This window comes from Sorex araneus, chromosome 2 (genome assembly GCF_027595985.1).
Source record: "Sorex araneus isolate mSorAra2 chromosome 2, mSorAra2.pri, whole genome shotgun sequence".
Classification (NCBI taxonomy): domain Eukaryota; kingdom Metazoa; phylum Chordata; class Mammalia; order Eulipotyphla; family Soricidae; genus Sorex; species Sorex araneus.
Window position 1 is genome coordinate 37,669,871 of NC_073303.1, and position 71,485 is coordinate 37,741,355.

The 71,485-nt window shown below is 50.9% G+C and overlaps 1 protein-coding gene across 1 annotated transcript; it reads left to right on the top strand.

Moving 5' to 3' along the window:
• Positions 1 to 13,567: 13,567 nt before the first annotated feature.
• On the top strand, positions 13,568 to 37,415 carry LOC129401657 (class I histocompatibility antigen, Gogo-B*0102 alpha chain-like). The gene is made up of 6 exons (XM_055124389.1): positions 13,568 to 13,573; positions 16,374 to 16,497; positions 35,558 to 35,824; positions 36,012 to 36,290; positions 36,836 to 37,111; positions 37,231 to 37,415. The coding sequence occupies exons 1-6, from the start codon at positions 13,568 to 13,570 to the stop codon at positions 37,395 to 37,397; spliced, it is 1,119 nt and encodes a 372-aa protein (XP_054980364.1). The 3' UTR covers positions 37,398 to 37,415.
• Positions 37,416 to 71,485: the final 34,070 nt, after the last annotated feature.

A 71,485-nucleotide genomic window follows, 5' to 3' on the forward strand; every position in this document is an offset into this window, starting at 1 on the left:
TAGACTCGCAATACTTCTCCTTCTGGTTTCCTTCTATAATATACAAAAGTCCCAATATTTGGGTTAGTATGTGGTGGTACAGGCATTGAGTTGACTGTCCAGTGTTTGCTCTGGACACTGAGCCTTCCAATTTTTTTCTAATGGAAATCAAGAGTTTTATTTAGGAAATATGAGTGAGAAGAGTGAACCCCATAAAGTAAAGGAATGATGAGTCCAGAGCTGGGGTGTACAGACAACACTGGAATGAGGCGTCTCGTAAGGTAAAGGGAAGAGCCACACACCTAGCATGAGTAGCTTTGGACACCCCGAAGTGGGGTGCTGACATGTTCATGCAATTATACTTTACTACAGCATCTAAGAATGCAATGGTTTTTCTAGAAATTTATTGTGATACTGTATATTATTATTATTATTATTATTATCATCATCATCATCATCATCATCATCACCAGTTAATGATCAGTTGGGAAAAATACAAACTTTCCTTTTGCCACAGATGTTTTTGTTTTGCTTCTGCAGCAGTGATGCCCCTGGCTCTGCACTCCAGGGTCATTCCAGGTGGGGATCGAACCAAGGCTGGCTGCAGTTACTGGCTGTACTAGCTCTGGTCTCTACTTTGGCCACAGGTAATTTGAGAAGCACTCAAAATAATCCATCGGGCCATAGGTAGTTCAGAGTCTTGAAGTGAACTTATGGTTTTGCTTCGGTCAGGTAGGATCAATAGATCATTAGAAAGGATCATTAGAAAGAATGAAGTCATTAAATTGGCTTAGAAATGGATTGACATGGAGAGTATTGTATTGAGTGAAATGAGTCAGAAGGAGAGTGACATTCATAGAATGAATACTCATTTGTAGGATATGTAAATATATGTGCATACATATATAAAGGGAGAAAGAAAGAAAGATAGCTAGCTAGCTAGCTAGATAGATAGATAGATAGATAGATAGATAGATAGATAGATAGATAGAGAGAGAGAGTGGGAGAGAAGAAAAGTGCCTACCGTTGTGCCTGGGGATGGGACTGGGTGGGAGGTCAGGAGGTAACTGGAACCATTGGTGGTGGAAAAAGTACACTGGTGAAGGGACGGGTGTTGGAATATTACATGACTGAAAACCAACCATGAACAAACGTGTATATTACTGTAATTCAATTTAAAAAATAAATAAATGGGAAAAAAGAGTTTGTGTTTGGAGACTGTCGGGACAAGCTGTAAGGGAGGGGAATTCAACTGCCCCCATTCCAAAAAGACCTAGGGTTGTATTTTGTGCAATGGAAAGCTGTGTGGCAGTGTGTAAAGTTCCAGGAGCCACTGAGATGATGCAGTTCTCAGGTAGAATCACTCAGAGGTTTTTTTTTTATTATTAAAATGTCAATTATATTTCACCCTATTCCAAGGCACTTACTAAATTGTATTTCTTTTAAATGCATCATCTCCTTAGCCTGACAAACTATAGATAACAGGTCTTGTTTCGCACACAAACACCTGAGTCCTTTTTTCAAATGTTGTTTGCTTTGGTTATTAATTTGGTTAGTTGTAGTTTTAAATTTTTGCTTGTACTTTTTTTCCGTTTTTTGCTTTTTGGGTCACACCCAGTGATGCTCAGGAGTTACTCCTGGCTCTGCACTCAGGAATTACTCCTGGCGGTGCTCAGGGGACCACATGGGATGCTGGGAATCAAACCTGGGTCAGCTGCATGCAAGGCAAACGCTCTACCCTCTGAGCTATACTCCAGTCCCTGTTTTTAATTAAAAATTAATTTTAATTTACTGGCTATCTTCACCAGGGCCCCTTGGAGGGAGGGCGGGTTGAGTTTCCCTTCTCTCCTCGAGCAGAGGCCCGGCAGCCGAAGACCTCTAGAACCCAGCCACAGCTATGCTCAAGGCCACTCTCCACATGCTTAGACAAGCCTCACACATGAAGGAACTGGCAGAGGAACCCAAGTGTGCAAGACCTGGGACTAAGATCTCCAAGACTGCTTGAATTGGGACTGGGCCTCCTCCACCCAGATCCCCCATTTTCCAGTAGCTAGGCAGTCACACCCACAAACTGCCCATCAACAGCCAAGATCCAGAGACTATAAAGCAAAGCTCCTGGAGCTCATGGCTGCATTTGTGGCTATGTGACCTCTTATTGTGTAGTTCTCCCTCTCAGAGAATCCAGAAAGCTATTGAGACTATCCTGTCCTCAAGGGAGAGCCTGGCAAGCTCCTTGTTGCGTATTCAATATGCCAAATACAGTAACAATGATGGGTCTCATTCCCCGACCCTGAAAGAGCCTCCAATATGGTACTGTTTGGAAGACGTGTAAAGAGAGACTGCTAAAATCTCAGGGCTATGACGAATGGAGACAGTATTGGTGACCGTTTGAGCAAATCGATGAACAATGGGATGATAGTAATACAATGACAGAATAATTTTAATTTTTTTAATTTTTAATTCTTTGCAGTTCCAAGAACAGAATCCAGGACCTTGTCACATAAAATCAGTGCTTCTTGCTCCTTCTTCTCCTTTTCCTTCTACTTTTCTTCCTTTTCCTCTTCCTGCTCCTTCTCCTCTTTCTCTTCTTCCTCTTTCTTTTCAATCCTCTTCCTCCCTTTCCTCTTCCTCCCTTTCCTCTTCCTCCTTTTCTTCTTCTTCTTCTTCTTCTTCTTCTTCTTCTTCTTCTTCTTCTTCTTCTTCTTCTTCTTGTTCTTCTTCTTCTTCTTCTTCTTCTTCTTCTTCTTCTTCTTCTTCTTCTTCTCCTTCCTTCTTCTTCCTTTCTGTCTTCTTCTTTGTCTTTCTCACCACCAGTGTCTCTTATTACCTTGTGATCCATTCACAGACTGCCTCTGTGGCACACACCCAGAAACCAACCACCACCACTTTTTAGGCAGTATACTACCCTGAACACGCCCAATCCTATTTGGGTCAAACAAATGCAAGGCAAATGCCCTGTGGGTCTGTGATTGCTCCAGTCCCTAGGTACTGTGGTTTGCAATGCACAGTCGCTTTGCCTCTTTTCACCTCTCAGTCTTGTCCATAGTGAGCATTTGCCACTATCATTGACCTAGTGACTTCTTCTCTGTCATAACCACTCTTCCGCTCCAGTACCCAACTGTGACAAGCTTCCTAACATGGAGCACAGAAACTTCAGTATCCTGCTAGCTGACTTTAGAGCTCTACTTCTCATCCACATTCCCCTTCCAAACTCATGATTTGGTGAGTGGGAGAGCGACACCTAGTGGCACTTGGAACAACTTGCAGTTTTGGGAATTGGACACCTGGGACTGGACATGCAAAACTGGTGCTCCAGCACTCTGAGCATCTCCCTGGAAGCTATCTTTTTTTTTTTTTTTCAGTTTGAAAGGGGAGGATGTCAATCTGAGAGAGAAAACTGTGGCTTTGTCTTTCACTGGCAAGGGAAAAAGAAGTTTCCTCTTTCACTACAAAGGTCACACACAGCACAGAGATTAAAGCATAGTAAATGCAGCAGGGGACCGTTCAATTCCCTGAATCAAATATGTCTCCACGAGAGATTCCTGAGCACAGAGATAAGAGTTTTAAACTCTGAACAGAGGGGTGTGGCCCCAGAAAAGAAAGAAAAAGAGACTGAAACTACAAAGCAAAGGTGGCTATTACATAACCCCAGGGACTTTCCAGACAGAAGGGCGCTTTCCGACTCTGGGGTTGGGGGAGGGGGAGCGGTCACCAGGGCTGGAAAAACACTGATTTAAAAGCAATCAAAGCCGTCCTTGATAGACAAGCAGAGCTGCCTGCAGCGCGGGAAGCGGGCAGCTGCGTTTGGGTTTCTGGCCGCCAGCCCTGGGCAGGTCAGGTCGTGATCACGCCCCTGGGCAGGTCCCTGGGAAACCTGGCATCTGCTTCTCCACAGCCTCTGGGGATCCCGGACTGTGGGTGGGAGAAGCTCCCTCCAGCTCCTCCCGAGGCGCCCGGGATTCTCAGACCCGAGAACGCGTCCTGCTGCCCCAGCCTGGGGAACCGGGAGCTGCCGGGCTGGAGAGAACCGGCTTCCAGCCCGAGGAAAACAGCGGCCACAGAGTCGGGAACCGCCGGTCCTGCCCGCGACACTGAGGCACCTAGTGCAGATCTGGGCGACTCCCACAGAACAGAGTGACTTTCCCTGAAACAGAGACGGGAGACAGGGACGCTTTACCGCTCTCAAACTCCCAGGCGCGCATGCCCGGGACTCTGTACCCGCCTGTCCTAGGAGGACAAGTCAGGGTTTGAACCGCGCGGAATAAGAGCTGGATTCCAGATTTACCAGGAGCAGCTCCTCCCAGCAGGGACAGTTGTGTCCCCTGGTCCTTCCAAAAAAATCTGAGAGAAGGACAGAAATCTCTGGCTCGCCTCAGCCGGACCCTGGCTTGGCTTTGCACATACAAGGGGAGCGAGCTTCGGGGGGCAGCCAGGGAGAATTTATTGATGGTCCTGGTGCCCACAGTCTGCAAATTCCTGTCCTGAAAATGTGCTTCCCTGGTTCCTTTCTCTAAAAACCCACTCTTTGGACCTTGTAGACAAGGCAGTTACTTTGCTGTAGGTTCCTAAACCTGCTCCCTTGTGTGTGGGGGGAGATGGGGGAACGGACTGGACTCCCACATGCAAAGAAGAAAAGAATGTGCTCCAGCCCTCTGAGCCTTCTCCCAAACCCCCTTTACTTGCTTTATATCCCTTGGGGAGGGGTAGGGGTGGGGTCTCGAGGAGAAGACAACTCTAGACCCACCACCTTCTCTTTCTTGATTGGCCCTTGGGTGAATTTGGGGTGAAGGAGAAAGTGGGGAAAGGAGGAAGAGAGAGAAAGTTGAAGAGAAAATATACGGAAGAAAAAATATAAGGAGGAAATACTTTTTGTTTGTTTTTGATACCTAGGGCTTTCTTCTGACTTTATTCTCAGGGATCATTCCTGGCAGACTTGGAACCATATTTGATGCCAAGGATCAAATCGAGGCAGGATAGATAGCTTGTTTAATGCAAGGCCCTTGGTTCCTCCCCTGATGCTATACATTTTCACTTTGACAATGATGCAAAGGGCCAGAGTGTAAGTTCAGCTCCTTGTACTGCATAGTTCTTAAGCCCTGTGGAGAATATCACACACACACACACACACACACACACACACACACACGCACGCACACACACACACGGTAGTAAGAGAGATGGTTCAGAGACCTGGAGTGCATGTTTTGCATGCCGGAGTCCTGGATTGGATCCAGCAGTGCGAGTGGGACCGTGCAGTACTCCACCTTCTCAGCACCAAGGCCCCCTCCCACCCTCAGCACCAAGGCCCCCTCCCCTTTCAGGGCAGGCACTGTGAGTCACGGAACCAACCCCATGACTCATCTTTTGGGGGTTTTGGTTGGTTTGTTTTGGCTTTGGGCCACATCTGGTGATTCTCAGGGCTTACTCAGGTCAAACTTTACCTTTTTAAATATGTTTCTCTTCTGTTGTTTTATATCCAAAGAGGAATCGAAAGAGCATGCTGGGAGTATCACGTCTCACTCAAGTGAGAGAAGGAATCCGAGTTCTGACCTCCATCAACGGTCAAGAATCAGGGACGCTGTCTCGTTTGCCAAGGCATCAAAAGTCAGATGGGCCGGTCATGTAATGCGATTCAGAGACAACCGCTGGACTAGAGCTGTTACTGTCTGGATTCCACGGGACGTCAGAATACCTCGTGGCTGCCCACCAACTAGATGGTCAGATTTCTTCGTCAAATCCCTGAATGAATGATTTGAGGCTCTTCCTGTTCCTGGAGCAAGCAGATATCATTGGGCTTCACTAGCACGGGACAGGGACAAATGGAGATGTTACTGGGCCCGCTCGAAGATCAACAGATTGACAAGTGATACAAGTAATACAAGTGATATATACATATATATATATTTTTTTTTAAACACTCGTATTTGGGGCCAGAGTGACAGTGCAGTAGAAAAGGCTCTTGCCTTGCAAATGACTGACCTGGGTTTGATCCCCCACATCACATATGATTAGAGATACACCAGGAGTGATCCCTGAGTGCAGAGCCAAGTGTAATTCCTGAGCACTGCCAGGAGTGTCCTCAAAGAAAATAAAACACATCATTTTATAAATGTATACAATATTAGAAGGGAAGAATTCTCCCAAATTTTATATTTAATATTTAAGTATGTCTAAAAGTCTACTAGTCTACTATTCTGACCTGTTATTGCAATCAGTATGTGAACTCTTTCATTTATTTGTTTTTTTTGTTTGTTTGATGGCCACATTCAGCTGTGCTCAGAGCTTATTCCTGGCTCTTTGCTCAGGGTTCAGAATGGGTATTACTTGAGGGACCATAATAAGTTTGGGGATTGAACCCAGGTTGTGTTTGGAAGACTAGTGCCCTACCTGCTTTATTATTTCTCCAGACCCCCAGTGAAATGTTTTATTTGCTGTTTGTTTGTTTCAGACCAACCCAGTGATGCTTAAGATTTACTGGTCACTGTGATCAGGGATCACTCCTGGTGATGTTCAGGTGAACATATGTGGTGCTGATTATTAAACTGTGGTTGGTTACACACAACATAAGCACTTTAATGCCTAAAATAGGTCTCCAGCCCCTGAGTTCTTTCTTTGTAAGCCTCATGACTCTCTTTGGATGTATCTCACTTCCTTTCATGCTATCAAATCCCCTCTGTATGGGACTAGAGGTGTGGAGAGAGTGGAGAGGCTGCACAAACAGTTTCTGTAGGACGAATTCATAATTGAGGACATGAAACACTTGTGGGTACCCTAGTGAGGGCAGAGGGAAGAAGCAAAAAAGTACAGCGTGCCCAATATCTGTCACTTGCAAATTTTAAGAATAAAGAGTGTAGGACCAAGGGGAGAACCACAGAAGAGCAGGTGGGGCACTTGCCCTTGCCTTGCACACAGCCAGCCTTGGTTCAATCCCTGGAGCCCCATATAGTTCCCTAAGCCCTGTCAGGAATGATTGCTGAGCACAGAATCAGGAGTCATCCCTAGGCACTGCTGGGTGTAGCCCAAAATCCAAACTAACAAACAAAAGCAAGTGAGGCACCAGAGAGATAGCACAGATTGTAGGTCTCTTTAATCAACCTGTGTTAAAGTCCTGGTACTCTATATGGTCCCCCGAGCCTGCCAGGAGTGATCCCTCAGTACAGAGCTGGAAATAAATCCTGAGCACCATCGGGTGTGACTCCAAAACATACATATATACAAGCAAACATACACACATACATACATACATACAAATACACACACATGCATACATACATAGTGAGTCAGAGAGAGAGAGAGAGAGTAACAGGGTTCAGGCACTTGCCAGCTGACAATGCTCCCATGGCCGGCTCCACACGCACTCCTCCAAACATCACCAGGGGTCATTCCTGAGTACTAGGAGTAGCCTCATAACTTCCTCAATTCCACCCCCACCCCCTAATAAGTCCTAAGACAGTCCAGGGATAGGTCAGTAATAGAGCACAACCTTATAGGCATAAACCTAAGAGCTGGCACTGAACCACATATGACTAATGTGATCCCAGTGACAGTGCCCTTTGGAATCCCAGGAACAAGAGCAAAATATATGATCTAAGTGGCTCCTGCCAAAATAGAACAATCTTCACACTATTTCCTACATGAATATTTTTTGTAAGCATGTTCAGCAGTTCTTCATAACAGACAATATGAAATGTATTATTTCTGTTGTGTTTTGGGACAAAGATTGGGACTTGGGATGGAAACATCCTGAATTTGATGGTGAGAAGGTATAATGGTGGTGGGATTGGTGTTTGAATATTGAATGTAATCAAACATTGTGAACTAACTTATAAAATAAAAAATAAACTGTTCAAACATCTGTGGATTTTCTCAGATCTTAGCTCTGAGGAAAGATGCTTTAATCAGTCATCCATCTCCCAGGCCAGTTTATATGATGCCAGAGGCAATTCATGGGCGGACTGCCAGGCTCCCAGAAGAACCGGGGAATGGGGGAATGTTGCCCCATCTGGGCCTCATTTCCCTACAATTTCATAAGCACTGTGATTACAGAAAGGATGAAAGGACAGTCATGACCAGAGCCAGAAATACTCCCAACATGGCGCATCCGAGACACCAGGCCCCGCGTGCCAAACAGGCTGTGCTTTGTCTTCCCTCAGGGTCTGACATTCTCCTTTTACTCTGTCTGAGCCTCTGAGTCAGGAGAGAAGCCACAGCCCCGCTCCACGCTTGGGCAAGGAAACCGCAAAGCTGCAGCAGTATTTTTTTTTTATTTTATTGAATCACCATGTGGAAAGTTACAATGTTCTCAGGCTTATGTCTCAGTTATACAATGCTCAAACACCCGTCCTTTCACCAGTGCCCATATTCCACCACCAAAAAGAAAAAAAAAGTATACATCCCACGTCCCACCCTCCAACCACCCCCCTGCATAACTGAAAAATTTCACTTCCTATTCTCTTTACCTTGATTACATTCCATATTTCAACACAATACTCACTATTGTTGGAGTTTCAACACAGAACTCACTATTCTTGTTGGAATTTATCCCCCAGGAATATGGTCCTATTGACAGGGAAATATTTGATAATTAGTTTTCCACTGATGAGAATGAAGAAATATTAGGTTTTAGGATTTCTGTATTTTAGTAATTAAGTCCAGGGAGATTTAAGTTGGAAATTGAATCATTTCCCTTCCTGGGGCAGCATGGAGCAAAAGCTTAGTTCACAGTCTGGAGACATGGCTGCAAGCACTCGTTGGAACCCCAAGTCATGTAGCTGGCTCTGGATCCTGCTCGTTCAGCAGCAAAGTGCCTGTGCAAAGGCATGGCCACCGGGGTTGAGTCTCGGCGGAGCTCGAGCCGGTACCAGCCCCAGACCGAGACTGCCCAGGCGTCCTGCTGTTTCAAGCTGAAAGCACATTTTTTTTTCCCACACCACCAAGTTCATACCTGCTTGAAAGTCCCATAAAATGGTGGACACCACACCTCTTCCTCCTGGAGGGAAGAAAAACCAAGGAAGAAGGATATTTCCTCCATTAGCCGGCGTGGGGCAAAAGCTTAGTTCACAGTCTGGAAACATGGCTGCAAGCACTCGCTGGAACCCCAAGTCATATACCTGGCTCTGGATCCTGCTCGTTCAGCAGCAAAGCGGCTGTGCAAAGGCATGGCCACCCGGGTCAAATCTTGGCGGAGCTTGAGCCGGCACCAGCCCCAGCCCGAGACTCCACAACAGTATTTTTTATTTTATTTTTTTAGTAAAACAAAATAGTTTTTATTGAAAGAAATTTAGCGAGAAGAGATGTGAGGGGTAAGGAAGAGAGGAATATGTGTTCAAGAACAACTGCTCCAGACAGGAAAAAGCAGAGAAGAGAAAAATTCATGTTCAAGAGAGAACACGGACTTGGAATAAAAGAAAGCAGGCCTCATTTTATTGAATGTGTGATTTGTTCTCATTTTACCCACAGCACCAAAATTCTGGTTCACAACTAAACTAAAAGTCACACTATATTTTTTGGCCAAAAGGTCTTTCCAGTGAGGTGAAGAAGACACACTCCATGGTTAGAAATAGAACCAACATGTGGGGCCAGATTGATAGTGGGTGGGGCATGTGGTTTGCAAACAGCCAACCTGGGTTTGACCCCCAGCATCCCATCTGGTCTCCTGAGCACCACCAGGAGTACTTCCTGAGTGCAGAGCCTGGAGTGACCCCTGAGCACCACCGCAAGGCCAGGCCTTTAAGCCCTGTGCATCACTCTGACTCCCAGTTTGTATAATGTTTTCGAATCTCTTCAAAATCATTGGAAGCATTATGATTATTACCTTTAAGCTATTCACCTTTTCTATTTTAAAATATAAACCTCCCATCAAACCATAATGTTACTATTGCTTTGTGAAAATAACTAAGATTCTCTTCCTTCCCAAATTTTAGGGTTACATGAAATCATAGTAATTTCTTCCAAAGATAATTATTGCACATTTTTTTTTGTTTTGGGGTCACACTGGAAGTGCTCAGGGCTTATTCCTGGCTGTGCACTCAAGAGTCACTCCTGGCAGACTCGGGGACTATATGGGGTGCTGGGGATGAAACCTGGGTTGGCAACTTGCAAAGCAAGTGCCCTCCCCACAGTACTATCACTTCGGCCCTACATAATATTTTACAGTCATTCCCGAGGGCAGGGAGTGGCCCACAGGGCTGGGCATATGCTGTGCATGCAGGAGTCCTGGGCCCCACCCAGCAAGCACAGAGCTGGGAGTGTCTGTCGTTATTTCTGGGGTCAGGGGCAAAGTGAAAATAAGTATTCAAAATCCTCTGCTATTTGGAAACACCCTCTAGCATCTACATGATGCTCCTCCAAGGTGTGGATGTGCACACTGAGGCGTCTGAAGTGAGGGCACAGCTCGCCCGGCCTCTGCTCCCTCAGCAGGAACAAGAGGGGTCCCTGTACTAGGGTCACACTGCAATTCCCGCACTCTGTGTCCTGAAACAAGTGTTAGGGAGCCCTGGCCTGCTGCAGGTGTCCCCACCCTTGCTCCCACAGGATCAGGAGAGAACCCAGGGCACCCTCCCCTCCTCCCCAGGAAGAGCACCCCGTCATCAGCGGTCAAGAAAGGGTCCGTGACACAGTCTCATAGCCCATTTCCACCATTGTCTGCAGGGAGGGCAAATGGGTCTGTGAGGTGTGTGTGTGTGTGTGTGTGTGTGTGTGTGTGCGAGAGAGAGAGAGAGAGAGAGAGAGAGAGAGAGAGAGAGAGAGAGCAAGTATGTGTGCATTTGTGTGTACACGTGTGCGCATGTGTGTGCGTGTATGTGTGTGTGCATGTGTCCGTGTGTGTGTGTGTGTGTGTGTGTGTGTGTGTATGTATGTGCCGGAGTTGGGGACACTCCAGGCTTACCACAGGGTCACTGAACATGATCCAGTGCTTCACTTGGTCCCCAAAGGCCTCGAAACACAGTTTAGCGAAGTCCCGGAAGTAGGCGGCCATGCTCATAATCTGCCAGCCGCCGAACCTGGCCTGGAGCGCCTGAGAGAGTGGACAGAAGCTGGTCATTCTGTGTCCAGGAGGGACTCTGGAGCCGCCCGGCCCTGCTTGTGTGAGAAACACGGGTGATGACGGTGACAAAGTGCAGCCAGAGGCACAGGCAGTGAGGGCAGGGCTGTGGGCTTGAGATGTGAAGAGCCATGAAAGGGTTTAAATGTGGAGCTGGGGGCTGGAGCGATAGCACAGGGGGTAGGGCATTTGCCTTGCACACGGCCAACCTGGTTTCAATTCCCATATGGTCCCCTGAGCGCCACCAGGAGTAAATCCTGAGTGCAAAGCCAAGAGTAACCCCTGTGCATCACTGAGTGTGACCCAAGAAGAAAAAAAATGTGGAGCTGAGGCGTGATGTGGAGTGATAGCACAGCGGGAAGGGCGTTTGCCTTGCACATGGCCGACCCGGGTTCGATTCCTCTGTCTCGGAGAGACCAACAAGTAACCGAGGGTATCCCACCCACATGACAGAGCCTGGCAAGCTACCCATGGCGTATTTGATATGCAAAAATAGTAACAGCAAGTCTCACAATGGAGACGTTACTGGTGCCCGCTTGAGCAAACAATTGAACAACTGGACGACAGTGCTATAGTGCAGTTGCTACAGAGGGCTGACAAGAGAGAAGTGATGGTAGGTGTTTGCTCTGTGCATGGCAGATGCAGGTTCAATTCCTGGAACTTCACACGCACCTCCCCTCCTCCCCCCGAAGCCCAACATAGTGATTCCTAAAGTCAGAGCCAGGAGTAACACCCTTTCGGAGTAACAGCCAGGTGTGACCCCAAAACAAAAATATTGAGAAAGAAGCAGACAAGGAGCTGAGCTCTGGGAGGAGCTATGCAAATGAGGGGCGGGGTGGGGAGCTGAGCAAGGCTGAGGCTAATACTTAAGAGTAACTTGGCAGGAGCCAGGCCTTAGCACAGCAGGGAGGGCGTCTGCCTTGCACGCGACTGACCCTGGTTAGATCCCTGACATCCCACAAGGTCCCCGAAGCACTACCAGAAGTGATGTAAGGGTGCAGAATCAGGAGTAAGCTCTGAGCACCTCCTGGGCTCACAGTCTGCAGCTGGGGGCGCAGAGAGAACCCAGCTTCTGGACCAGGCATGCTACAGCTGCCTGAAGGGGAAACTGAGGCACATGGCAGAAGTTTGATGAGGGAAGAGCTGGACCCAGCCTATGCCCTGCCTGGGCCAGCCCGGGACCCCAGTCCAGCCCCACCTGTGGAGCTGAGCCCCCGGCTGCTCCTGGGCTCTCCTGCAGCAGGTCCCAGTGTATCAGGGTCACAATTGGGGTGATGTTGTCCCTCAGCAGGGTGTCGATGAGGTCACTGTAGAGCCGGACCCCCTTTTCATTCACCTGCTCGGCTGAAAGCAGACAAGCAGGGCTTCGAGGGGTGCAGGGCCCTGGCTCTTCTTGGGCCACAGCTCCCCCACCCCCCACCCTGCTGACCCCCCCACCCCGTCCAGGCCCTCCCCCGGGGTCTGTGGCTGTTCCTCCTCCCCAAGTGACCTCGCAAAGCCAACAGGACACAGGGCGCCCCACGGGCTGCAGGGTCGCCGCCCTCCTCACCGCGGACACCCATGGGCAGGAATCGGGGCCAGGACACGGAGAATCAGTCATGGCTCACGCCCAGGTTCCGGAGCAGGCCCACACCCTCCTGCACAGACGGAGGGAGGAGGCAGATGGACGGAGAAGACCAGGGTGGGGGTGTCCCTGTGGGGGCGGCCCGGAACTGTCCACCCCGCCACTGCTCACTCCAGCCGGCCTGTCCTCTTCAGGTGGGGGTGGGCTGGGCCCTGTGGGAAAGGCCCCCCCGCCCCCTTCCCCCAAGCGCCCACAGTCACATCACTGAGGTTCTGGGGCGCGAACAAACCTGGCGGGATCTGCTGAGACGTGAGGCCGGAGGGGAGCAGGACGCAGAGCGAGCACTGTCTGGGCACTCCGGGCCTGGGAGGCACCAGCAGGCAGCGGCCCAAGGCCCTTCAGGTGACACTGACCCTCTGAGGCCACACTCTGAAACCTCAGGTGCACCCCAGAACCACAGGAGTGGGGGTGCTGAGCAGGGCACTGTGAGGGGAGTGAGAGCTGGACCACCCCAGCCTAACTGTCCCCAGGGTGTGCCTCAGTCATTCTCGCTCCTTCTCTCCTCCTCCCTCCCCCCCCCACACACACCACACACACACACACACACACACACACACACACACACACACAAACACTCACCTGGGCCTTGTAGCCGTCACCAGGCCCCTGGGCCTGCCCGTGTCCAGGAGGGCTCCCTGCCTTGCGCCGGGTGAAGTCATCCCAGATGCTGGGCCCCTTCCCATCCTGCTCCCACGCGCCCCCCGTCGGGAAGGCAGAACTGCCAACACCCCAGGAGAAGCCGACAAGCAGAGACCCCACATCGGACCCTCGGCCCCACTTGGGTGTGTGTTGGCCCTTGGGGGTGTTGTTCTGTGAGTGTGTGTGGTGTGGGGGTAGGGGAGCCTGCCTATCTCCCAAAGAGAGCAGGAGAGTGAGGAAAGCGACTGTCACAGGTGTGGCATGTGGCAGTGCAGGGCGCCATGCCGGTGAGGGTCGGACTATACATCACCTACCAGCCTGTGGCACCCCCCTCACTGAGCCTCATTCCCCTCTGCCCCATTCTGCTGACCTGTAGAGAACTGCGCTGAGGCTAGAGAGACAGACAGCGGGGAAGGCTCCGTGTCCCAACCAAGACCCCCATTTGGTCTGGCGCCCCCTGCCAGGCTCGTCCCTGGGGGCCCCCCACCCTTCCCAAATAAATGCATGAAAAACAAAATTGCAAAGGACTTAAGGAGCCTTTTGTTTCCGAGCCCCCAGCTGGGTTTCTTTTCCCCACCCTCTCTGTCAAGAAGCTAAAACAACCAAACTCTCCCGCAGCCACAGATGGGACAGACGGGTGGACAGACCACCCAGGACGAGGACGTACCCCGTGGGAAGGTCCTGTAGCATAAGGTGTCTTCTGGGGGTCCCGCCCTGGAGGCCCCCCGCCTGCACACCAGCAGCAGCAGTGCCCCCCAGAGGGGGCCTCCACCCCGGTTTCATGCCACAGGGCCCTTGGCCACGCCTGGGGAAAGCACAGCCTACAGTTGGGGCACGTGGCAGAGAGGACAGGTGGGGACAGGGACGCAGGGGTGGGGCGGGGGGAGCCCGGCTGGGGCCGTTACTTCCCGGTTTGGGACCCACATGCAGAGCCGAGGCTGGTGTCCGAGGGGGCTCTGGGCGAGCCCCAGGGCTGATGCGAAAGCGCCACCTCAGGGACACTCCAGTCTGATGGCAGAGACTGGCTGCACAGACACCCCCCACCCCCGCCACCACCCATGGTGCAGCCTGAGGGCAGGACAGAGCCGATGGACCCCTGGATTTTAGCCCCGCCCCACCCTCAGGCTCCAGTCCACAGCTTACCACCGACTGTGCTGGGTCCCAGAGGAGCCCAGAGAGAGCCCCCACCTGCGCTGGCCTTGACAGCAGGACCCACAGTGCCCTGGAGTCTGTCTCCGAGGCTGCAGTCAGTGGCAGAGCCCCACAAAGAGGCCCGGGGCGACAGGGATGCTGAGCCAGCCGGCAGGGCCTGAGTCAGCAGCCCCAGACCTGGCCCAGCCCAGCTGGTCACTAGGGACAGGGACAGGGGCAGCTGCCTGGCTGCAGGGGCCCTGACGGGGGCTGCAGGGTGGGAACCTGCTCCTGAGCCCTCCCCTCCGCTCGGGTCACTCCCTGCCCAGTCAGGACGCCTGCTGCAGCATCTCCCCCGGGCGGCTCAGCAGCTCCTGCTCCGCCGCAGCTGCCCACAGGGCCACACGCCTCCCCCCTCCCGCCTGCAGCCCCCCTGCACCTCCACTCCACTCCTTTTTATTTTCTTTGTGGGTCACACCCGGTGATGCACAGGGGTCACTCCTGGCTCTGCACTCAGGAATTACCCCTGGTGGTGCTCAGGGGACCATATGGGATGCTGGGAACTGAACCCGAGTCAGCCACATGCAAGGCAAACGCCCTACCCACTGTGCTATCGCTCCAGCCCCTCCACTCGACTCCATTTAACCAATCTCACCCCATGGTTCTCTCACTGGGCAAGTCTTACCTCTTGGTGCTCAGTTCATTTCTTTCTACTCCTTTTTCAGGTCTTAGACAGCACCTCCTCCAGGAAGCCTTTCGAGGCTCACCTTCCATCCCCACTCCCCAGCAAGTTAGGTACTGCTGGCTTAGACTGGCACCTCCAGATCAGCCACGTAGCCCCTGGGAGGCGCAGACACACTTGCCTTGCTCACACAGAGTTCCCAGCGCCAGCATGTAGGAGCCACCAGGAGTGTGAGGGGAACGTAAATCATAAATCACTGCCCTGAGCAGGCACTTAAGGTCCAGGAGTTTGTATATGTGGAGTGACCGGAAGCTCCGACATCTCCTGAGCTGGAGGGAATTTCCAGCCTGAGCCTGGGCAGGTCAGCTTTGCTGTGACAGACCACTGCGGGGCGGCGGGAGGTCGCCCCCCCACCTCGGGGGCCACAGGTGAGCTCTCCCTCCTGCTCCCACCAAACTTCTCCTGACTGACACGGGGCCAGTGCTCAGAAGCTGGCTTGGGGACCTGGATACTCACAGGACCAGCTTCTCCGCTACGGGCGCTGGGCCCTTCCCCTGACCTGGGGGGACCAAGCATCTGCCGGCCAAATCCTGAGGTGCCCCAGCACATTCGCCCTGTCGGGAGGAGAGATGGGAACCCCGCACTGGGGGGATGTGGGGTGGAGAGGGGGCACCCTGCCAGGGCTCCTGAGCCCTCTGAGGGCGCTTCCTGTGGTCTCTGCTGACACTCTGGGAGGGGGGTGGGGGAGAGGGACATGAGGTTCGCCTGTGTCCTCCAGGGACCAACTTCGGGTGCAGCGGAGAAGGGATGGGGTGGCAGGAGAAAGAGAAGGATCTGTTCCGGTGTCAGTTCCAGAGCAGAGTGTCCCAAAGGGGGCAATACCCCGCCCCCCCCCAGGGGCTCTGGAACTTTCCAGGGGCAGAGGTTGTGGCAGTGTAATTGAGGTGCATCTGGTTTTATTTGTTTTTTGAGCCACACCCAGTGGTGCCCAGGGGCTCCTGGCGGGGCTCCTGGACCATACATGGTGCTGGGGCTCAAACCATGCCAGGGAAGAGCCGTAACCCCTGGACTACCTCTCTGGCCCCCATAACAGCTGATTAATTAAATAGGTGTTCAGACCACACCCAGCTGTGCTCAGGGATCATTCCTGGCAGGGTTCAGGGCACACTTGGGGTGCCAGGGATCATACCAGGGTTCCTAACACGTGCAAGGCAAACACCTTCCCGGATACTGCTTCTCTCAGACTCCCACTGACCTCTGCTGGGGGTCTTCAGGCTCGGGAGCCCTGGCCGTCCAATTGCTGGAGGAGGAACCACCTTCAGGTTCAGGTGCAGCACGAACTCCCAGAGGAGGCACCAACCTTGGCTCCGAAAGGGCACAGGAGCTGCCAAGACTCAGGTGACCTCAGCGCACATGGGCCCTGAAGCTGGGAGAAGCATCAGATGCAGTCATCAGAAACTCAACCTGATGCCGTTGGCTCCTCCCCCGCCCCCCGCCCCCAGGCCGCTCCGCCCGCCAGCTCACACGCAGCAGATCCAGGCCACTGCCAGGGGCTGTGCCCTCTGCAGGCAGCTAGGGCTGGTGTCCTGCCTCTGTTCCAGGGCCACTGCCTGGCGCGCTCTGGGTAGCACAGACCTGGCCGCAATACGAGCCCACAAGGCGCTCACCCTGTGTGCATGCGCGCCCCGCCCACGTGCTCCTGTGTGCTTTGTGTGCTTGTATCCTGCTCACTTGCTTGTGTGTGCTATGTGTGCATGTGTGCCATGCCCGTGTGCTCATGTGTGCTATGTGCACATGCGCGGGGCCCCGCCACGTGCTGGTGTGTGCTGTGTGCTCTTGCAAGCACCGCCCACTGTGAGGCTGAAATCGATCATGACAGGCTCCACTTTAAGACCGAAACTCAGCAGGCCTAAGTCTCGGTTTCCCCCATCAGAAGGTCCCGACTTCTCAGGAAACAGTATCACTCTGGGCAGATAAACCGACCCGTAGCAACAATCTATCAGAGTAGGGGGCACGGGCAGTGGCGCCCAGCCAAGCAGAGAGGGCCGAGGGAGTGGAGTCTCGGGACAGGACTGGGACTAAGAATTGTAAACATAGTGTTGGTCCCTGGAGTCACGGGACAGGACTGGGAGCAGAATTGGAAACATATTGCCAGTTCCTGTAAAAATGCTCTTATGTAACCAAACCCTATAGAAGCTGCTCAGAATTCAGAGTCAGGGTCCTTGTCAAGACTCCACTGCGTTGGATGGGACTCGGACCCCAGCTCGAGCTAGCAATAAAGGGGCCTTGCATTCGCATCCTGCATCTGGTCTGGTCAATGTGCGAGCGAAACTCCCTTCCCGGGACAGAACAGCAGAGATTCCGTCTTCCTCCAACTCTCAGAGCCCTGTGGCCAAGAGCTACTTCAGCTGCATTTGTCAGTGTCACCAATGGGCAGATTCACTTCCTAGGGATGGGGAGATGGTCGAACTGGGGGTGGGAGTGTGTGGCCACATGCATGGCAAGAACTACCTCTCCAGCACTATCGAGTTCTTTCTTTTCTAATGCACCAATATTAAGACATTCTGCCACACTCTCTCCTTATACAAACAAATATGGGAGTGTTGCTTTAACAAGAAGATTTTTGTGTCACTGACAGAAAAATGTTTAAGAATCAACTGTCAAGTCTGTGCCTTACACTCAGAGACTGTTAATCTGTGCTGCAATATGTTTTCTTTCTTTTTATTTACTGATTGAGAAGCTACAAAGTTATTCATGATTTGGCTTCAGGCAGACAATGTTTCAACACTGATCCTTTCACAGTGTCCAGTATCTCCTCCAATCCCCCCATCCCCCACCACCACCCCCAGCCCCTTTGCCTCCCACCCACCAGTCTGCATCCAGGAGAGGCACTCTTTGGGGGCCATACCTGGCCCTAGTCCTGGCTTTGCACTCAGAAATTACTCCTGGTGGTGCTCAGGGGACCGTCTGAGGTGCCTGAGATCAAACCCAGGTGGGCTGTGAGCAAAGCAAACGCCCCGCCCACTGTACTGTCACTCTGACATCAGCTATTTTAACTTTTGCACTGTGGTTTACAGCTCTGCTCCTGGCAGGATTCCATAAATAACATACTACCACCTTTCATATCTGGATTTTTTTATTCCCTCTCCCACAAAAGTTTCCCGGTAGCACATGCCATGGCCTACAGCTGTCGCTCTCACATTCTGTGGAACTCTGGAAACTCAAGAACCAGTGTCCAGGCTGACCTCCCGAGGGTGCACGGGCCTTGCTCCCTCCCGCCCTCTGGGTCCCATTATTTTCCCATTAGCGTAAATGGGTCTTACTCTAGAGGGGGAAAGTCTTTAATATCTTCTGTCCCCTCCACTCTTTCGACTCCAGTTTTCTTCCCTTCCCTTCCCTTCCGTTCCCTTCCCTCCCCTCCCCTTCCCTTCCCTCCCCTCCCCTTCCCTTCCCTTCCCTTCGCTTCCCTTCCCTTCCCTCCCCTCCCCTTCCCTACCCTCCCCTTCCCTTCCCTCCCCTCCCCTTCCCTTCCCTTCCCTTCCCTTCCCTTCCCTTCCCTTCCCTTCGCTTCCCTCCCCTTCCCTCCCCTCCCCTCCCCTCCCCTTCCCTTCCCTTTCCTTCCCTTCCCTTCCCTACCCTTCCCTTCCCTTCCCTTCCCTTCCCTTCCCTTCCCTTCCCTTCCCTTCCCTTCCCTTCCCTTCCCTTCCCTTCCCTTCCCCTCCTCTCCTTTCCCTTATACTCTGCTCTTCCCGGTGTTTGAGTCATGTCAGACTTCAAAGCATGGGGAATTGCCTGAAAGTTCATTGTAGTTTCCCAATCAATTACAGAGCAAACTCCTGACCCAATAATTGACCTCAGATGAGAAACAGACTCTATTACTCCGCCTTCCTGTTCCTGATCCACAGAGTCCATCCCTCCCTCCCCACAGGCGTCCACTAGCCGGCCCTGCCCTGCTCCTTTCCTCTGCTTCTTCCCCCTCACGTTATTTGGCCTCCATCCCCTAAAGTCACTCTTTCTTCCTATCTCCCTTCTCCATGAGATATTCCCCTATATTCCTAGTCCAGGGCCCTGGGGCTCTTTTTCCTTCTTCTTCCTCCACCTCATCCTGGGGATGAAATTTTAGAGTTGGTTCAGAGGAGTCACCAGCAGTGGAAGTGACAGAGACTGGGGATCAATGTCTCATCTCAGCACGGGGGGGGGGCACCAGTATGTTTGTGGGGCTCACTCTGGGCCTGGGTAGAGCACTTAAGGCCTGGAGTCCTTGCTGTTTATTTTTATTTAAATATTTTTTTATTGATTAAGATCGTGTGGTTTACAATGCTATTAACAAGGATTTCTCATGCACATGTTGTTTAATCACTCTTCTTAAAAAATATTTTTATTGAATCACCGTGAGATACAGTTACAAAGCTTTCATGATTGAGTTTCACTCATACGGTGATAGAACACCCATGCCTCCACCAGTGCGTGATCTCCACCACCAGAGTCCCCAGTATCCCTCCCGCCACCCCCACCCTGACCCACCCCGGCCTCTAGGCAGGCACCTTCCTTTTTCTCTCTCTCTCTCTCTCTGCTTTTGGGCTGTTTAATCACTCCTGAAGCCAGTGCTCACAATTATGCAGGAAGAGGAGCCCTCCATGTGAATGTGTTTAGCACCTGACGCCGATAGGGCGCCCCCTAGTGACCACAGCCTGTCCTGTTGCCGAGAGCCCAGAGATTCCCCTGCTGAGGAAGCACCATTAAAACTGAGTTTTCTTTCTCCAAATGGCCACACGAGGGCGCCGCTGGTCTGCTCGCTCCTACTTTGCAGGGGTGGGGCTGTGGTGTGACTCAGGCTGAGATGCTGACCTGGAGGAGGACACCCATGGGATGAAGGTCCCTTCAGAGCAGTCCTGGGGTCAGGCTCGGGAGCTGGGCGGGGAGTAGAGGAAAGGAAACCTCTGGGGCCTTGTGCTGTGTCTGATATTCCATCATGTCCCCGGAACCCCTCTCTCCAGCCCATGATGCCAAACCTAGAGACTACAAGGTGACTTTCCTTCCATGCCCTGTTGCTTTTCTTAGGAACATTCTTCATCTTTTATTGCTACCATATTTCTCTAGCCACACTATACTTGCATGTTACTGTCTTCTTTTTTCTCCTTGGATCTCACCCCAGGATCATGCACCCAGGTTGAGGTCCCAATCATGTCTCCCAAAGGCACCTCCGGCTGAGTCGGTCTCAGATTCTGTCTTGGATGACGTGAGATTGTAAGGAGGCTGCTCTGCTATATATTGGAGAAAGCCCCTCAGTTTGGGTGTGGCGGCCAAGGCTAGGGGTGTGGGGAGCCCACAGACACAGTGTCATTCTCAACAGCACTTCAGGGAGAGCAGGAGCCATTTGGTCATCACTAATGATGATCACCCTCACCCCGATGACACATAATCCTTAGTTTCTTCCTTTGAAGACATAAGTTTCTTTTATATACAAATATATTCATTGTTGCAGTAAAGTAACATGTGTACAGATAGTGTTAATGTACCCTTACTGCATCTCACCACCAAGAGGAGCCTAATACCATTCACCATATCCTTATGGTACTTTTTAAAAAAATTTTTAAATCATTGTGAGATAGTTATAAGCATTCATGTTTGGGTTACAATCACACAGTGATCAAACACCCATCCCTCCACCAGTGCACATTTCCCGCCACCAATATCCCACCCTCCCCCTGCCACCATGGAGGACAATATTCCCCATACTTTCTCTCTACTTTTGGGCATTATGGCTTGCAACACAGACACTGAGAGGTCATCATGTTTGGTCCATTATCTACTTTCAGCACGCATCTCCCATCCCAACTGGTTCTTCAAGCCATCATTTTCTTAGTGATCCCTTCTCTATTCCATCTGCCTTCTCCCCTCCGTTCATGAAGCAGTCTTCCAGCTATGGGGCAATCTTCCTGGCCCTTGTGTCTACTGTCATTGGGTGTCAGCCTCATGTGATGCTACCCTACACTCCACAAATGAGTGCAGTCCTTCTATGTCTGTCCCTCTCTTTCTATCTCATTTCACTTAGCATGATACTCTGCATGTCTATCCATTTATAAGCGAATTTCATGACTTCATCTCTCCTAACAGCTGCATAGTATTTCATTGTGTAGATGTACCAAAGTTTCTTTACCCAGTCATCTGTTTTAGGGCACTTGGGTTGTTTCCAGATTTTGGCTATTGTGAACACTGCTGCAATGAATATATAGGTACAGATGTCATTTCTACTGTGCTCTTTTGCATCCTCGGGATATATTCCCAGAAGTGGTATTTCGGGGTCATATAGAAGCTCAATTTCTAGTTTTTGAAGGACTGTCCATATTGACTTTTAAGTCAATTATTTATGTCAATTATTTAAGTCAATTTTCCCATTTCCGAACCCACTCCCCAACGAGTAAATATTTTCCTTGCCCTCTTTCCCACACTTTAAAAGGATTGTGTAGATGGATCCCTATGCACAAACCACACTAAGGGCTATTCCACAGGTTTTTGTGAAACCTTAATTTTGTTTGTTTAATTTTAGTTACGACCTCCACTACCCAGCCACCGCCATGCTCCAGGCCACTTTCTGTACACTCGGTCCGAACCTTACGCATGAGTGAAGCCCCACAGAACCAGGTAAAGCAGAACTTTGTGATCTTAAACTCCAGGCTCAATGAGACCCAGAAACAAGATATTCTGCCTCCTCCAATCTCCGGTGCCCCACCCTGCTGGGGACTGTTTAGGACCCTGAACAAAAGGGAGCCCCTCAACTTTTACTCTGTACAAACCGGAAAATTCCATTACCAGCGTTTGCATACCCTGAGGCACAGGTGCCCTTGTGACAAAGGAAATAGCTAACCTCAAGAAGTACAAGTAGCCCAGGACAATTAAACACGAGACCCTCAGGGCCCGTAGAGTAGAATACCTTCCTTTACACTAAAAGCCATACCTTAGCTTACAAAACCTTGTACGTTCCTGACAGATGTTCCTGTCAGATAAACCCTTGTCTACGTGACTGCTCTTCCCCCTCCCCACTATTTCTCAACCGACTCTTAGAGAATGTTGTAGCCCACTAAAGAACACCCCGCACTTTTCCTTATTTGGTCTGAGAAGACACTTCCCTGATGATTGACAACTCATGTACCAACCCCCTGCTAAGAAAGGTATAAAACCAGCATGGCTGGTAATAAAGACGCTCTTGATCAGCATATGTTGTCTTGAGCCTCCTTCCTTCTAACCTCACCAGTTTTGTTCTCAGGTCGGGACCGCTCACGAAACCCACTCAATTAGGAGCGCTTTCCACTGTTGTCTCTCCGCGGGCCGGAGATATTCCCAGGAACTCGCACCACCCCATGGATCAAAACCAGATGACCACCCTACTGGAGCCAGATAAATACATCATCAGCCAACCTCGACTAAGACACACGATAAGACTCTTAATACGCGGTTTCCATAATTTCTACATCATATTTTATGGGATTCAAATATGGTGTGAACCATGGGAACACCTGTAAGGGCGATTAGAGGTCATCCTAAAAGTCTCCATCTCTCTTGGAGAGCCTGGCAAGCTACTGAGAGTATCCACCCACACAGCAAAGGCTGGCAAGCTACCCGTGGTGTATTGGATATGTCAAAAACAATAACAACAATGGGCCTCATTCACCTGACGCTGAAAGAGCCCCAAATAGGGCAGTGTTAAGGATGAGCAAGGAGAGGCTGATAAAATCTCAGGGACGAACTAGACTGCCAAAACGACACTGTATCACTGTTGTCCCATTGTTCATTGATTTGCTCGAGTGGGCACAAGTAACGTCTCCATTGTGAGACTTGTTGTTACTGTTTTTGGCATATCCAATATGCCATAGGTAGCTTGCCAGGATCTGCCATGTGGGTGGGATACTCTTGATAGCTTGCTGGGCTCTCCGAGAGGGATGGAGGAATTGAACCCAAGTCAGCTTCGTGCAAGGCAAACGCCCTACCTGCTGTGCTATCGCTCCACCCTACCAAAATGAAGAAGGACTAAAATGACTGTCTGTATTTTCAATGCACATACGCTTGCATCAGAAGCATCCACCAAGGACCTGATGGTGCAAGCTCAGATGATCAAGTACGACATCATTGGTCTGACCGAAATGAGAAGGCATCGATCAAATCACGCCATTTTCTTTTTTTTTTTTTTTTTGCTTTTTGGGTCACACCTGGTGATGCACAGGGATTACTCCTGGCTCTGCACTCAGGAATTACCCCTGGCTGTGCTCAGGGGACCATATGGGATGCTGGGATTTGAACCCGGGTTGGCCGCGTGCAAGGCAAACGCCCTACCCGCTGTGCTATCTCTCCAGCCCCGAATCACGCCATTTTCAACACTGGAAAAGTACTGTTCCTTGGAACATGCAATAACAGAGGCGTCAGTGGTGTCAGTGTCCTTGTCAACATGAATTTGGCTGTGAGCATTGATTCATTCAAATGCCTAACAATGTGAATTTGATGATTATGCTTGAATCAATGTGGCTCACTGCGGGCAGTTTCTATCTTCATTGTCTATGCACCAACATCCAACTACAATGAAGAAGAAATTGAGAAATTCTATAAAAAAGACCACACCTTTTACAAGATCATTGTTGGTGTTTTCAATAGCAAGATAGGACTGAGAAGGTCGCCTGAAGAACTCCACATTGGGGCCCACAGCCTAGAATGGAACAAACAGGGTGAGAGACTATCTAATTTCATCATGTTGACCAAGACCATCCATGGTAACACACAGTTCCAGAAGGCCGAATATAAATGTTGGACATGTGAATCTCCCAGTGGACAGTTCCACAATGACATTGATCACATCATATTCAATCGTTGGTTTTGCCTAACTGATGTTGCTGTTTTCCCAAAATTCCAAATGGGATCAGACCACAGTCTCCTTCATGCAAAATTCTACTTCACAGAGTGGGGAGAAAGGACTGCAAAGTTTAAGCTTAAAAAGAGAACTCCCAGAATGACCACCACCTGGGAGCTCTTTGGCACTATTGCGGCAATGTGGGAAGATGCCATCATTGACAACATTGACGAGGAATATGATAGACTGCTTCAGCACCTCCATGACTGTGCAAGGAATACCGAGAATGGAAAAGCCACAAACAGACGCCTATCTTCGGGAACTCTCGAGCTCATTAGCCAACGTGGTTTGGCACAAGCTTCAGGCGATCACAAGCTAACATCAGAGCTTGCAAAGCTGAGCAGAGAAGCAATAAAAGAAGACCTCAAAGAGAGAAGAGCAGCAGTGTTGGCCGATGTGACAGAAGCCAGGAAAAGTATTCGTAATGCTCGCCTATCCTTTGCCAACTACTCTTACTCTCTTCCTCTCTTCCCTAAACAAACGAAATGTGGAGACGCTGCCTCAACAAGAGTATTTTTGGTCACTGACAGAGAAATGTTTAAAAATCAACAGTCAAGTTTGTGCATTAGACTGTTCATCTATGCTGGATTCTGGTTCTCCCTATTTTTATTCAGTTACAGTGAAATTACAAAGTTTCTTATGATTTGGTTTCAGGCATACAATGTTTCAACACAGATCCCTTCATCTCTTCCAATAGCCCCTGCCCTGCAGACAACTTGCCTCCCACCCACCAGTCTGCTCTATGATAGGAAGGTTTTGTGGAGCCTTGTCAGGGGTTCCTATTATGTTTTGGTTTTTGGCCAGAGTTACTCCTGGCTTTGCACTCTGGAATTACTCATGGAAGTGCTCAGAGAATCATATGTGATATCTGCGATCATTCTCTGGTCAGACGAAAGCAAAGGAAATGTCCTACCTGCTGTACTAACACTCCTGCCCCAACATTCTTTTGTTAAGTTTTGTACTGTTGTTTACAGTGCTGTTGTTGATAGGGTTTCATAAACAACACATTGCCACCTTTCGTATGCTAGATTTTTGAAAATTCACCTCTCCAGCAAAAGTTTCCTGGTAGCAATGTCATGGCATACAGCTGTTGCTCTTACATGCTGTGGAAATCTGGAAACACTAGAACCAGTGCCCAGGGTTGAAGCTTCCAAGCAACACAGACTTTGTTTCCCTTCCCTGGGTCTTTTCATTCTTCCATTAGTGTTAAGGGGTCTTATTCTAGATGGAAAAAGTCCTTAATATCTTTTCTCGTGAGGGGTGTGATGCCACCAACATGTTGATCTGTACCTGTGGGGCGAGTGCATCAGCAGCCTGATGGTGTCTTCTGACATCCTAAAATTGTCGCTGTGCCTTTGGCCGAACCGCAACAACTTAGGACCAAGTTTACCAAGAAATTAAACAGCCAAAATTAAGTATGTGGGAGCCACGCCCACAAACTACCTCTGACTCAGGTATATAAGCTCATTTATTGACCTTATCTCAGAGACCCAGAGATAAATCTCAAGAGAGACCAAAAGCCACAGTTAATCTCAGACCAACGTATGGCTGAACAGACTGGGGTAGATCGGAGGAGGCAGGTCGGCCTGTGCCTGCCTAAGCAGAGCCCCCAGCAGCCACTTGCTTCCAAAATCCAAAGTTGCTGCCATATCCCCAGGCTGACTCCACTGTCTCAGGACGGACCTCACCGAAATATAATCTGCTGAAAATTCGGGTATGCGGGTTTTGTGACTGAAATCTCCAGGCTTTCACAAAGTTGGTTTGGCTACTTCTCCCCACTTACAATACACATGGTAACACTGGCAGTCACCCCAACAAACCAACCCCAGGCCACCCTGTAATCTCTATTACTGGCCTTGCTTCAGAGACCCAGGAATACATCTCTAAAGACATCAGAAGCCAGAGATGCAGCAGGGAGTTCTGGCAGACACCACAGGGCGCCCCCTAGCGTGCACAGCTGGGAGCTCATGGGGAGCTTCCTGCTAGGAAGCACAATTCCGACTGAGTTGTCTTTCTGCGCTATGGCCACACGGGGGCGCCGCTGCTCTGCTCGCTCCTACTTTGCAGGGGCGGGGCTGTGGTCTGACTCAGGCTGAGATGCTGACCTGGAGGAGGACATCAATGGGATGAAGATGCATTCAGGGCAGTCTTGGGGTCAGGAACTGGAGCTGGGTGGAGAGATGCGGAAGGGAAACCTCTGGGGTCTTGTGCTGTGTGTGAGGTTCCAAAATGTCCCCATAACCTCTTTCTCCAGTCTGTGATGCCAAACTTAGAAACTACAAGGTAACTTTCCTTCCACTCCCTGTTGCTTTTCTCAGGAAAATTATTCATCTTTTATAGCTACCACATTTCTACAGCTGATAAGTCCACGTCAGGACAGTATCACGAATCTCTACACTATATTTCGATGTTACAGCTTTCTTTTCTCTCCTAGGATCCCATACCAGGGTGGTTCACCCCAAGTGAAATCCCAGTCATGTCTCCCAAAGTTTCCTCTGGCTGAAATTTGGATGACGTGGCATTGTAAGGAGGCTGTTCTGCTATACACTGGAGAACCCCTCAGTTTGGGTGTGGTGGCCAACGCTAGGGGTGGCAGAAGCCCACAGACACAGTGTCATTCTCAACAGCACTTAAGGGAAGTGCAGGAGCCATTTGATCATCAGTGATGATGGTCACCCTCACCCCCTGATGACACATGTTCATCAGTTTCTCTATTTCAAGACATGTGTTTTATTCTGTATATACAAATATATCTATTGTTGGGGGCTGGAGCGATAGCACAGAGGGTAGGGCGTTTGCCTTGCATGTGGCCAACCCTGGTTCGAATCCCAGCATCCCATATGGTCTCCTGAGCACCACCAAGGGAGATTCCTGAGTGCATGAGCCAGGAGTGAGCCCTGTGCATCGCCGGGTGTGACCCAAAAAGCAAATATATATATATATATATATATATATAGTTGCAATTAAGGTGACATGTACAGTGTTAATGCAGTTTCTGCATCTCACCACCACCAAAGTGCCCAATACAATCCAACATCTCCTTATGCTACTTATGTTATTAACATTAATTCTCCTCGTTCACCTAACCCCCTCCCAAAGAGTACCTATGCTCCTTGTACTCTTTCCCACACTGTTTCTTTAGAATGAATCTCTCTGTAACGCTCACACTAAGAACTGTTCTTCAGGTTGTATGAAACTTTCAATTTTGTTTGTTTATTTTTGGTTCTTACTGGCAGCGCTCTGGGCTTACTACTAGGGGGACTCAGGGAACCACATGTGGTGCCAGGGCTTGAACCCCAGTCAGCTGTATGTCAGGTAAACACCCTACCTGCTGCACTCTGGCCCTGGCCTTAAGAATATTTTTAATTCTTCTGTATGTGACCAGTTTTAAACATTACTTTAAATATTTTAAATGTTGTGATACTTATAAAGTATTTGTCAGATCATACTCAAAATATAAAATTCCATTCTAGTCTATGGCAAATATCTTTTCCCTGAACTAAACTTTTATTTGTTTCTGCACAGCCAGGATGGGCCCCTGCCTCTATACGTGAAAGGCCTGAGCCCTACCCCTGAGCCTTATCCCCAACTCACAGAGCTAGCTTAGCTTTCCTGACTGGGAGAGGAGGCTAGATTGAATGTCTGGAATATTGCTCAGTGTAGACATTCTAAGGCCTGGGAATGTTGTTCAGTGTAGACTGTCTGCCCTGCAGATATGAGAGCATGAGTTTGACCCCTGGCACCATCCCACATGCTTCGTGCGATGCTGGTGACACTGTCTTGTGTAATCCCCGTTCCCAAAACAAAAAATCATTCTGTCTTTCACACCACAACCAAATGTGCAGGAGCATCACAACTAAATGATGTTACCTAAATGATGTTTCAGCTGAACAGTGTGTGAGCACTGCGAGCAAGTGTGTGACCCTGGCAAGCACCACAACCAAGTGTGTGAGCACCAGAGAAGGCACCAACAGCAGTGACAACAACGGGAAGGAAAGGGACAGAAATAAATGAGCAATAAAAAAATCTTACAAACATCAGACCTCACAAGACAGTGAACCAAGATACCTTAGCTCAAAGGGCCGGGGCGCAGGCTGTGTGTGCAGCAAGGCCAGCACAAGTCCCCAGGGGTTTCCCTTCTGCAACTCTCCATCTGGCTCCAGATCCTGACCCTAGGACAGCTCTGAAGCACCTTCATCCCATGGCAATCTACTTTCGGCCAATCTTCTACCTGGGCCAATCTAACTTGGGCAAATCTATCTTGGACCTATCATCTATCCTGGGCCAAACTATCTTGGACCCATATCTCCTCCTCCTCCTCCGGGTCAGCATCTCAGCCTGAGTCAGACCACAGCACTGCCCTTGCAAAGTAGGAGCAAGCAGAGCAGCGGCGCCCCCGTGTGGCCATAGCACAGAAAGACAACTCAGTCCAAATTGTGCTTCCTAGCAGGGAGCTCTTCATGAGTTCCCAGCTGTGCACACTAGGGGGCGCCCTGTGGTGTCTGCCAGAACTCCCTGCTGCATCTCTGGCTTTTGATGTCTTTAGAGATGTATTCCTGGATCTCTGAAGCAAGGCCAGTAATAGAGTTTACAGGGTGGCCTGGGGTTGGTTTGTTGGGGTGACTGCCAGTGTTACCATGTGTATTGTAAGTGGGGAGAAGTAGCCAAACCAACTTCGTGAAAGCCTGGAGATTTCAGTCACAAAACCCATGTACTCGAATTTTCAGCAGATTATATCTCGGTGAGGTCCGTCCTGAGACAGTGGAGTCAGCCTGGGGATACGGCAGCGATTTTGGATTGTGGAAGCAAGTGGCTGCTGGGGGCTCTGCTTGGGCAGTCACAGGCTAACCTGCCCCCTTCGATTTACCCCAGTCTGTTAAGCCATGCGCAGGTCTGAGATTAACTGTGGCTTTTGGTCTCTCTTGAGATTTATCTCTGGGTCTCTGTGATAAGGCCAATAAATAAGCTTATATAGCTGAGTCAAAGGTGCTTTATGAGAGTGGCTCCCACATACCTAACTTTTGGCAGTTAAATTTCTTGGTAAACTTTATATAATTATATAATTCCATTGTAGTGGCAGTTCTTGCAGGGATAAATGAAGTGGCACTTGAGTTCTACCTCTCAGAGGTCGCACAGGTGGCCTGGCTCTCTGAGGTCGCACAGGCTGACTGGTTCTCTGAAGTCACACAGGTGGCCTGGCTCTGAGTTCGCACAGGTGGACTGGCTCCCTGAGGTTGCACACAGGCTCTGGCTCTGAGGCTGCACATGTCAGCTGTGGTGTCACACACTTAGCTGAGCTGTTCATTATTTTGGTTGCATACATTGGCATTTCCTCACACCCAAGAGCCTGACCCCCTAATGGGCACAAAATAATTTACCTTATATTGCTTGTTACAGTAAGAAAGTATTGGGAAATAGATCAATAGAAATCAATCTGTGATCACTGTTCTATCTCACAATGGTGTCACTAAAGCTGAGTGTCTGAGTGTTTACTGGATGTTTTGTGCCTGTGAGCCTTCTGTGTTACAATTTTTGCTCACTGAGCTTGGTGGGCTTCTAGGAAACAATTTGTTTAATGTTTTTATTGAATCACTGTGAGATCTTACAAAGCTGTTCATGACTGGATTTCAGTCATACAGTATTCCCACACCATCCTGCACCAGTGGACATTCCCAGCACCAGTGTCCCCAGGTTCCCTCCCATCACCCCCCACTTCCCACCCCCTTCCTGCCTTTATGGCAGGTGCTTTACTTCTCTGTCTCTCTCTCACACACACACACACAAACACACACACACATGTGGAGAGCCTCCACGGGACCGTGCTTTGCAACAACAGTTGCACTGTGCTTGTAAATTGCACCGTTCTTCGTAAACAACACCTGTGTGCTTCGAAAACAATTCCTAATAAGGAAACAGGATGTCTTGCCACGCCCATAAGCTGTAACTAACCTATCAGATGCAGACACGTGGGCGGAAAACAAGCAGCGAGAGGCATATAAGGAGGGAAGCTGCCTAGCTAGTGGGTCCCCCCTGGTTCCTTTTCCTTAGTTCGTCCTTAGTCCATGCTTCGTTCGTCCTTTTTTCTGTTTGCATGAGAAGGTTTCTTAATAAATAGCTGGAAGAAGAATCTCCGGGTTGCGTGTTACTTTACAGCTGGCGTCCCTGGGTGGGCCCAAACTACCGACTAAAGGTAAGAATAAGCGTTCGGTGCGCCCCACTCTAGAAGGTGAGCGGGAGATCAGGATTTTTTTGTGTGAGTGTTGCGGATTAGAATCCGAACAGCAATCCCCCACTAAGATGGGGCAGATTCTGGGCCTTTTCAAAATCTTTAATATTTTCTCGAGCCGGACTGAAGAGGGCAAGTCATTTATGAATTTGATTCAGTCTCTCTCCCGCAGAATAGGAGACCCGGAACTCTACATTTCCAGAAACCAACTCCGGTCCTGCCTTAAAGTAGTTTATGAGGTTAACCCATGGTTCCCAGACGAAGGAACTCTAGAAAGCAGGATTTGGAGACAAGTTAGGAAAAATGTCTATAAGGCATCTAAGAAAGGGACTGAGATCCCCGTGGAATTCTGGACTACATGGGAGATTGTTAATTCTATTCTCCTATTTTTGAATAGTGCAATTGATGTGGAGAACATCAGGAATAATACGGCCTCAGCTCCTCCCACACCTAAGTCTCGAAAGGGTTTTCATAGGAAAAATACTTCTGAGGCTGGTGAATATAGCTCTACTTCCAGTGTATTAGATGGAAGTGATGTGGGTTATGAGTCTGCTGCCACTTACTCAGATTGTGAGTCCGAGAGTGACTCAGCCAAGCGGCCTCCAGACCGCTTGGGACATGCTCCTAATCGCCCAGTCCAGGCAGAGAAGAAGCAGCATCCATCTTGTCGCAGGTTAAGGATGGATTCTCTCAGTCGTTTCAAACGGGCCTGTGTCTCGTACGGGCCTACATCTCCGTACTGTAGGGAGTATCTTGCATACTGGAGTAAAAAGGCCTACTGGGTACCTCAAGATTTTCACATGGTTGCTAAGACATGCTTAAGCCGTTCTCAGTACTTGGAATGGAGAATGTGGCTCTATAATGAGGCCAAGGCAAAGCTTCAAGGCCTAGGCCATGCTGGACAGAACTTTTCAGGTATTCAGTTGACTTGTGAGATGTTAACTGGTGAAGGGAAATGGCGCGACCCAGAAAGGCAAGTCACCTTGCCTCATGCTGTTCTTGCTCATGTGAGTGAAATAGTCCTGCGTGCATGGGAGAAAGTTGATGCAGAAGCAGAATTTAAGGGAAGTTTTACAAAGATTTTCCAGAGAGCCTCAGAACCTTATGTAGATTTCATAGGAAGGTTGATGAAGGCCATTGAAATGCAGGTTAAAGATAAGGCAGCTCAGGAGCTGTTGACTAAACTATTGGCCTTTGAAAATGCTAATGAGGATTGCCAGGCCATTCTGCGCCCTATTAAGGAGAAGGAAGACATATTCGGGTTTTTGGAAGCATGCAGGAATGTTGGCTCTGCTAAACATAAGGTACAGGTCTATGCCTTACAGAGACAAGCTCAGAAAAGATGTTTTAATTGTGGAAAACCAGGCCACTTTCGTAGAGATTGCTATGCGCCCCCAAGCCGTGCTATGAGAGCACGTCCTGGGCCCTGTCCCAGGTGTAAGAAGGGAAACCACTGGGCCAGAGACTGCAGAGCCAGACTTGCACCTCCAGGGCCCTGTCCCCGGTGTAAGAGGGGAAATCATTGGGCCAGAGATTGTCGTTTTAATTTTGATATAGTGGGTGACCCCAACTCGGGACACCTGCAAGGGGACCAGCCCCAGGCCCCTCAAAATCAGGAGATGTTCCCAGTTTCAGCCCCTTTCCCCAGTGTGGAGTTTCAGAGCTCCAATCAGTATAATCGCTGCAGCCAGGGACGGCAGGAAGCACAGCCTATTCCCTGCCCCGATAAAGTTACTACAACCCCTTTTCAGTATAGAACACTGCGGCCTTAAGCCCATCACCTCTGCATTTTCAGTGGACATATGGAATGTTAAATCAAATACAAAAAGGAGGTATTTTCTCATTTGAATGTAGCAGGGAAACTCCTCATTCGAGGAAAAGGCTATGCTTTGTTTCAACAGATGATAACCCCGCTAAGAAACTTTGGATCCCTTTACGTCTTATCAGAAGCAGAATTCAAGCACCTGATTTGGATCTCAGACCACCAGAGTCTCCTGATTCATCGCCAAACTGATTCCACCTATACCCTTTCTGGTGGATGGCACAGCTCGGACCCCGTGTTAACCTGGGCCAGGGGTTCTGTTTTGTGTTTTTCCACAGGTCAGGGCAGAACCAGTGTGGATTCCTGAATGCCTGACACAGAAGACTGCGCCTCCAGTAGACCAAGATGTGCAAACTGGTGTTCGTGCTCAGCCTGATTCCTGTGATATGAGCTGAAGAAGCAGCTTCCTGGGCCATTGCTACAACATGGCCTGCTTTAACGCCTGTGCATAGATTTTCCCCCTTCCTTACCCATCTTGATAGGACCAGAGTAGAAGTCCCCTCCATTTATCAAAGAGTGGGCGGGGGTGGGAGCAGTACTGTCCTTATTGCTTCTCGCTGCTTTGGTTTTTTGCCTGATGTCTATACAAAATGCAGCAAGAACAACTATTTACAAAAGCGTGATATTTACAGGCATTCGTGGCCCTGGAGGCACAGCAATCCCCGCAGCTTTGGCTTGCAACTTTGAAATAATAATCTCGCTTAGAACAATCAGGTTAGCTGGATGTAGCAAAGGTATTATGCAGCTGAGAGCCCTTAACTGCAGGGGACCTCCTGTAGTTGAGGAGTTTGAAAGGGTGCACTATACCCCATCTGACCCTTGGACCAACCTAAGACAGGGACCTACAAGCGAGAGGGCTCCCAATGACGGGTAAGGCCAAGGGGGCCGAGGTTGCTACGCAGACTAGCTGTTCTAAAACAAAAAGGGGGAACTGTGGAGAGCCTCCACGGGACCGTGCTTTGCAACAACAGTTGCACTGTGCTTGTAAATTGCACCGTTCTTCGTAAACAACACCTGTGTGCTTCGAAAACAATTCCTAATAAGGAAACAGGATGTCTTGCCACGCCCATAAGCTGTAACTAACCTATCAGATGCAGACACGTGGGCGGGAAAACAAGCAGCGAGAGGCATATAAGGAGGGAAGCTGCCTAGCTAGTGGGTCCCCCCTGGTTCCTTTTCCTTAGTTCGTCCTTAGTCCATGCTTCGTTCGTCCTTTTTTCTGTTTGCATGAGAAGGTTTCTTAATAAATAGCTGGAAGAAGAATCTCCGGGTTGCGTGTTACTTTACACACACACACACACACACACACACACACACCCTCTCTCTCTTCTTTTGGACATTGTGGTTTGCAATATCCTACACAACTTTTTATGAAACCTGCTGTTTTCCTACTGGGCTGGGGTCAGGTGGCTCAAACTACTATGGAATGCGGTGTCGCTCCAGAAGCTGGAAGCATTTGGTGGCTTGGCAGCTTGATGAGGTTCAGGTGTGGAGCTGGGCCATTTCTATGCCTGAAATTTTGGGTGTGGGTGGGCACTGTTGGCCCCTGGGCAGGGGAGGGTAGCTGGGGTGTTCGGGGAATCTGCCCAACCCCATTCTGAGGAGGCCCAGAGCCCAGCCCTGACTGATCTATGGAAGATTTAGAGGTTGGCATTCTTCTCAAGAGTACTCAAAGAACTGGGCCATTTCTCTGCTGAAAAAAACAAAAATTGTTGGGGATTAGATAAATAAAGGAGAAGGAGAAGAGGTTCTTGTGGGACCCCTTGGTTCTTTATTGGAACTTTATGGGACCTTTATGGAACCTTTCAACCCAGAATACTTGCACTAGAGGTTCAATATTGCCTTGGCAAGGGGGGTGTAGGGGAGGATTCTGTATCTGCTCTATCTCTACTTCCACTTCTGAAAGAATCTCCCCTTGAGAAAGCCCATTACAAAGATGCTTTTCCTCATGAACTAAGGCCCTGGATGTGTAAAAGTCTATCTTGTTTATTACATTATATATATTATATTTAATACAATTCTTGGTATTTGCACAGAGAATGTTGTTCTGATGATTATGGATTCTAAGTAATAAATATGATTCGTGGAGAAGAGTCAGGGCTCAGTCCACAGGCTGTGAGCCCTTCACTGCATGCTTTTCGCTCCCACTCCTACCTCTTTCTTGGTTCTCCTGGTGTCCATGAATCAGGCCTGCTCAGCTCCTGCAGGTCCCTGGCAAAAATCTAATATGGTTTTTCTTCAAAGGACTTTCACGGAGCTGGTGAGATAGTATAACAGGTAAGGTACTTGCCTTATACCTTGCCAGAAATAGGTTCTATTGCCTGCATCCCATTCATTCCCCTGAGCGCTGCCAAGAGTAATTCCTGAGTACAGAGACAGTGAGCATCACTGGGTGTGACTCCTTGCCCTCCCCCAAAAGTCTTCCTGTTAACATTAATCTGTTGTTGATATTATCCCAGTTGAAGTGATTTTTCAGGCTCTAACTGAGCAGGAGAGCTATTACAGAAGGTAAGGTGCTTGCCTTGCATGTGGCCAACAGGGCTTTGATCCAGGGCACCACATATAGTACCATGAATCTGCCAAGAGTGATCCCTGAGCACAGAGCCAGGAGTTGTTCCTGAGCGCTGCCTGGTGTGGCCAAAAGCCAAAAGCAAAAAAAAAAAAAGAAAGAAAAATCGTCGCCACCAACAATAAAGGGTCTTTAACTCAAATTCCTCGCATGGCAAACACTGACAGGCATAACCTGAACGCACAGAAGCATCTCTGGGGTCCTCACGAACTTGTAAGATTGTGGTGAGATACTGAAATGAAACCCATGGAAAATCGATGAGTCAGTCTGTACTGGACACAGGGAGACAGTGCGACAAAGATCAGGTGAGGGATCAGGTGAGAGGGCGAAGTCCCAGGTCCCAGGTGTGGCTCCCAGTGTCCCCAGGGTGGTGCTGGGGGCGGAAGATCAGGCCTGGGGATTCCTGGTCTCCCCAGAGTTTCACTTCTCCCTCTGCAACCTGTGTCAGCGCCTTCTGCCCGGATACTTCTGACGCGTCCCCAATCCTCACTCCCATTGGGCAATGCTTTCTACATCAGCCAATCAGCGTCCGCGCGGCTCCCGGTTATAAACTGAGGGCACTCGCCAGGACGTCAGAACCCGCCTGCTTCTTTCAGTATGTGGGAACTGCGACCCCTCCTGCTGCTGCTCTCGGGGGTCCTGGCCCTGACCCAGACCCGGGCGGGTGAGTGCGGGGTCGGGAGGGGAGTTCGTTGCGGGGGGAAGGGTGGGGACTGCCAGACACTGATGTGCAGGACCCCGAGAAGGAGTTTCTCCGGTTCCCTGCCCGGATGCCCCAAATGTTCCTCCTTGTCCCCCAACCCACAACTCCCCCCGCGCCCCTAAGTCTCGCCCTTCTCGGTCCCTCCCCCCTTCCCGTCTCCCGAGCCCCCTCCCTTTCCCTCACCCTGGCCCCGGGGTGCGCGGGGACCGGGTCGGGCCTCACCCCTTCCCCTCCCCCAGGCCCCCACTCCCTGCGGTATTTCGACACCGCCGTGTCCCGGCCCGGCGGGGAGCCCCGATTCATCGAAGTCGGCTACGTGGACGACACGCAGTTCGTGCGCTTCGACAGCGACTCGGCGAGTCCGAGGATGGAGCCGCGGGCGCCGTGGGTGGAGCAGGAGGGACCCGAGTACTGGGAGGGGCAGACGCGGAACGCCAAGGCCGCCGCACAGACTTTCCGAGTGTACCTGAACACCGCGCTCCGCTACTACAACCAGAGCGAGGAGGGTGAGCGCGGCCGGGCAGGGACGAGCCAACACGGGGACCGGGGACGGGCCGGGTCGCCCCGAGGCGGGTCCGAGCGTCCCCGAGGCTGAGGGGGTCGACCCGCCCCGGACCCTTGACCGGGAGGCGCCGCGGGGACCGGGCCCCGGTTTCGTTTTCGGTTCGGGGTTAATCTGTGCGGGCGGGTCAGACTCTCACACCTTCCAGAGCATGTACGGCTGCGACGTGGGGTCCGACGGGCGCCTCCTGCGCGGGTACGAACAATCCGCCTACGACGGCGCCGACTACATCGCCCTGAACGAGGACCTGAGCTCCTGGACGGCGGCGGCGGGCACGCAGGCTTGGAGAACCCAGCGCAAGTGGGAGCAGGGGGGTGCGGCTGAGTATTACAGGAACTACTTGGAGAACATCTGCGTGCCTTGGCTCCTCAGATACCTGGAGCACGGGAAGGACACGCTGCTGCGCACAGGTACCGGGTCCCGGGTGTTGACGACCCCTGACCGCCCGGGGGAGGGGCGACTCCCCACAGGGGGACATAGTGGGGTTCAGTGTCCGAACAGCGCCCCTTCTTCAGTCAGGAGAGAGACGGACCCGCCTGGTTTCCACGTTCTGTACCACAGAGACCCGCCCTCCCCTCAGGCCACCCTGTGTCCTCAGGACCTTGAAGTTTCTCAGTGTAGGAGCGTGGGGGGAGGGGCGACCTTCTCAGAAATAACGAATATGGCTTCCCTGGGATCAGTCAGCCACCTGTGAACTCTCTGGTCTCAGCTCTGACTCCTGCTTCTCTCAGTCCCTCACCCTCCACCCAGGGCAGGACAGAGTCAGTGTCTCCTGAGAGACCCGAACCTCCTTCCCAAACCCTGTTCTAGAACTTTCCAAGGAATTAGGATTTTATCCAGTTTCTCCAGCCAAGATTATGTCTGGATTTTTACCTCCTATTCCAAACCAATTATCCTGTTGAACCTCATTGTGGACGTGACCCAAAGTGTGAATTTTCTCATTGTTCCTCCTCAGAAGCCCCCAGAAGCCACATCACAAACCACCCCTTCTCTGACCGGGAGGTCACCCTGAGGTGCTGGGCCCTGGGCTTCTACCCTGCCGACATCACCTTGACCTGGCAGCGTGATGGGGAGGACCTGACCCAGGACACAGAGCTGGTGGAGACCAGGCCTGCAGGGGATGGAACCTTCCAGAAGTGGGCGGCAGTGGTGGTGCCTTCTGGAGAGGAGCAGAGATACATGTGCCGTGTGCAGCACCAGGGCCTGCCGGAGCCTGTCACCCTGAGATGGGGTGAGGAGAGGGACGGGGCACAGAGCCTGTTCTCAGGGAATCAAGGTTGGCCCCTCTGGGGAACTTTGGAGGGTCAGGCTGGGGCTGGGGGTCAGACCCTCTCCTTCCTCCCTTCCCAGAGCCCCCTTCTCAGCCCACCATCCTCACTGTGGGCATCATTGTCGGCCTGGCTGTCCTCGGGGCTGTGGTCATTGGAGCTGTGGTGGCAGCTGTGATCAGCAGGAGGAAGCGCTCAGGTAAGATGGAGGTGGGTTGGGGGGAATCTGTCCAACACGGCAGGTCTTGAATCTTGTCCCACTTTGGGGGTCTCACCCATATTAGTTCTCCTGCCTCATTTGCAAGAGCACCACCCGCCCCTGTGCTGTCGCTCACACTCCCCTGTGTGCCGCTCTCAGTTTTGCTCAAGAAAGACACTTTCACCCCCATAAGCTGGGGATGAACCTGGTTCCCAGGGTCCCAGGTCACAGGGACTGTCCCTGTGAGCACAGACCACCAGGAGAGGCTGCTCATCCTGGAGCGTCTCTGTCCTGCGTGTTTCCTGGTCCTGCCCTCAGTCTTCAGAGTTCTGAGGCTTCCCTGGGGTCCAGGCCTAGAGAGCTGCTCTGAGGGCTCAGGACCCAGTGCTCTCCCCAACCTTCCCTGGGCTGTTTCCTTCCCGCAGGTGAGAAAGGAGGACAGTACACTCAGGCTGCAAGTAAGTGTGGGCAGGGCTGGGGCCCTGGAATTTTGGAGACAGAGACCGGAGCCCACAGGAGCTCCCGCACCCCTAGTTCCTCCTCTAGTCCCACCCGCTGGGGCTCTGACCTTGGCCTGTTTGTTCCTCCCCAGACAGAGACAGTTCCCAGGGCTCGGATGAGTCTCTCACAAAACCTAGAGGTGAGACTCGAGACTGGAGTGGGCGGGACTGGGCAGAGGGGACAGGACTGGGTTTGGGGGTTCTTTGAGTGGGATGCTGGGAGCTTGCTCAGGATGTCACCACTTCTGTCACTCACCTGGGTCTCTTCATTCTTTTCTCTCACAGTGTGAGACAGCTGCCCCGATGGGTTTCCTCTCAACCCAAAGTTGTGACTCAAGAACTGCTGATTCTCCTTCTGCCCTGGGACCTGAGTGTGTCTGTGTCCTGTCACACTCTGTGATGGGGGAGACTGACCCACCCCTGCCCACCGGGCCCTCCACACTGACCTGCGTTCTCTTCCCTGATGCTCTGCGCTGTGCCAGCAGAGACAGGACTCAGCCGTCTCCATCTGTGTTAGCTTCTTGTTTCCCTGAATAATGTTTCTCCCTTACTGAAATCAGCATCTGATTTGCATTTTTCTAATTCCTGTTTTGTGGGGTTGAGGGTTAATAAAGGAAATCCCTGAAATTTGAGAAGAAAAAAATTAAAATCTTGAGACTTTCCATGTGTTTTCTGTTTTGATTTGAGTCTGTCCCACCTGTGACCAGAGAGGCTGTGAGGGAAAGGGAGGGGACAGAGGTGTGCCCAGTCTGTCTCTGTCTCAGTCATTGTGGGCTTTGATGAACCTCTAACTCCTTTGTTGCTTTGGGGGAGGGGGGCCCAATCCTGGTTCTGCACTCACGGGTCACTCCCGGCAGGCCTAGGGAACCATATGGGATCAGATCCAGGTTGGCCACATGCAAGGTAAGAGCCTCCCCCTGTACTGCTCAAGGTCCATCTAACCCCTGTGTTTTTTCCTGAAATCCCAGTGTGTTACTCTATTTAAAATATTTCTACATTCTATATCCCAGAGATTGTGTGACCCACGACAAACCCCAACACATGAGAACAATATATCTTATTGTAAATTTTAACTTGAGTGTACACACTAGTGTCAATTGCCTCAAACTGCACGTGTTTCTCTTGGGCAGAGCCTCACCCATGAGTAAACTTTCTCCTGCACCTGGAGGCTGCATTTTTAGCCGCCCAACATGTCTTACCTCACACCATTAATATTCCAAGAGTAGCATATTAGTGGGGTTTAAAGTAGAAGGCAACCAAACTTAGAGGGACATATATTTTTACAGATATATATATATATATATATATATATATATACATATATATACACATATGGACTGGACTGGGCCACTTCCGCCCAGATTTCCCATTTTCCAGTAGCCTGGTGGTCACACCCAGGAACTGCCCCCGGCGCAGTGTAATCCCACCAACGGTCAACATCCAGAGAGTTAAACCAAACTCCCAGAAGAGAGCAATGCAGAGAGTCTCTTGCCCGAGCGCCTTGCTGTCTTCCCCGTGGCCCCTTGGAGGGGATTGGCTTCAGCTTCCCTCCCCGCTCCGAGCAGAGCTTCTGTGGTCGAAGAACCCCGGAGCCTAGCCACAGCCATGCTCAAGGTCCCTCTCCACACGTTCAGATGAGCCTCACGCATGAAGGTACTGGCAGAGGAACCCAGGTGTGTGGAACCCAGGGCTGAGACCTCCAAGCCTGCTCGGATCAGGACTGGGCCTCTTCTGCCCAGATTTCCCATTTTCTAGTAGCTAGGTGGTCACACCCAGGTACTGCCTCCGGCTCCGTGTAACCCCACCATCGGCCAACATCCAGAGACTATAACACCAAGCTCCTGCAAGCGCATGGCTGCAAAGCGGCCATGTGACATCTTATAGCCTACTTCTCCCTCTGGAAGAACCTGGCAAGCTACCGAGAGTTTCCTGCCCTCATGGGAGAGTCTCACAAACTCCCCATGGTGTATTCATATGCCCAAACCAATAACATGATGGGTCTCATTCACCTGACCCTGAAAGAGCCTCCAATGCGATATAGTTGGGAAGGACGAGAGAGACTTCTAAAATCTCAGGGCTAGGACGAATGGAGACATTACTGAGACCACTCGAGAAATTCGACGATCGATGGGATGATGATGATGATATATACATATATATCCATATATAAATATTAGAGAAGTGCTTACTTAATGACCCCTCAGTGAAATACAATAATCTAAACACACGTTCCTCCAAGGAAAGCTTCTTGGATCATTTTCAGCAGTTTATTCATAACAAATAATACAAAATGTATTATTTCGATTCTACTTTGAGGCAGGGGTTCGGGGCCATTTGGAAACATCTGAAATATGGTGGTAGGAAGGTGTTATGGTGGTAGGATTGGTGTTCTAATATTAAATGTAATAAATATTTTTATTTGTACTACTTTATAAAAATAAAATAAAATAATTTTTTTTAATTAAAAATAAATTTTGGGGCTGGAGTGATAGCACAGCAGGTAGGGCAGTTGCCTTGCATGCAGCCAACCCAGGTTCGATTCCCAGCATCCCATATAGGCCCCTGAGCACCACCAGGGGTAATACCTGAGTGCAGAGCCAGGAATAATCCCTGTGCATCGCTGGGTGTGACCCAAAAAGCAAAAAAAAAAAGATAAATTAAACATAAATTTTAAAAAGCTGTGTTTGATGCAGTCAAAATGCCCTTCACTGCTCATGCATGGCCTGTGTTTATGAACTGCATGGTTTAGTTATTTTTATCTTATTAAGTTTATTTCCTCTCCTTCTCTTCATTGTTGTTCTTAGTGATGCTGTGATGTCCGGAGGCTGGGCACATGCCTGACTGGTGTGTGCACGTGTCTAGCTGTGACGCTCAACACGAGGTTGGTGGGACTTTCCCACGTGCTTACTGGGGGTAAGGCGAAATCCCAGTTGAGGCATAAATTATACTTGTGGTGTCACTGGAATCACTGTGATGCCCACCACATGCCCACCAGAGGCCACAGCTCCTGTTCCTGGTATCCTACTCAATATGCCTTAACCCTGACACCATTTGCTAGAGATAAAAGACTCCATCTATGACACCCAATTTCAATTCCTAGCATCCCAATGGTTCCAGAGCACTGCCAGGAGTAATTCTTGTGAATGAGCCAGGAGTAACCCCTGTGCAACGCCAGATGTGACCCAAAAAGAAAATAAAAAAGGGAATACATGGTAATCTTTGCAATTTTTTTCTCCTTTGGTACTAAAATAACATAGGGCATATTTCACATTTTAAAAATATTTTCTCTTCAGGGACTGGAGCAATAGCACAGCGGGTAGGGCGTTTGCCTTGCAAGTGGCCGACCCAGGTTCGATTCCCAGCAACCCATATGGTCCCCTGAGCACCGCCAGGGGTGGTTCCTGAGTGCAGAGCCAGGAATAACCCCTGTGCATCGCCAGGTGTGACCCAAAAAGCAAAAAAAAAAAATTTCTCTTCATTCAATAAAAATTTGTTCAATGTATTATAAAAATTAATAATAGCATCTTTACTATCAAGAATGGCAAATAAAATAGTAAAGAATTATTTAATTGGGCTAAACATAAAAATTGTGTTCTAGTCCAGTCTTTTTTTTTTATTGAATCATCATGAGAAAAGTTACAAAGCTTTCAGGTTTAACTCTCAGTCATACAATGATCAAACACTCATCCCTTCACCAGTGCACATGTTCCATCACCAAGAACACCAGTATACCTCCCATCCCACCCCAACCCCCGCCTGTGTGGCTGATGATTTTCACTTTAATTCTCTTTACTTCGATTACATTCAATATTTCAACAGAAAACTCTCTATTAATATTTGGATTTTCCCCCAACAATCAGACCTGCTGAAAAGGTATCATTTGATAATATGTTTTCCATTGCTGAGAAGAAGAGCATATAAGGTTTTGGATTTCTGGTATTTTAGTAATTAAGTCCATCAAAAGAAGTTAAAGAAAGAACATTGAGGTAGCAAGGCATGTATTGTTTCCTTGTGTCTGAAAATCAGTGGATTTAGGGTTCTGGAAAGAGATACAGAACCAAAACTGTAACCAAAACCTTTCCTGGACTAAAAGCATCTGGGTTTGCATCCCAAAGACAAGCTGTGCAAGATTCTGGAATCTACATCCCAAAGACTAGGCTGGGCTAGCACCTGGAATATGCATGTCAAAGACCAGGCTGGGCTAGCACCTGAAATCTGGATGTCAAAGACAAGCCAGGTTTCTGTGAGAAAGGAAAATTAACTATTTCAATAAACAAAGTATTTACTGAAGGCAGCTTAAAGGAAAAGATGTTTTGCTTCATCCAAGCCAGTCAGGACACATGAGAAATCTCACCCATTTTCATGGGCCCTATGTTCCTTTGTGAGGTGCAGTCTAAATGGGCTCATGGTGATGGCTCAGTCCTGGCCCAACACTTATCACCTCTGGATAGATCAACAAGATTAAAACTCAGCAAGGAAACACTGTCTTTGAAGGAAAAAATAGAAGAGAGAGGGTCAATAGATGTGTACAGGGCTTTACATCCCCCAAAAACAAATACACATTCTTTTCCAGTGCACACAGAACATTTTACAAAATAGATCACTTTCTGGGTCACAAAACATACCTTGAAAGAATCAGGAAGATAGAAATTGTATCAACTGTCTCCTCAGACCACAATACACTGAAGATAGAAGTTAATCACACACAGACTGTGAGAACCAAATCACGCACCTGGAAATTAAGCAACTCAATGTTGAACAATGAGTGGATCAGAGAGAAAATCAAGGAAGAAATCAAAAGATACCTGAAAAAAAATGAAAATGAAGACATGAACTACCAGAACCTTGGGATGCAGCTAAAGCCATGTGCAGGGGAAAATTTATAGCTCTGCAAGCATTTCTTAGGAAGAAAGAAAGGGATCTTATAGATAACTTCACAGCTAAAGATCTTAGAAAAGGACCAACAAAAGGAGCCCAAATCAGGCAGAAGGAAAGAAATAATGAAACTTAGAGCAGAAATGGAAACCCAAAAAACAATCCTAGAGATTAATGAAACCAAGGACTGTTTTTTTTGTTTGTTTTTTTTTTTTTTTTTGCTCAGCGATGCTCAGGGGTTATTCCTGGCTTTGCACTCAGGAATTATTTCTGGTGGTGCTTGGGGGACCATATGGGATGCCGGGGATCGAACCCGGGTTGGCCGCATGCAAGGCAAATGCCCTACCCGCTGTGCTATCGCTCCGGCCCCTAAGGACTGGTTCTTTGAGAAAATAAACAAGATTAATAAACCACGAGCAAGACTCACAAAGAAAGAAAGAGAGAGAACCCTAATACACATGATCAGAAATGAAAAGGGGGACATCACAATAGACACCAAAGAAATTCAAAGGATTATCAGAGACTACTTTGAAAGTCTGTATGCCATGAAACAGCAGAACCTAGAAGAAATGGACAAATTCCTGGATTCCTATAATCTCCCAAGGCTGAACCAAGAAGATTTGGAATACTTGAAGAGACCTATTACTATCAAGGAAATTGAAACTGTAATCAAAAGTCTTCCCAAAAACATATGCCCAGGTCCAGATGAATTCACTAGCGTATTCTTCCAAATATTTAAAGAGAACCAATTGCCAGTTTTTCTCAAGCTTAGCCAGGAAATTGAAGAAACAGAAGTTCTCCCAAACAGTTTCTATGAGGCACATATCTCCCTAATACCAATAGCAAACAGAGAGACCACAAAAAAAGAAAAATACAGACTGATATCCCTGATGAACATGGATGGGAAAATCCTCAACAAAATATTAGCAAATAGAATCCAACAGCTCATCAAAAAGATCATAAACCACGACCAAGTGGGATTCACCCGGGGGATGCAAGGATGGTTTAACATTCGGAAATCAATCAACATAATCCATCATATCAACAAAAGAAAAGGTAACAACCATATGATCATATCAAAAGCTGCAGAGAAAGCATTTGACAAGATCCAGCACCCATTTATGATGAAAACGCTCATTTAAATGGGGATTGAAGGAACTTTCCTCAAGGTACTCAAAACTATCTACCACTTCTATTCAGTCTAGTACTGGAAGAACTTGCAATAGCAGTTAGGCAAGAAAAAGATATTAATGGCATACAGATAGGAAAAGAAGAAATCAAGCTCTTAGTATTTGCAGATGATATGATACTATATTTAGAGAACCCTAAAGCCTCTACAAAGAAGCTCCTAGAAACAATAGACTTGTAAAGTCACATGTTATAAAACCAATACCCAAAAGCCCATGGCTTTCCTACACACAATAATGAGAGACAAGAAAGTGACATGATAAAAGCAATCCCGTTCGTAAACATGCCTCTGGAAATCAAGTACCTCAGAATCAGCTTAACTAAGGAGGTAAAGGACCTGTACAAAGAAAACTACAAAATGCTACTTCACAAAATAATGAAAGAGGACATAAGTAAATGAAAATATATCCCCTGCTCATGGATTGGGAGAATTAACATTGTCAAATGGCAATACTCCCCAAAGCATTGTACAGATTCAATGCAATTCCTATAAGGATACCCATGAAATTCTTCAAAGAAATGGATCAAACACTCCTGAAATTCATATGGAACAACAAACCCCCACGAATAACTAAAGCAATTCTTGGAAAAATGAAGATGGGAGGCATCAACTTCCCCGACCTCAATATCTATTACAGTGTGGTAATAATTAAAACACAGGGAATTGGAACAAAGGCAGAGCAGCAGACCTATGGAACAGGGTTCAATATCCTTACACACACCCTCAACATATGATCATCTAATCTTTGATAAGGGAGCAAGTAATGTGAAGTGGAGTAAGGAAAGCCTCTTTAACAAATGTTGCTGGCAAAACTGGACAGCTACATGCCAGAAAATGGGCTCAGGCTTCACCTAACATCATGTACAAAGTCAGATCAAAATGGATTAAGACCCTCAATATCAGACCAGAATCCATTAGGAGCATTGAAGAAAACCCTCTACGACATTGAAGTTAAAGGTATCTTCAAAGATGACACGCCACTGACCTAGCAACTGGAAACAGAGATAAACAAATGGGACTATCTTAAACTCTAAACCACCTTCTTAAAAGCATCAGCCCGAGACTAAACCACCTTCTTAAGAGCATCAGCCCTTACAAGACGCCCAGGGGCCAGTGAGGTGCCTTAGCTCAAGGGGCTGGGGCGCAGGCTGTGTGTGCTGCCAGCCCTGGCTCACCCAGACTGGAAGGTCCCTCGAGCACCCCTGGGAACAGCCCCCAGACACAGAGCCTGGAGTGACCCCGAACACAGCAGGGTGTAGTACCCCCAGCACCAAATGACCACAGAGAAAGTGAGCGAGATCCCACACAGGCTCCACAGGAACCAGTGACCTGAGACATGGGGGAAAGGTCTGTGTCCTAGTGACAGTAACTGTAGCCTCGTGTCTATGGCTACTTTGTTGCACTTTCCTCTAGTCTGTTCCATGTCCTCTCCTGCTGCCCGGTGTGGGTCTCTGAGCCCAGCAGAGTCCAGGCCTGCCCTCCCACAGGCCACTTCCCAGTCAGTCACTCTCCACTTCCTGAGAACTGAGTCTCACTTCCTCCTCCCCATGCCAAGCAGTAAGCTCCTTCCCTATCCCCATACTCAGGGGGTGGGTTCATTTCACTTTGTATTTACTTCTTTGGTTTTTGGGGCTCACCTGGCTGTGCTCAAGGATGAGTCCAGTCAGTGCTCAGGTGACCATACAAAGTGTCAGGGATAAAGCCCTGGTGAGTAGTATGCGAGGTAAGTGCCTTACCCATTAGCCCTATAGCACTTTTTCTGTCTGGTCCCTATAGTGCTTTCCCCAGAATAAACAGGGTTTCAGGAGAGAACAGCCCCATTGTCTCCCCACTCCCCACACCAGGCCCTGGATGCTCTTTCCCCCAGTGAGGGGCAGGACAGCGATGGTCCCGCCTTGTCTAAAGGCCCCTCTGCTTGCACAGGATTGGGGCCTGGAAAAGCTGCTAAATAAGTCTAAATACAAGCTTCCAAGATACCCCAATGCCAGTCCCATGTCTTCCACCTGCTGTCACAAGTCTCTCACACTGGGTGCCTAGATGAGGCCCAGGGTTCACCCAAGGGAGCCTGGATCTCTGCTGACCATGTCCACCCTTTAATTCTCCCCAACACCAGCAGTTTTGAGTTCATATCTATTTTCCAAACTGATGTTTTATTTTTACCAAATGGAAAAAAATGTGGATTCAAAAATCTAATACAAGGTTTGAGGTCACAAATATTCCTGTACCCCATTTCCTGAGGCAACCGGTGTTTTCCTTTTAAGTGACTCTCTCATTGTTGTCATAGCTGACTGTTCACAACTATCTGTCACAATTGTTAAAAATATCATTCCTATGTATTTGCATAAAGTTTAATATTTTTCCATTACATCAAACCAAACAACAGATTAAAGGCAGGAGAAAAAGAAACCCAGCTATCTTCTGATGAGAAAGAGTAGATAAATACTTGAAAAGTGTAAAGGTAAATGATCTACTCTTTCACAGCACCATTATTGTTGGAACCATTTTTCCCTTTTTCTTCTAACTTTGGGGTGGAGACTCTTGAGCAGTGCTCAGGAGGCCTCTGAGAGAGCTCTGGGGTCTCCTGTGCCACACCTGGAGGTGCTCTGAGGACCATGTGGTGTCAGATTGAATCTGGTTCCATGTACCAATTAATCCCTGGAATAATTTTTATTTTTTTAAACTTTGCACATCTTATTTTTTTGTAAAACATGATTTCCAAAGTTGTTCATCATACAGTTGTTTAAATAGTTGTTTCAATACAATGTTCCACACCAATTCTACTAGCAGTATAACCTTCCCTCCACCAAAGTCCCCAGTTTCCCACCCATCCCTTAAGCATGCCTACTAAGCAACACAAAGTAGTTTATTTCATATTTCTTCTTACAACACATGCTAATACGTAAAATTATTCCTGCATTAAGAACTCCCTTTGTGGGGCTGGAGTGATAGCACAGCGGGTAGGGCGTATGCCTTGCATGCGGCCAGCCTGGGTTCAATTCCCAGCATCCCATATGGTCCTCTGAGCACCGCCAGGGGTGATTCCTGGGTGCAGAGCCAGGAATAACCCCTGTGCATTGCCGAGTGTGACCCAGAAAGAAAAAAAATTCCCTTTGTAAGGCAATCTACAGAATGGGGCAGGATATTCACCCAATACCCGTCTGATAGGGGTTATATCAAGGTGGGGAGATGGGGTGGGGGGGTGGGAGGGATGATGATGTCATCAGTGGAGAACGGGCACTGGTGGAGGGATGGGTACTCAAGCTGTGTATGACTGAAACACAAGCACAAGAATATGTAAATCTGTATCTGTACCCCCACGGTGATTCTTTAATAAAAAAAAAGATTAAACTAAAAAAATAAAATAAAGTTAATCCCATCAAGAATAAAAAAAAATTCCCTTTGTAGAGACAGTTTTTACTGAGGTGAATGGTGTGGCACAGACGTGCTAGCTCTCGGCAGTTGCACAGGCATGCTGGCTCTCTGAGGTTGCACAGGCATGCTGGCTCTCTGGGGTTGCACAGGCATGCTGGCTCTCTGGGGTTGCACAGGCATGCTGGCTCTCTGGGGTTGCACAGGCATGCTGGCTCTCGGCGGTTGCACAGGCATGCTGGCTCTCTGAGGTTGCACAGGCATGCTGGCTCTCTGAGGTTGCACAGGCATGCTGGCTCTCGGCGGTTGCACAGGCATGCTGGCTCTCTGGGGTTGCACAGGCATGCTGGCTCTCGGCAGTTGCACAGGCATGCTGGCTCTCTGAGGTTGCACAGGCATGCTGGCTCTCTGAGGTTGCACAGGTATGCTGGCTCTCTGAGGTTGCACACATGCTCTGGCACTCTCAGGTTGCACATATGCTCCGCACACATGGTGTCATGCAGCATCGGAAGGTGGCAGGGCTCAGAGGGACCAGGGCTTGTTTGGGTCTCGTAGCAATGAATAGTAGGGCGTGCAGGTACCCCAGGTTCTGACCCACAGTCTCCCCCTCACCTGCTGTCCAGCATTTGGTTCAGGGCGAGCCATTGTCTCCCTCAGCCCGGCCGGTGCACTTCGAGGAAAGCTGCCCAGACTCCTCCTGCCTTTACTGACCTGACCCCCAGGACTCCCCCAGGACCCCAGAGACCAGAAGCTGGCGCCATGGCTGGCGGGAGGCTGGCCACACAGCCCAGCCATGCCTCTCTCCGACCCCCTTTGGTCATCAGCCCCTGTGTCCACCCCCTTGTCACTGTGGCCAAGAAAACAGGAAGTGTCTGACTCAGTCGCTGTCCCCTGGGTGAGTTCTGGAGTTGGGGAAGGACACGGAGGAGAGGGTGTTGGCTGCCTTCTACTGGGGGGACCCCAAAGAGCCGGTGGGCCAGGAAATGCCCCTCCCCCACATACTTGAGATTACAGGAGTTCCGGGAAGAACCACAGGCCCAGATTTGGAGCCCTGGAGGTGGCCCAATCTCTGCTGGCTGCCGGGTTGGGCTTGTCCAGAAGCTCTGGGGCCCGTTTCCATCTTAGAGTCTCCTGGAGGGGGCAGAGAGCTGATGCCAAGGGCTGGAGTACAGGCTCCTCCTGTGGGAGATTCGGGTTCGATCCCTGGCCTGCTGTGGTCTCAGCATGGCTGGATGTGGCCCCCAAACCACAGCAGGAGCAACTAGTAGCGTCACCTGGAGAAGCTTTTTGTGGGAGGGGGGCACACCTGGCTCTGCCCTCAGGGATCACTCCTGGCAGAGTGCTCCCCGAAGTCCGTGCTCCCTTAGTGGTGGTGTGCACACTTGCACTTGTCAGGGGTTGCGCTCCTAGTTGAGGTGGCCTGTGTGGTGCTCCCACACCTTCTTTTTTTCTTTTTGGGTCACACCTGGCGATGCACAGGGGTTACTCCTGCCTCTGCACTCAGAAATTACTTTTGGCGGTGCTCAGGGGACCATACAAGATGCTGGGAATCAAACCCGGGCCAGCCGCGTGCAAGGCAAATGCCCTACCCTCTGTGCTATCACTCCAGCCCCTCCCACATCTTCTTTCGCCCGTTCTCACTGGGGTCAGGTCTCTCTTGTGGCCCTCGGTGCCCCTGGCAGTGTGGGATCTGACCCCAGCCCCTCCAGCGCTGTGTTCTCTGTGTGGGGGGCCCTCTGGGCTCATGGCGCATGCTCACAGGCTGGCCTCTGAGCCAGCTCAGGCTGGGCCTCCCCAGCCTTGAGGATTTGCTGTCTGACACTGCAGCTCCTGTTTGGGGGACCCTGCCAGTCCCCGGGAGGTGGAGGAGCGCCGAGTCTTTTTTCAGTCGCATCTCTGTGGTCCTCAACAGCTAGGAGGGGAGGGACACACAGGCAGGGAAGCTGCCCATCCCCCAGTGCTCGGCCCCTGCTGGCCACCTGCAGAGAAGCGGGGTGGGAGCGCACTGGCAGCCTGGTTGTGGAGAGGCCAGCCCAGAGGCCAGGGCAGTGCTCAGCATCCCCCACCCCGCCAGGGGCGCCCCTGAGCACCACCCCTCCCAGTGGAGATGGTGCAGGTGGTTCACGGTGGTGGCCTGGGCAGGCCTGCCTGCAGAGGGACAGCTGGACAGGACGGGCAGAGGGAGTCAAGAAGCGGGAGGAGGGGCTGGAGCCATAATACAGCAGGTAGGGCGTTTGCCTTGCACGTGGCCGCCCGGGTTCGGTTCCCAGCATCCCATACGGTCCCCTGAGCACCGCCAGGAGTAATTCCTGAGTGCAGAGCGTGCGGGAATGCCCAGAGCACCTGCCGTGGAAACATAAGTCCAGAATTGCAGAGAACCCTTAAGGTTCCCCTCTCCGCACCGTCCCGCAGCCCCCCGCCCCCCCCCCACCCCGCTGCCCGCTGCCGGCCCTCCTGCCGCCCCCACAGCGCCCCTCTCCCCCAGGTCCTGCCCTGCCTCGCCTCAGCAGGAGTGTGTGAGCTGCATGGCGGGAGTGCGCCCCCTAGTGAACATGCGGAGGCACCGCAGCGACCCCCACAAGGTGCGCAGGCGAGCTGGGCCAGGGCGCAGGGCACTGGGGCAGGGACTGGACGATGCAGGATTCGATGGTCCCAGCTCCCAGCGGCAGCCCACATCACAGCAGCAGTGCAGGAAGGCGATCGGGGAGGGAATCTTAAACACAGTGTATAGGGGCCGGCCTTGTCCGCAGCCGACATCCCCTAAGGTCCCCTGAGCCCCATCAGGAGTTACCCCGGAGCACAGAGTCTGGAGTAAGTCTGAGGAGCGCCAAGTGTGGCCCCCAAACGGAAACCAAGAAAACAAAATATCTGAGTTTGATTCCCAGTGACCGAAACCAAAGCGACCCTCCCCCACCACACACACAAATACTGCAACACACTTTGCCCATCAATTCTACTTCTAGGAATCTAGTCTACTGGGTGTGTGTCTGTGTCTGTGTGTGTGTCTGTGTGTGAGCACGCGCAAGGGCAGCATTGTTCTGTAATACCAGAAATTTGAAAACTGCCAAGTGCCCATCAGCAAGGTCCCACCACTATCTAAAAGTAGGTCTTTGCAATTTGACATGATTTGACAAATAACATGGCTGATTTGCGGTTCTAGAAATGCTAAAAAAAATCTAACAAATGGTGACAGCAAAAGATTTTTTAAATATTTTGTTGGTGATTCCCCCATGGCAGAGCGTGGCAAGCTACCCATGGTGTACTTGATATGCCAAAAGCAGTAACAATAAGTCTCAAAATGGAGATGTTACTGGTGCCCACTAGAGCAAATCGATGAGCAACGGGATGACAGTGACAGTGACAGTTGGTGATTCAAGCAGGTCACAGTGCTGTAGCCTGTCGGCATTTGAGTAGAGAGTGGGAGGGCAGGGTACCCCCAGGAGGGGGGGTCTGTGCAGAGTTCCCCTTTGCCTTGCGGATAGGGGAGGAGGCCCATGTGCCTCTTAGAAGGACCCGTGGCCAGTTGCTCCCGGGGTGAGGAGCCTGGTCGGGAGGGGGTTCACTGTGCTCTCTGCTGCGCTGTAACTTCAGAGCCTGCGGACTTCCCGTCCTGCCACGCTGGGGCTGTGCAGCATTAGGCCGGGCCCTTGACTGCTCTTGTCTCTTCTGGAAAGAAGGGTGATGCCCCCCACTCTCTGTCACCCAGCTGAGCCTCCCTGGCTCACCCCTCACAGACGTGAGCTACCATCCAGACCTGCTGGAGTTTGGGGGTCACTAGTGAGCTGTCCGCCTGATGCCCTGACTCCCTGGGTGAGACGGGCATGAGAGAGGAGAACGGGACGGTGCTTGCATCTGAGTGAGGCCATAGAGAGAGCTCTGCCTCGCATGCAGTGGCGGGGGGTCGGGGGGTGCTGGTTGCATCCCAGGACCACCAGGAATGACCCCTGAGCACTGTCGGGTGCAGTCTCACACCAGTAAGTGCAGAGCGTGTGGAGGGTGCAGGTGTGCTGCAGTTGCAGTTGGAGCCTCACTGGAGCCCCCTGGCCTCGAAGACCCCACTGGGAGCTCTAGGTAGGATCTTGTTGGGGGGGCAGTGGTGCCTAGGGCTTACTCCTGGTTCTTTGCTCAGGGGTCACTCCTGGTAGGTTCGGGGGACCATATAGGGAGCCGGGGATCAAATCTGGGTCAGCCGCGTCTAGGGCAATGCTGTGGCCCCTCAGGCTGCAGCTAACCCAGGTCTGCCTGACCAAGACTGAGCACCCTTAGATCCTCAAATTCAGTAACTGTGTGGGGCCGCCTGCTGTTTCCTCCCATCCCTCCTACCCTCCCTTCATTTTTGGGCCACACCCAGCTGTGCTCAGGGATGTTTCCTGGCTCTGTGCTCAGGAGTGACCCCTGGTGGTCCTGTTTATGTTGCTGGGGGCTCGAACCAGGGTGGTGGCCACTGTCCCTGCAACCCAGGCCAGCGCCTTAACCCCTGTCCCATCTCTCTGCCCAGCTGCTGATTTCAGTCTTGGCCTGTGCCCTGACCACCACCTGCTGCCCAGGAGCAGTGACAGCTGCTGAGATGACCCCCCAGAACACTGGACTTGGAACTGCACAGGATTCTCATGTGTTGCAAACTTCTGATTTTTTTAGTTTTGTCCCTGACTTCTCTGGTTTGAAGACCACACCCTGCTGGGGTGGGGGTTTACTGCCGCAAGTGCTGGGGGGCCCTACAGTGTGAGGTTGAACCTGGACCCAGCACACAGCCTGGCGGAGTCAGGCGACCCTGTGTGGTGCGGGTTCTGAATCCAGTGTGACCAACCTGCAAGGCAAGTGCCCTCTACACTGTCCCATCCTCCCGGCAACGTGGCGGTGAGACACGCTGTCCATCAGGAAGGAGAGTCCGCCCCCCAGCAGGGCCCGGCCTGGGCCCCTCCAGCAGAGCCCTTTCCTCACGGATTTCCAGGCAGGAGTGGGTGGAAACGGGCTTCCTGAGCAGGGCCCGGGCACTCGAGGGGCTGCAGAGGAGGAGTCTCGGGGGCTCTCAGGGTCGGGCACCTCCCGGTGTGAGGCTGAAGTCGAGCCATGACAGGTTCCTCCTTAAGACCAAAACTTGGTAGGCCTAAGTTTTAGTTTCCCCCATCAGAAAGTCCCGACTTCTCAGGAAACAGTATCACCCTGGAAAGGTAAACTGACCTGTGGCAACAGCCTATCAGAGCAGGGGACATGGGCAGTGGCGCCCAACCAAGCAGAGAGGGCCGAGGGAGTGGAGTTTCAGAACAGGACAGGGACCAGAATTGGAAACATATCGCCAGTTCCTGGGAGAATGCTGTTATGTAACCAAACCCTATAGAAACTGCTCAGAATTCAGAGGTGGGGTCCTTGTCAAGACTCCACTGCGTTGGATGGGACTCGGACCCTACCTCGAGCTAGCAATAAAGGGTCACTGGCAATTTGCATTTGCATCCTGCGTCTGGTCTGGTTAATGTGCAAGTGAAACTCCCTTCCCAGGACAGAACACCAGAATCCTTTCTGAACACAGAACACCAGATTTGGTAGCTTCCAGGTTGTCAGGTGTCTCGGCCTGGCTGGGGGGATCTGTCTGATGTGACTGTTTGCACCTTTTGGTGGCCCGTATCTGTGACTCACTGTGTTGGCAGGAACATACTCTGTGCTCTGTGTCAGGGGTTACAAGGAAAAACCTCATCAAAGACAGCAACTGATGGAACACGGGAAGGGAGTCTTAGGACAGAGGACAGCCATCCCGCCCCTGCTCTAAGACAGAGATTTGCAGGGGACTGGAGAGAGAGCACAGTGGGCAGGGCACTTGCTTCACAAGTGGCTAACCCAGGTTTGATCCCCAGCACCCCACGGGGTCCCCCGAGCACTGCCAGAAGTGAATCTGAGTGGCCGGAGAGCCAGGAGTCGGCCCTGAGCACCGCCAGGTGTGGCCCCGAAAATACAAAAAAGTCAGCAGAGAAGAGTGTCCGTGTCTGCTCGGGGTCTTCTCCCCTGAGGGACAGTCTTTCACTCGCCACAGTCACAAGGCGACTGACCGTCCCCTGCCGGGCACCCAGGCCGACTCATGGCCAAGCCTGGACTCTGGTTGAAAGTGATTTTAGGGTTTATGGATTGGTCAGTAGGGCACGGCCTGGAACTCCAGGGGTCCATCCTCAGATGTGAAATGAAGAATTTGACGCAGAGGGTCTTTGAATCCCCTCAGCTCTTAAAATTAACTGTTTAAGTCCACAGACGAGACCCTGGTTCTCCTTTCGGCCCCTGGAAGCCTAGTGGAGACTCAAGGTTGGAGCAGTTTCGGGAAGAGCCAGTGGGGGGCACTGCACCACCTGACTGGGCACAGGAAGCATCACGCCTCAAAGATGCCAGCCCTTCCCTCTCTAGAAGCAAACAGGCTCAGGGAGGGGAAGTGAAGGTCGCACAGCTACTGGGTACGGGCTCCAGACGTGGCTCTTGTGGCCTTGCATTTGGCACTCTCTGGGGGTCACTGACATGCCCTCTGCCCAGCCTTCCTGACACACCGCACTGACCTCCACCCTCAGACTGGCAGGACCTCACAGTGCTCAGGGGAGGGGTGTGACTCAAGATCCTTTTGGTTATCAAGAGCCATGATCCAGGTGGTGGACATTGGTATGGGTGGTGGACAGTGGTCTGGGTAGTGGACAGTGTTTTGATTGGTGAACGGTGCTGTGGATGGTGGTCTAGGTGGTGGACAGTGGTCTGGGCATTGGACAGTGGTCTGGACAATAGACGGTGCCCTGGATGGTGGACGGTGATCTGGATGGTGGACAGTGGTCTGAGCGTAGGGCAGTGGTCTGGGCAGTGGACGGTGGTCTGGACTGTGGACGGTGGTCTGGGCAGTGGACAGTGGTCTGGGCAGTGGACGGTGGTCTATGTGTGGTCTGGTGACAATAGAAGCAGAAGAATCCACTGGCTGGGGTCTCCTCTGCTTCTCACTCTCCCCCCATAAAAGAACTGTGCGGGACTATGCAGGGTTGGAACCACAAGGAAGACCTGGCTGTGCCCGCCACCAACCCGTGTTTGATCCCCAGCACCCCCCAGGGTCCCTAGAATACCACCAGGAGTGACCCCTGAGTGCAGAGCCAAGAGTGACACCTGAGCACAGCGGGTGTGGCCCCCAAACAAGCAAAACTTTCTAAAGCACCGTGCAGGGGGGGTTTACTCAGACCACTGTGCCGCTGAGTGTGGGCCAGCATCAAACACGTCCCCTGGGTGGCTGAAGAGAGAGCTTGGGCATCCGGGATGCGAGTGTTAGGTGTGGCCGGGAAGCAGCCCCCAGCCCCACTGAGTCTGGGTGTCGTCTCGAGGGGGGAGGGGGTCACTCTCATGGAGGGAGACTCGGCGAATATGAGAAGGGCACAGAACTAGTGTCCTGGCTGAGCCGGGAGGCAGGAAACATTCTGGGGTGAGGAAACACACATCAGGAGATGCGGTGGGAAGGACCCTGGCCCTGCCTGCCAGGTGAGGGTCCACTGCTCAGACTTGTCGCTTGCACGGTCTCCCCACTAAGGGCGAGACTGCGGTCAGAGTCCTCACTGTAACACCCACCTGTGGCCATTTGAATCCTAATTCTCTAATCTCGCCCTTTCTTGCAACCCCTTTAGTTGGGTATTTCCCAAGGCATGTGACAGAGCAACCCCTAGAGGGCGCTCGTGTGCCATTGGGGCGTCCTAGTGGCCGGACGCTTCCCAGGAGGTCTGCAGGGCCCCAGTGCCCAGACTGGAGAGAACTTGCAACCCCTCCCCATCATTCACCCCCACTTTCAGAGTGCTACCCCACCGTCCCCCGGTCCCTGAAGCCAGGGCATGCCCAAGTGATGTGGATTCTGAGAGGCCTCTCAGCTTCCCCTTAGTATCAGGGGCAGGAAAGACTGTACAATCCCAGTCACTGTGGTGGGCACCAGAGTCCCAGCTCAGGGGCGCTACCCAGGAATCACGACGCCCCCAAACAGGGCTGGCACCTGGAAGAAAGGTTGAGGGGTGGGCTGGAGAGATGGCACAGTGGGGAGGGCGTTTGCCTAACATACGACCAACCTGGTTTGGATCCCAGCACCCCACATGGCCCCCGGGCACTGCCAGGAGTCATCCGGGAGAACTGCTGGGTGTGGCCCCAAAGACAACAGAGCCTCCTGCCCTCTCCCCAAAGTGGGTGTCCACAGGACGAGCAGGGTTGGGCCCCTGGGGAAGCTGGTCTCATTTCCTGCTCCCAGCAAAGTGCTCCGAGTGCTGTGAGGGACAGAGGGCAACATTTGGTCCATGGCAGACACGCCTGGCCCAGGCTCTGCTCTGCAGGAGAGGGTCTGTGTACGCTCCCCAAGGGGTCCCCTGCCCTGTGTGGCCGTGGCCCCAGCTACTGCTAACCATTTACTGTCACATTCCAGCTAGTCCTGTAATCCCATGGATGGACAAACGACACAGGCATTCGTGTCACGTTCATGCACACAGTATCACCACCCCAGTGTCCTGTGCAGCATGCAGACCCCCGGGGAGCACTGAGGAGCCCCCTCTCCATTTGAACCTATGCTGATGAGCGTTGGGTCATGCCCAGCTTTCCAAACACTGGCTCTCAGTCTGAATGTGTTTCCAGGGCAACAGACATGACAGATGTAAAGGATGCCCGGCTCTGAAGGGTACAGCCGGAGTACCGCTGTACAACAGACAAACGACAAAGCTTACAGTGTCACATGTGCCCACCTTGATGCTTCCGTAACCTGGACCTGCTCCCCTACACCATGGGCAGGCCCAGTGGTGCTCAGGCCTGACTCCTGGCTCAGTGTCAGAGGATCCCTCCTGGTAGGGCTCAGGGGACCCCTGGGGTGCTGGGGGTTGCACCTGGGTCTGCTATTTGTAGGCCAGCGCCCTCCCCGCCGCACTATTCCTCAGACTCCTTTCTACTCGTCTTTTTGGCCCAAGATGGGGAAGCAGGAGCCTCTGGCAGCTCTCAGTGTGAGATCTCTGCAGTGCAGGGAACTGGCCCATCCTGGGGGCACCTGCCCCTCCTTGGCAGGGCTGGGGGTCTCCCGGCCTGCTTTCCTGAGGGGGCTCCAGCGGGTGGGGTGCCAGGCCACACCGGACCGACGTGGAGAGCCTGTAGCAGGGGGCCTGGGGCATTCTTGGGACAGCGGGGCCTTGGCAAGGACAGAGGTGTCCCCCCTCACTCTGAAGTGGACAGGAGGTTCCTGTGCCCTGGACAAGCGAGGACCCCGGTGGCCCCCTGGCATTCTGATGCTGGGGTGCAGCCCAAGGCACAGAGGGGAAGGGGAGAGGCAGCGAGAGATGCCAGCCCGGAAATGTGCGCGGCCGCCAGTGGGCACTGCAGAGCAGGCGGGCGAGTTTCCTGTGGCCCTGCACGGCCTGGTGACCTCACCCCTTAGGCATCCTGGGACAGTCCCCCAGCCATGAGGCCATCCCATTGTCCCGGGAATGGCACCCGGGTGGCAGTGCCAGCCTGTCGGCTTCTGACAGTGCCCGCCCACTACCACTGTCCACCGAGCACCCACACTCTGTCGGCTCCGTGCCAGGCCCCAGCTTCCTGAGAGACTCGCGAGCAGTGCTCAGCGCTGGGGCAGGTCCCTATGCACATTTTCCTGGGGTGCTGAGCCCATAAAACAGGAAGGACCCAAGGGGCACATCACCCCCAGGCCCCCAGTTCTGCCCCTGTGATTGCCCTGTCCCCGTGGACCCCCCACCTTGCTCCCGTGATGCCGGCGTGTCAGGATTCAGACCCAGGACGTGGCCGCTCAGGGCTGGGAGAGGGCTGTCCAGCCAGGTCCGGGTCCCACACCCCACCAGGAGGGACCCCTGAGCAAGGCTGGGTATCCCCCCAACAGAGCAAAAGGAAAGAATCCCATTTTAACTGAGCATCAGAAGTGTGCCGAGGCGTGAGGACGGGTAGGAAGTCTGAGTCAGGGGTCTCCGTGCCCCCGCGCAGCCGGGTCCCCTCTCCTCCCTGTCCCCCTGCCGTCCCCCAGCCTCGTGTGAACCCTGGAGTCCCAGATGCGAGGGAAGCGGCCGGGCGGAAAGCAGGCGCGCATCCAGCGTGGGGCTGCGGCATGTTTACTCAGCGAGGCTGACAGACAGACAGACAGACAGACAGACAGACAGACAGACAGACGGACTGACCCGCAGGCTTGGCGGCAAACACGCTTCAGCCCCTGAGGACAGAAGGGGCTGGCCGAGGCGGGCCAGGGGAGAGTCGAATGTAAAGTGTTTCCTCCCCCCGGGCGGCCCAGACTTTTGTCTCCAGCCCGTGGGCAGTTCCTCTAGTGATTCATAATCAGTGGGAACTTATAAATAAACCCACCTTGGCCTCGCGCGGCAGCCCGGGAGGGGGGCGGGGGGGCTGCTCGGGCACTCCGGGAGGCTCTGCGTAGGCTCCGGGGGCCTGGGGCGTGGGTGCCCCTGGGAAGGGGAGAGCTGCTCCTCCAGGAGCCCAGTATCTGGGACCAGAAGGCAGAGCGCCTGGTCTTCCATCTGCTGCTCTGAGTGCACAGGCCACAAAGTGGTGGCGGGTGGGGAGGGGGTGCTCTTGGCTCTGTGCTCAGGAAGCACTCCTGGGGGGCTCAGGGACCACTCGGGGTGCTGGGGATGGAATCTGGGTTGGCTGCTGCAAGGCTCACACCCTCTTTGCTGTACTATCGCTCCAGCCCCCAAAACTCTCTCTCTCTCTGTCTCTCTCTCTCTGTGTCTCTGTCTCTGTCTCTGTCTCTGTCTCTGTCTCTGTCTCTCTCTCTCTCTCTCTCTCTCTGTGACTATATAAAATTTCAAGTCTATGACCAAGTTGCAGAGCAGAGCAGAGAACACCTGGCAACCCACCACTCACGGGCCCTCCCCTTCCCGCGGCCCCCCCACCATGCTCTCACTCATGCTTTTGGGGTATCCAGCGTCACACCCCGAACTTCCTATGCCTAGGAGGCCTCCCGAGTGCATTTCCCGGAAGAGCCCTCCGTGCTTATGGGCCACTTAGCCACATGTCTCTCTGGCTGCCCAGACCCTCCTCTTCCTCAGCGCAAGGTGCCCGGAGGCCCCCTCGCCACAGTGGACACCCCTGCCCGACCTGGAATGGGGCACAACCCCCTCCTCCCACAAGGCTACACACACCAGACATGCGTGCGCTCCCCATATTGCTTCGCGCGGGCACCTGGGGAGGGGGCTTCACTGGGCGCCCCTGGAGGAAGCAGCTTCCCTCATGGAACAGCGCCAAGGCCCCCAGACAGGCTGGTTCCCTGCCTGGAGGCTTCCTGCCTGCCACCTCCTGCTCCGGGAGCCGCCAGGTCCCTGGGGAGCTGCAATACCGGGCCTGACCACCAGGTAGCGCCACGCAGACCGCGGCCTGCAGAATCCTTTCCAGCACCAGCCCCCTGAGGTGACTGACCAGTGGGCTTTCTGGCCCAAATGTGAGGGTTGAGGGGAATCACCCTCCCTGAGCACGTCACCCTCTGTTTGTGGCTGGGGAAACTGAGTCCAGCCAGCCCATGTGCTCGGCGGGGAGGCCTCAACATTTTGAGGTCTCAGCCTCTTCACTTGGGTCCTCGGACACCTGGGGCGTCGGCTGGACTTGGGGCGGTGGCCATTGTGTGTTGTGTGTGTCCTGCGCCCAGATCTGTCCCTCTGGCACTCTGCCTCGGGCCGGGTACAGGCAGCCATGGCCAGTCACAGGGACGTGGGCACGTGGGCCTGGTTCCCACGGCAACTTAACACTGAGCACCAACAGCAACCCCCCTTGAAGGCTATGCAGGGAGAGCAAACGCTTCCCACGGGAGACGGGAACCTCTTGGGTCTTCTTCAGTGACTGCCCTGGCCCAGTGGCAAGGTACCTGTGGCGCAGTGGCAAGGTACCTGTGGCCCAGTGGCTAGGTACCTGTGGTTCTTGGCTTCTGGCCTGTGGCAGGTGCTGCGGCCTACAGGCTGGACAGGGCAGGGCCTTGAATGCCAGAGGGAGGACGTCAGGACTGCTCCTGGCGCTGGAGCTGAGTAGTGGGGACTTTTCCCAGGGGTCCCCAGGAGAGCCCAGCTAGTGGGGGGCTCAGCAACTGGCCAGGCCCCCCAGCCTTCCTTTTGCCTCTGCTGCCCGCCCTCAGGTTTTATGCACGGGAATTGGAGGATTTGGAGAGGCAGGAGCGAGCAAGACCAGGAGGACCCTGCTGGCCCGGGGGTTGGGCAGCCCCATGTGATGGGCAGTGAAGGGCAGCAGGGAAGGCACTGATGCTTCAGGACAGACAGTCCCTTGGCTCCTTCCCCTCACAGGCAGCGCTGACCCCACCCGCCCCTGTGTCTGTCCTTCGGGGAGAGGGCCCTGCCCACGGCAAGAAGGGCCTCCCGGGAACTCTGGCAGGGCAGACACAGTTGGCCAGGCTGGGCATGGAGCAGCAGCAGCATCTGTTGAAGGTGTTTCTGAGGTTTGGGGAGTGTCAGCCCACAGGCCCTCTCTGCCCCCACTGGCCCCTGGCTGCTCCCATCTAACTGCTGGTCTGCTGGGGCCCCTGGGACATGGGGTGCCCTCACTGCCCTATCCTGGTGCTCCACTCTCCTCCCCTCTGCCCTCTCGTGTGCTCTCCCAGTCCCACTGCCCTGCCCTGCACCCAGGCCCCCTCAGGTCCTGAGGGTCTTTCTCAGACAAAGCACTGGCACCTGCCTACACAGGGGGGACCCTGTCCTGCCATCCAATGCTGGCACCTACCTACCTGCACACAGTGGGGTGGGGGGGCTGCCCTATCCTACAACGCTGGCACCCACCTGCTCTGCACATGGGGGTCCTGCCCATGTCCCCCAGGGCTGGCACAGCTCCTGCTCCTGTGAGCTTAAGGGTGGCACCTCATGGATTCTCTACTTGACCATCAGCCATGAGCTGGGGCAGAGCCCTGGGTGAAGCCTTCGTCCTGGCGGTCTGGCAGGGTGGATGGGAAGCTGGAAGGCCTCGTGCCCTCTCGTCAGTCACCACATGCTGGGAATGTGTCCCGAGGAAAGGGTTTAGCAGCAGCAGCAAAAAAGAGGCAGGGGAGATGAGGAAGAAAAGAAAAAAGGACCAACTGTGTATTCATAAATAGTATTTTTGGTATTTGGGGGGGTGTGCACCCGGCTGTGCTCAGGGCTCACTCCCGGCTTTGTGCTCAGGGCTCACTCCCGGCTTTGTGCTCAGAGCTCACTCTCGGCTCTGTGCTCAAGGATCATGCCCAGCTCTGTGTTCAGGGATCACTCCGGCTCTGTGTTCAGGGATCACGCCTGGCTCTGTGCTCAGGGCTCACTCCTGCTTTGTGCTCAGGATTCATTCCTGCTAGGTGCTCAGGGCTCATCCTGGCTATGTGCTCAGGGATCACTCCTGCAGATGGGACTCTGTGTGGTGAAGGGGATTGAACCCAGCTCAGCTGCTACAAGGCAGACGCCTTGTCTCTGTACTCTGCCTCTGGCCCCTCCTGTAGAGCCTTTTTGTGAAATTGATGAGTACATCTTTCTGTTTGGGTTCTGTGATTCCTGGAACCAAGCCCAGGCCATCTCAGATGCAAGGCCAGAGCTCTACCTCTGAACCACTATGAGCACATCTAGGTGAAAAATCCACTAGTCACGTGAAACTGTGGAAACTGGAAACACACATACTTGGAGTGTGGTTTTACACTCCCCCCCCAAGATTTTTGCCTCTGTATCTGGGTAATAGTCTGCTTGATGGATTTTACTTAGAGTCTAGGAAATAAATGGTAAAGTTTCTAGTTCAGGGTTTGGGGTAGGGACAAGAGTTAAGAAACAGAACATAGGGGCTGTAGTGATAGCATAGCAGGTAGGGCGTTTGCCTTGCATGCGGCCGACCCGGGTTCAAATCCCAGCATCCCATATGGTCCCTTGAGCACCGCCAGGAGTAACTCCAGAGTGCAGAGCCCGGAGTAACCCCTATGCATTGCCAGGTGTGACCCAAAAAGCAAAAAAAAAAAAAAAAAAAACCAGAACGTAGAACGCCCAGACCCCGTGCCAGGCTGTCTTCACTGGGGCAACTCAGTTGGGGAGGGGGCTGTTGAGTTTCCCTCCCTGCCCCAACAGAGCCCCAGCAGCTGAAAACTTCCAGAAGCCAACCACTACCATGCTCACAGCTGCTCTCCACAGCTTAAGGAGTCTGCCAGAAAAACCTAGGTATGCGGAACTCATGACTGAAATCTCCAGGCTTGCTTGGAGCAGGAATGGGCCTCCTCCCCCCAGCTCCCCAGTTTTCCAGTAGCTTTACAGTCACGCCCACAAACTGTCCTCGGCACCATAGAATCTCATCAATGGTCAAGACCCAGAGACTCAGAAATAAAGCTCCCAGAAGAGAGCAACATAGCCTCACCCATGAGTAAATCTGCTCTATAATCGCATTCTAAATTTTGGAATTCCTGGAACTTTCATACTCTACCCCATTGATGTACCAAGCTTTAGGGGACACAATTTGGGATTTGGGGTGGAAACCTTTGAAATATGGTAGTGGGAAGAGGCAACGGTGGTGGGATTGGTGTTTGAATATTAAATGTAATGAATTATTGTGAACAACTTTATAAAAATAAAATAAAATTTAGGGGGAAAAAACTAAGAATTATTTGTTTCACCCCTTTTTTTCTTCTGGAAATGAAAGTCTGAGCATTTCAGAGCATTTGTAAATGCCAGAGCAAGTGAATTTGGTGGTGGGGAACTTGATTCCTTTTACCTGTACCAACTCAGGAGCCTGGACTGCCCACTTAGCCCTAACTGTGAGGTATTTAGAGAAGATCATGGGGTCTGCTCCATGGGCTGTCCTGAGTGTGGGTGGGCCACGACAGGCCTGGCGTGAGTGAGCACATGGAGGCAGCTTTCCTTATTAAGATTGGAAACAGTGCGGATTGAGAGGGGCAGAGAAGGCAGCTGGAATAGAGAAGAGATCACTAAGAAAATGAGGGTTGGAGGAATCGGTCGGGACAGGAAATGTGTGCTGAAAGTAGATAAAGGAGCAAGCACAAGAACGTCTCAGTATCTGCATTGCAAACCATAATGCCCAAAAGTAGAGAGAGAGAGAGAGTGTAAGGGAAATTGTGTCTGCCATGGAGGCAGGGGGAGGGCGGGAAACGGGGGGTATACTGGGGATATTGGTGGTGTGGAATGTGCACTGGTGGAGTGTTAAAAATAAAAAGAAAACGGCGCGGGCGAGGGAAGAGATACCTCACCGCACCGAGCCAGGCACAGGACCTAGGGCAGCAGCTGTCTCTCCCGCCACCCGAGTTCGGTAGCCTCCAGCCGCTTCCCCCACCCCGGGGAGGTTGATGGTGAAGATGTGGCAGGCGAAGGAAGGAACAGAGCCAAGATGGTTGGTCTCACTTGCAGTTTATTCCAGTCTTCCCTCTATACACTCTCCTCTGGAACTCTCCCCCTGCCCCCTCATACAGCTACCTTAAATCTCCCCGTCCCCCAGCAGCCTGGGGCTTATCTAAAGGTGTGGTTACAATCCATAGGGGGTATAGTTCTATCTCTCAGGGGAATGCCTTCACTAGGACAGAATCTCTCTTTCAGCAGGAAGACCCACCCAAGGGCAGAGTCCCATGAATGTGTTTCTCTTCTCCTCAGCCAGCAAACATATAAGAATTCATAATATTAATCATTTTGTATGGACACAATAAGAGATGCATTAAAGCTTATAGAATTGCTCTCCTGGGGCCATCTCAATCTCAGACTACAGTGCTCAGGCCAGATCAGTCTTTCCTAACCCTAGCAGGGTCCCAGTCTCATAATTACTATTGGATCATGACAGCATTTGTCTATGATCAAGCTCTTAACTTATAATTAAGAATTAGGCACTTTGGCCAGGCCCATCTCGATGCCAGGGTAGCACATAACTCACCGCTTGCCCTGGATCCTTCCCGTCCCACGTCGGGGACCCTACTTTGGGGTGCTAGGAACTGAGGGCAACTGAGGCTTAAGTGGAGAAAGCAGATGCCCAGAAGGGAATAATATTCGAGGCCAATTAAGTCTTAAGTTATAAAAACATAATATCGTCTTCTTGTGTCTATACAAAAAGAACATAGCTTTAAAGTAAATTATTCAAAAGGCATAAAGAGGAGAGAAAGGCAATGTTATAATATTCAGTGTCCTAGAAAGTTCTGACCTTACCAATTAACAGAGTTTGATTAAGGGAAGAGCAGATAAACTGGTAGAATTGGTTACAGATAAACAAAGGAATGGGAGTGACTCGGGAGCACCTTGATGGGTGTGATTGATAAACCTAAGCTCCTAGTGGCAAGGGGGAAAGGACAAACCAATGATATCCAACAGTGGAGGGATGGGTGCTTGATCATTGTGTGATTATAACTCAAACATGAAAGCTTGTAACTGTATCTCATGGTGATTCAATAAAAAAAGAAAAAAGATTGGAAACAGTTACACAAGAGGACTAAGCCGATCTTTCTCCTTCCCCTCCCCTCCCCATCTCTTCTCTCTCCTCTGCCCTCCCCTCTCTCTCCCCTTCCCTCTCCTCCCCAAATGGGAAGAATCAATATTGTCAAAATGGCCATCCTACCTAAATTATTATGAGGTCCAATGTAGTCCCCATTCAGATTCCAATGATATTCTTCAAAGATTAAGTTTGTGTGGGATCATAAAGCAGCCCGAATAGCTAAAGGCATACTGAGAAATAATTTGGGAGGTGTCTCATTACCTAACTTGAAACCGTACTATAAGGTGTCGAAACAGCATGGTATTGGAGTAATGGGTTAATTTTATTTTAACCATTATTAGGTTAAAATCAAGTCCGCAGAGACCAGTGCCCAGATTCTCAGCAGAGGACGTGGGTGTGAGGTGGAGTGATGACAGAGGGTGTTGGGAAACCAGACAGCTGCAGGTGAGGAGAAGAAGCTGGATCTGCATCTCGCTCCTTACACAAAAGCCAACTCAAAGTAGACCAAAGACTTTGAGATCAGGCCAGAAGTCATTAAATGCACCGAGGAAAAGAAAGAATGCTCCAAGGCCTGGACCTCAGAGGTGTCTTCAATGATAGGACTTTCGGCAAAGGCAAGAGAAACAAAAATAAGCAAATGGGACTAAGTCAAGTTAAAAGTTTCTGCATGGCTAAAGTAACATGGGCTAAAACTAAGACACCCAGCTGAGGGTCAGAGCAATAGCACAGCAGGTAGAGCATTTGCCTTGCATGTGGCATACTAGGTTCGATTCCCAGCATCCCATATGGTCCCCCGAGCACCTCCAGGAATAATTCCTGAGTGTAGAGCCAGGAGTAACCCCTGAGCATCACTGGGTGTAACCCATAAAGCCAAAATTTTAAAAATTAAAATAGATAAAAGACATCCAGCCGAATGGGAGAAAGCATTTACGTTCAGCACACCAGACAAAGGTCTAATATATATCCAAGGTGTATAAAGAACTCATAAACATGAACAAAAATAATTTTAAAATCCTATCAAAAAATGGGGAGAGTAGGGGCTGGAGAGATAGCACAGCGGGTAGGGCATTGTATTTTTCGTTATAGATAAGCTGCTGAAAATGATCCCAAAAAGTTACCTTAGAGGAAAGTGTGTGAAGATTGTTATATTTCACCAAGGGGTTATTAAGCCCTTCTATAAGAGATTACTCTCATATTGTTCAAGGTTGAGTCTTCTGTGATTATACACATATATATGTACAAATATATTTTCCCCTAAGATTGGTTGCCTTCAACTTTAAACCCCATCAAATGTGGCGCGCTACTCTTGGAGTACGAGTGGTGTGAGGCATGAGATGTCTCGTGGCCACAAATGCAGCCACACAGTCCAGGGATAGGTCACTCATGGGTGAGGCTCGGCCCCAGCGTGTGGAGAGTGGCTGTGAGCATGGCAGCAGTTGAGTTCTGGAAGTTTTGGGCTGCCGGGGCTGGATCCCCTGGGACTCGGAGGAGCCTCACCGGTGCCCTCTCCAGGTTGTCCCGAATGAAGCAGCCTGGTGCGGGGTCCAGTGCAATGGCTACAGCATGTCGTTTTATGCTCTCTTGCTAGAGATTTATCATGAGTCTCTGGATCAGGCTGTTGATGAGATTACTTGGCGCCAGCCAACGGTGGCTTGTGGGTGTGACTGCCAAGTTGCCAGAAGCAGGGGTAGACGGGGAGGTCACCCATTCCTGGTTCCGTTGAACCTGGAGTTTTCCGTCACAAGCCCCGCATGCCTGGCTTTGCTATGCATTCCCACCATGAGGAAGTTCTTGCCCTCTGTTTCCTGAGAGAAGCGTGTAGAGTCAGGGCTTCCGCCCTGGGCTAGCTGATTTCTCTCTGTGCTGTAAGAGATCTCATTCCATTCCTTCCTTCCCCTTATCATGATTGTTGGAGTGCTGGGGGTCGCCCACTTAGTCGTCGTGCTTGGAAGTTCACCTGGCAGTGCCCCGGACTCACACCGGCTACTATGGGCTGGGCCTGGGAGCCAGCTCCAGGCCACACCCCAGGGCCCCTCCCTTCATTCCTTCATTCCTGGGCATGTGTTCCCAGCACTATATATTTTTTTGCCAAACGATATTTTTTTAAGGTATTAACAAAGCCAAACTTCCTTGAATATATGGAATTGGATATTTCCCCAGAGCTATATCCAAGGTGGGTTTGTGGTTTGGGGGCTACACCCAGCATGCTCAGAGCCTACTCTGGGTCTGTGTTTATGGATTCCTGGCAATGAAGTTGTCTATTTTGTTGTTGTTTTGGGGTCACGCCTGGCCATGCTCAGGTCACACCTGGCAGGACTTGGGGACCATATGAAATGCCAGGGGTTGAACCTGGGTTGGCCGTGTGCAAGACAAGCACCCTGCCCGCTGTACTATCTCTCCAGACCCTAGCTTATATATAAAGGTTTAGTTCTGATCACTCATTTCTTTTCCATTAGCTTGATGCCTGGGATTTATGCCAGTGCCATATTATTTTAATTAGTGTGGCCTTGTAATATAGTTTGAAATCAGTAAGTATGAGGCTCCCAATTTTGTTCTTCTTACCCAGGTTCTAGTTCAATGTGGCAAATTTCTGCCAGGTAAAACTTTATCTGATAACCCTAGGTAACCTAGAGTGACCGGCTGGGACAGTCCATTCCCTTGGTAGGTGTCAATTGAATGGGTGACGTTTTGCCTACATGACTGTCACTGCAACCTCACCTAGTCTGCATCCTGCTCTGGCCCTAGGTTGCAGAAGTCATCCTCCCCCTCCTCCCTCGCTCTACTTCCCTCCTCCCTCTATCCCTCACTCCCTATCCCCTCCCTTCCTTCCTTCCTCACACCCCTAATTCAGGAGCTGGGGACCCTGTGGCTGTCAGAGCTCCTGAGTGTGCATCCCGCCCTACCCCAGGTTGTTCTGCCAGTCCTGCCATGCAGTCGGATTGGTGAGTCTCCAGTAGTTCTTGCTGAGTTACAGCACCAACTCCATTGGCATGCAGTGACAGATGACACTGCAGCTCGAATGTCTGTGGCTGATACCAGACACAGGGAGGTGTTACAGCCTGGCCCGTCCAGAGGAGTCCCACGCCTCATGCTGTGAGGAAGGACAAAGCAGCTGGAACATGCCTGCCTGCAGTGCCTGCGCTTCTAGCCCATCGAGCCCATAAGCAGTGAACCCCGAGACGCGGGAACTGTGACTCTCTGAGTTGGCAGATGAGAAGGGAAGATGGGACAGTCTCTGAAGGCTATGCAATTTTCTTATCAAAATTTCTGTGTTTCTACTGGGTTGTCAGGACTATGAGATTTGAAGGTGTCGCTCTAGGAACTGGAACAATTTGGTGGCTTGGCAACTCTATGAGGTTTATCTTTGGAGTCGGACCATTTCTATGCAGGCAGATGTTGGATCTGGGGCAATGGCTTGTGGAACTTTCAGCGAGGGTGGGCAGGTAGGGGTAGGAGGAATCTGCCCACCCCCATCTGAGAAGGCCCCAGAGTTGTGAGCCCTGACTGGTCTGCCTGGGAGATTCAGCAACTTGGCATTCTCTCAAGATCAGTTATGGAGCAGAGCCATTTCTATGCTGGAAAAATAAACTAAAATAAGTTTTCTTTTCTTTATAAAAGTACTTAGTATTCGCGCTCCACCGAGATTAGACCCTGGTGGCCATGCTTTTGCACGGCCACTTTGCTGCTGAACTACCAAGATCCAGAGGCCAGTACACTACTTCTGGTTCCAGCATGTGCTTGCAGCCATGTCTCTAGACTGTGAACTAAGCCTTTGCCCCATGCCGGCCGAGGAGGGGGAAATATCCTTCTTCCTCGGTTTCTCTTCCCTTTGTGGGAAGAAGCGGCATGGCGTCTGCCATATTATGCATATTATGGGACTTTTAAGCAGGTATGAACTTGGTGGCATGGGAAGGAGGAAAAAAAATGTGTTTTGAACTTGAAACAGTGGGACGCTTGGGCAGTCTCGGGCCGGGACCGATACCGTCTCGTGCTCCGCCGAGATTCGACCCAGGTGGCCTTGCTTTTGCATGGCCGCTTTGCTGCTGAATGACCAAGATCCAGAGGCCAGCTACACTACTTCTGGTCCCAGCAAGTGCTTGCAGCCATGTCTCCAGACTGTGAACTAAGCTTCAGCCCCATGCTGCCCCAGGAAGGGAAATGATGCGATTTCCAACATAAATATCCCTGGACTTAATTACTAAAATACAGAAATCCTAAACTGCACGGCCTCAACTTCATATCTCTTCATTCTCATCAATGGAAAACTAATTATTAAATGCTTCCTTGTCAGTAGGGCCATATTTTTTGGGGGCAAACTCCAACAACAATAGTGAGTTGTGTGTTGAAACTCCAACATTAGTGAGTTTTGTGTTGAAATATGGAATGTAATCAAGGTAAAGAGAAAATGAAGTGAAATTTATCAGTTTTGCAGGTGGTGTGGGGGGCTGGGGGTGGGAGGTATACTGGGGTTTTTGGTGGTGGAATATGGACACTGGTGAAAGGACGGGTGTTTGAGATTGTATAGCAGAGACATAAGCCTGAGAACTTTGTAAATTTCCACATGGTGATTCAATAAAATAATTTTTTTAAAAAAGTATTTAGTTTTATTCACTAACATATTTGCAGCTCACAGGGTATTTTTAAAATTTCAAAGCACCATGGCTTCCATTTTTATTTATAGTTGAGTTTTAGTTATACAATATTTCAGCACCAATCCCACAACCAGTGTCAACCATTCCCTCCCCTCTGGCTCTCTCTCTTAACAACCACTTTCAAGTTAGGTTGTTAAAGTTTGGATCATTTGATTTTAGTATTGTTGGCTCTGGTTTTGATATTTAGCTCTATAATTCCTTAATACCATCAGTGTACCTGAATCCCCTTGATATGGCCCCATTTCTTCTCATCTGTCTCTTCTCCCCCTCCCCTCGACCCTATTTCTTTCCTTCACCCCGTACACCGGGGTCAAAGGTGATCTGGGTTTCCTCCATTTAATACGCTGCATTCCCTTGTCCAGATATTCTAAATACCACATATAAGTGATATCATCCAGTGTTTATTCTTCTATCTTACTTCACTTAACAGTCCCATCTATGTTGCTGCAAATTGCATGATTTCATCATTCATTACCGGCAGCTGTGTAGTGCTCTATCTTAGCTATTGTACTGAGTCCTTTAATGAATGATGGTGTGCATACATTTTTTGAGTGAATGTTTTTCTGTCCCGTGATAGAAACTAAAAAATGGAACTGCTGAGTCACAGGGGAGCTCAGTTGTGAGTTTACTGAGAGCCCTGCATACGGTTTCCACAGGAGTTGGACCAGGGACGTCTCCAGCAGCAGTGGGTGAGCCTTTCCCACCACAGCCCACCAACAGGGACTGTTCACAGTATTTTTGACAGGGGCCGTTCTCACTGGTGTAAAATGGTATCTCATTGTTGTCTTGATTTTTATTTCCCTAATGCCAAATGATGTTGAGCCTTTTTCATGTGCCGCTTTTCATTTCCTCTTTTAGAATTTTTGTTGCTTTTTTTTTTCAAACACTGGAGAACATATGAGGACACTCCAACTCTGATGACTGAAGAAAAATAACCACACCCTGAATCTCCAGAGCTGGGCAATCTGATCAGACCTCACCCTGTGGGTGGCAAGGAGAAAGGGAGCCCCAAATGCCAGTGAGCTGAGGAGTCACCTGGATGGTTCCTTCAATCCCAGAGGGTCTGGCTGGAGGAGAGACTGGGTTTATAACATGGTTGGAGGTGAGCTTGCCGGTTTCAGACCCACGTTAGCAGGAAGAACAGAGACCAGAACACCAGTGACATTACTGACTGCCCCTGTCCCCAGGTGGGCCCTTGTAAACAAGTGACACCTGCGCTCCAGGCCCCACATGCTGACAGAGACTTGGGAGAGGCCTGAGTATGCAACAAGCCCAAAGCAGCCCCGGGGTTCAGCTAGATGGGGAATCACTGAGTCACTCACCAGAGAGTACCCCAGGTGGTGTGGTGCTTAAAATACATGCTTAATTATGTTCAATTTCCATATCTTCTGGGAAGAAAAATGCAAGAGATCCCTGTGATTGGAGATCTTGTGTGTTTCTCTGTGTGGGGTGTGGGGTCTGGCCATCGGAATTAGGAGGTTGGTGTGAGCCCAGCAGCAGGAAAACATCTGAGTCTATTTCCTAGGTGGATTTCCTATCAGTGCAAACAGTGGATGACAAACTTTCTTTTTAAAAATTTTTTTATTTTATAAAGTAGTTCACAATATTTGATTGCACTTGATATTCAAACACCAACCCCAAACCATTACACCTTCCCACCACCATATTTCAGATGAGATAATATATTTTGTATTATTTGTTATGAAAAACCACTGATAATGCTACAAAAAATATCCTAAGAAGAAAGGTTATGAAGATTGTTGTATTTCACCCAGGGACCATTAAGACCTTTTATAAAACTGTAAAAAAACATTCCCTCTAAGATTGGTCGCCTCCTACTATGAACCCCGTAAAGTGTGTGCGGTCCTCTTGGAGTGCACGTAGGGTGTGTCTTATGGAGTGTCGAGAGGTCCAGGAATAGGCTCACTCTTGGGTGAGACTCGGCCCGAGCGTGTGGAGAGCTGCTGTGCACAAGGCGCTGTTGAGTGCTGGAGTTTTCGGCTGCCGGGGCTGGGTGCCTTGGGGAGGGGAGGGGTCTCACCCGCCCCTCTCTGGGGTGCCCCAGATGAAACAGCATGGCGTGGGGTCCAGCAGCATGGTTATGATGAGCGTCTGACAAATTTTCTTAATATCAGATTTAGTAAAGGGCTAGAGAGACTTGAAATGTATCTGTGCATCAGGCAACACATGGTACTTATACATGTAACATGCAAAACAGACACACTCAGAGCAGACATGGCATACATGAAGATATCAGTATAATTATGTGGGCAAGTTCATCACAGTGACACAGAGCAGGCTGGAGGCCACACAGGAGCAGAACCCACCATCCTCTCTCGTCCCCTCTCATAGGACACACAGTTCCTGCTGCAGGTCACAGAGTCACTGCCCACACCCCTGACTCCCTGACACTGTTCACTGGGCTCTACACGAGGTCACAGCTGCTTCTGGACACTGAGGACACTGCTGCCACTCACCTCCATGACAACTGCACCTGCACTGGCCCAGCTTCTGAGCCACCATGTGATTCTTATATTTTTCCTCTTGAACTCAACACATAATTCTCTGGTAGGCTGTTTATTACTTTTGACTATTTTCCACCTTCTGTTATTTTCTAGTGTTTTCCTCTTGAGATCTTTGAGATCCTTGATATTTTATTAAGTTGCTATTTGTAGGATATCATTGGTTTTTCCTTTCTCTCTTGCCACAGAGTTTAGGCATATCTGGTAATAATCTCTAAACATTTTAAGACTACATTGGTATGTCCTGATCCCCTTGCCATTAGGAGCTTAGGTATATCAGTCACGCCTATCAAGGTGCTCCCGAGTCACTTTTGTTCCGTAATCACTTCTATGCTCTCTTCCCCAACTAGTTAATCAGCTTTTCCCCTAATCAGACTCTGTTAACTTGTAAAGTCAGACCTTGCTAGGACAGTGAACTTGTATTGTAAGTTAATATTGCCTCGCTCCTCTCCTCATGTCTTTTGAATAGTTTACTTTAAAGCAATGCTCTTTTTATATGGACAAAGAAAGAGCGTTGTTAATATGCTTTGGTAACATGGGATTTAATTGGCTTCAAATATTATTCACTCCCGGGCATCTGCTTTCTCAACTTAAGCTTCAGCTGCCCTTACTTCCTAGCACCCCCCA

Bases quoted from the DNA above. Each gene is read 5' to 3' on its own strand.
- LOC129401657 (XM_055124389.1), top strand. The intron at 35,825-36,011 runs GTGAGCGCGGCC...CGGGCGGGTCAG, and splicing joins CTACAACCAGAGCGAGGAGG to ACTCTCACACCTTCCAGAGC. The intron at 36,291-36,835 runs GTACCGGGTCCC...GTTCCTCCTCAG, and splicing joins GGACACGCTGCTGCGCACAG to AAGCCCCCAGAAGCCACATC.